Source organism: Oncorhynchus mykiss, chromosome 19, assembly GCF_057628025.1.
Source record: "Oncorhynchus mykiss isolate SJ-2025 chromosome 19, ASM5762802v1, whole genome shotgun sequence".
Lineage (NCBI taxonomy): Eukaryota > Metazoa > Chordata > Actinopteri > Salmoniformes > Salmonidae > Oncorhynchus > Oncorhynchus mykiss.
Window position 1 is genome coordinate 53,763,829 of NC_143040.1, and position 72,089 is coordinate 53,835,917.

General features: G+C 43.6%; 1 protein-coding gene across 1 annotated transcript; it reads right to left on the reverse strand.

Moving 5' to 3' along the window:
• Nucleotides 1-25,691: 25,691 nt before the first annotated feature.
• Nucleotides 25,692-55,199, reverse strand: LOC110497960 (bcl-2-modifying factor-like). Its single transcript, XM_021574449.3, has 4 exons — nucleotides 55,037-55,199; nucleotides 48,829-49,025; nucleotides 48,220-48,410; nucleotides 25,692-31,727 (listed from the first exon to the last, which is right to left on the reverse strand). The coding sequence occupies exons 2-4, from the start codon at nucleotides 48,998-49,000 to the stop codon at nucleotides 31,611-31,613; spliced, it is 480 nt and encodes a 159-aa protein (XP_021430124.2). The 5' UTR covers nucleotides 49,001-49,025; nucleotides 55,037-55,199; the 3' UTR covers nucleotides 25,692-31,610.
• Between the last annotated feature and the right edge of the window lie 16,890 nt (nucleotides 55,200-72,089).

Below are 72,089 nucleotides of genomic sequence, written 5' to 3' on the forward strand. Positions count from 1 at the left end.
ACGCGTCCAACTCAATCATCAAGTTTGCGGACGACACAACAGTGGTAGGCTTGATTACCAACGACGACGAGACGGCCTACAGGGAGGAGGTGAGGGCCCTCAGAGTGTGGTGTCAGGAATATAACCTCACACTCAACGTCAACAAAACTAAGGAGATGATTGTGGACTTCAGGAAACAGCAGAGGGAACACCCCACCCTAGTTTTAAGTTCCTCGGCGTACACATCACAGACAAACTGAATTGGTCCACCCACACAGACAGCATCGTGAAGAAGGCGCAGCAGCGCCTCTTCAACCTCAGGAGGCTGAAGAAATTCGGCTTGTCACGAAAAGCACTCACAAACTTCTACAGATGCACAATCGAGAGCATCCTGTCGGGCTGTATCACCGCCTGGTACGGCAACTGCTCCGCCCACAACCGTAAGGCTCTCCAGAGGGTAGTGAGGTCTGCACAACGCATTACCGGGGGCAAACTACCTGCCCTCCAGGACACCTACACCACCCGATGTCACAGGAAGGCCATACAGATCATCAAGGACAACAACCACCCGAACCACTGCCTGTTCACCCCGCTATCATCCAGAAGGCGAGGTCAGTACAGGTGCATCAAAGCTGGGACCGAGAGACTGAAGAACAGCTTCTATCTCAAGGCCATCAGACTGTTAAACAGCCACCACTAACATTGAGTGGCTGCTGCCAACACACTGACTCAACTCCAGCCACTTTAATAATGGGAATTGATGGGAAATTATGTAAAATATATCACTAGCCACTTTAAACAATGCTACCTAATATAATGTTTACATACCCTACATTATTAATCTCATATGTATATGTATATACTGTACTCTGTATCATCTACTGCATATTTATGTAATACATGTATCACTAGCCACTTTAACTATGCCACTTTGTTTACATACTCATCTCATATGTATATACTGCACTCAATACCATCTACTGTATCTTGCCTATGCCATTCTGTACCATCACTCATGCATATATCTTTATGTACATATTCTTTATCCCCTTAAGGTAGTAGTTTTGGAATTGTTAGCTAGATTACTTGTTGGTTATTACTGCATTGTCGGAACTAGAAGCACAAGCATTTCGCTACACTCGCATTAACATCTACTAACCATGTGTATGTGACAAATAAAATTTGATTTGATTTGATTTGATTTGACCTGAGAGATCTCAACAAAGCAATCAAGAGAGAGCATTTCAAGATGCCGACCGGAGAAGAGATAATGTCGCAGTTTGCTGGAGCAAAGTGGTTCAGTAAGCTTGATGCCTCATCAGGATTCTGGCAAATGAAGCTAGATGATGCAAGCTCAAGGCTATGCACATTCAACACACCTGAGGGCAGGTACAGATTTCTTCGTCTACCATATGGGATTCTCTCAGAGCCAGAGGTTTACCACAATACAATCCACATGATCTTCGAGCACATTCCAGGAGTGGAGACCATGATGGATGACATCATCGTCTGGGGGTCCACAAAAGAAGAACACGATGCGAGAGTGAAACAAGTGCTGGACCTGACACGGAAAGTCAACCTAAAACTAAACAAGGACAAATGCGAGTTTGGTGTGAAAACACTTACCTTCGCGGGAGATGTACTTTCTGAGGACGGAGTCAAACCAGACCCGAGGAAAACATCAGCCATCAACAACATGGAGCGCCCGAAGAACAAGGACAATGTAAGAAGCTTCATGGGCATGATCCCCTACCTTGCAAAGCTCATATCTCAACTGTCAGCATGGTTGGCTCCACTCAGATGTCTTCTGGAACAGAAACATTTATGGGAATGGTCCCATGAACAGGAAAACTGCTTCAAAAACCTAAAGAAGACAATCACAGAAGATCCAGAGAAAAGCACAAGGATTTCTGCAGACGTGTCACAGTTTGGCCTGGGAGCAGTTATTCTGCAACAGCATGACGACACATGGCAACCCGTCGCATATGCGTCCAGAGCCTTGACAGGCGCAGCGACAAGGTATGGACAAATAGAGAAAGAACTACTGGCGAGCACATACGCTTGCGAAAGGTTTCACCAATACGTCTACGGACGAGACTTCAAAGTAGAAACCGACCACAAACCATTGGTGTCAATCATGTCTAAGCCACTGAATGATTGTCCAATGAGAATCCAGAGAATGTTGATCAGACTGCAGATTACTGAATGTGCAGAGCAGAGCTCACCGTTGTAGATGGCATAGTGTTCAAAGGCAATAAGATTGTCATTCCCATGACACTACGCAAAAAAAAATGCTACTGAAAATACACGAGGTCCACTTTGGTGAGGAAAAATGCAAACGACGAGCACGAGAAGTAATGTACTGGCCAAGAATGAATCAGGAAATCAGCCAGACCACTGCTTCATGTGAACTGTTTGACCTACAGGCCAAAGCAGCAAGCAGAGCCGCTAATTCCCCATCCAGTACCCAACAGACCCTACTATAAAGTTGGAGTTGACCTTTTTGACTGCAATGGCAAAAGTCACATTGTTGTTACAGACTACTACTCAAACTACCCTGAAGTAGCAACACTGCCAAATACCTCGAGCAAAGCTGTAATCACCTACCTGAAATCAGTCTTTGCAAGACATGGGGTTGCGCCTGAACTGTACTCGGACAATGGCCCGCAGTTCTCAAGTTACGAATTCTGATCGTTCGCTAATGACCGGGGATTCCGACACAACACCTCCAGCCCCAACTACCCAAGGTCCAACGGCTTAGCAGAGAGTTCAGTCAAAATTGTCAAAGGTCTGATGAAAAAGGCACACGCTGCAGAACGAACTTTCACCTGCACAAATGTTGATGGGACGTCGCATCAGAACCAACCTACCCATCCATGAGGACTTGCTAACACTCAGAGGTGCTCACAAATTCAAACTCGCAAAGGAAAAACGGAAAGACAAACAAAAACAGCGACATGACAAATTGCAAGACACTTACCTGAACTGAAACCTGGAGATCATGTACGACTACGAGACATCCCTACTGGAACCTGGATGCAGCAAGGGTATGTGCAGAGAGAAGTTGCACCGCGATCATATGAGATCCAAATGGAGCATGGATCACAACTGAGACGAAAGTCAGAACACCCTGACTGACAATGAACGCTGCCCAACTGTTTCAGGAAGCACTTCAGCAGAACGACCAAAAAGGAATGTCAGAGCCTCTGAAAGGCTTATTGAGAATTGCTAAAAAAAAATCAAAAAAGGGGCACCTGGACTGAATGTTTGGTTTATGTGAAAAAAAATAGGGTGACAATAGAGTATTGTTGGAGAGACTATATTTAATTGGAAAAATACCTCTTTTTTTTCAGGAAAATTTTTTTGGGGGGAAAGAAATGTGTGTTATTGAAAATTGCATGTTATGCAGGTTGAGAAAACAAATGTGATGTGACATGTGTAGTTACATAGAAAAGTAGTTTTATTTTAAAGGAAAGAATATGTGTTGTTATGTGTTAATAACATTTAGACTACGTTACCCAGCAGGCTATGCGGGAGGCGGATGGTTAAAGAATGTCTTGCATGGCTAAACATGTAGTTTTCTAGCTGAAGTATATGTTCATTAAAAGTAGTTAAACCTACGCCCCGGTTTGTTATTATATAAGGAACGAACATAACATGGTGTCAGATTGGTCGTCGCTATGACAAGACAGAGAAAAGAAAGGAGTAACTCTGCAAATTTCCGCAATGAAAATTGAACATTCTACAACAAGTCAAGTGACGTGAGTAGTCGAAGATGCTAGCTTGCAAACATAACACTTCTAGTTCTACTTCTTGTTCAACATCTAGTCCTACTTCTAGTCCTACTTCCAGTCTTAATTCTAGTTCTACTTCTTGTGTCTACTTCAAGTCCAACTTCTAGTACTACTTTTTGTTCTACTTCTTGTTCTACTTTTAGCACTACTTCCTGTTCTATTTCTAGTCCTACCTCCTGTTATATTTCTAGTCCTACTTCTAGTTCTACTTCTTGTTCTACATCTAGTACTACTTCTTATTCTACTTCTAGTACTATTTCTAGTCCTACTTCTATCTGAAGAACTCCTCTGCCAGTTCACATTCTCTCTGTCAGGTCTAACGTTCCTGTGCCGCTCTTGTGGCTGAGAAGACATATCATGTGATGAAACAGGAAAGAAGTCCCCTATGAGTGGTTTGACTGCAGTTGAGGGTACCTACCCGTCTGCCTGTTCTGTTCTGGCTCGCATCAAGACTGTCAGTGGCCATGATCCTCCGTCTGTAGAAACCACAGACTCACCGCTATCTCTCCGGCGTCGCAGCCGTTTGCAGGGGAGGGTCCTCCCACACCATACTACACCACACCACACAACACAACACAACTGAACGGCACCACAATCAGACACATAGGAACCCGGTCAACCCAGTCCCTACACAGCAATGCACTATCTGCAATGCATGGAACACCTGAGCTACATAATCTGTTTGTTTTGTGTATAAATGTAGCAAACTGGGAAGGTAGAGGTTTCACACATCAGCCCACTGGAAGACTGATGACTAAATCAACAATGATCTTTTGGCTTCCTGTTGTGTCTGGCTTCAAGTTCGTGCATGAAATGCAGCAAACTGAGAGACTATTGTCTGACCTTTATTAAGGAACTCACTCACGCAAGCCAACAGGAAGTTACAGTGCATTTGGAAAGTATTCAGACCCCTTTTCCACATTTTGTTACGTTTAAGCCTTATTCTAAAATTGATTAAATAGTTTTTCCCTGATCAATCTACACACAATACCCCATAATTACAGAACAAAAACATTTTTTTTGTATTTAAAAAAATATATATAGCATTTACATAAGTATTCGAACCCTTTACTCAGTACTTTGTTGAAGCACCTTTGGCCGCGACTACAGCCTCGAGTCTACTTGGGTATGACACTATAAGCTTGGCACACCGGTATTTGGGGAGTTTCTCCCATTCTTCTCTTTTGATCATCTCAAGCACTGTCAGGTTGGATGTGATGTGGAGCGTCACTGCACAGCTATTTTCAGGTCTCTCCAGAGATGTTCGATCAGGTTCAAGTCTGGGCTCTGGCTGGGCCACTCAAGGACATTCAGAAAGTTGTCCCGCAGGCAGTCCTGCATTGTCTTGGTTGTGTGCTTCGGGCCATTGTCATGTTGGAAGGTGAACCGTCACCCCAGTCTGAAGTCCTGAGCACTCTGGAGCAGGTTATTATTAAGGATATCTCTATACTTTGTACCTTTCATCTTTCCATCGATTCTGACTAGTCTCCTAGTCCCTGATGTCCCTGATGTCCCTAGTCCCTTTTTTTTCTTTGTGTTTTGCTTTTGGAGGTAGACACTTGATTCAGAAGCCCTGCACACCTGGTAGAACAACCCCGCCTATACGGCAGACCGGGAGAGCTGTGGCTAAATTTAGTTGTGCTGGCCAATCATAGCTCAAATCACTGTGCCCACAGCTTCCATGACCAGGCCACAGCAAAGTTTGATAGCCTACATGAGATTGCATAACTTTTAAACCCATGACCAGAGAGAGACTCTCAAAGAATTCATCAGATGCTGTTTTTTTTGAGTGCGTTCATGTTTAAGTGTATATTCAGCACTGTCAACAGTGTTTTTATTCAGCACAATTAAAAAACAGAAAACGCTGCTGCAGCTGCAATGAATGAGTAGCCAGGTGTATCCATAGGCCTGCGTTTGTATTATTAACCCCTCGTGTCTTTTTTAATATTCCTCAGGAAAGGATTTGACCTAGTTTTTTCCCCCGAGTTGCCAGTATTCTTAAAAGCACCATGACAGATGCAGGTACCATCAGTCCACTAAAATAAGAAAGCAAATGATTTGCTAATTATTTCAATTCATGCTCAGCTGTGCCTTGCAAGCACTACACCAACTGATCTATTTTGTTATCAAAGCTTGAGTTTTGAAATATAATATGGTCTGTGAAGAACAACATTGGCAGGCCAGGCATATAGCCAATATATTGTGATAACGTATAAGGCCTACTGCACAAACCTCATTCCTACAGAACTGTTTTTGATAGGATAGTTTTACATTTTGGCAGTCACCAAAATGAAGTTTAAAATACAAATGTTACACATCACTCACTGTTCATTCAATTCACTGTTTTTTAAATCTTGATCTCTGCTTCTACTTGAAATGCATCTGACTGTCTTTGAACGGAATAATTTATGAGGAAATCTGTTCATTTGAGTGTCTGTATTTGTTTTGTTATGCTGTGTTTCCCGAGTGGATTCAGCTGGGGTTCCATGCCAGGTTATTTTCAATACTTTTAACAAAGTCAATATCCAAAGTGCAATTCAAAAAATAATAACGTAATTGCTGGAGTACTACTGAAGTACTACTTGGAATGATAACCTTCATACAAGAAACTCTGTCCTATTCCCCAATGTTATTCATGAGATACAGTGAATTTGTTGTTTTGTTGATCTTGAGGAATGTTTTCATGTGTTCCCATGGTACAGTAGTGTCATCAGGTTAATGATGAGCTGCCAGCTCAGAGAAGATCATGGGAGTCTGAGTCCATCCCAGGTGGCTTCCAGCTCCAGATGTCTGTATGTTATCTCTTAGAGGAGTCTGGGTTCAGGAGTTTACACTGTTCCACTGAGTAATAACGCCAGCCCTCAGCGTTAGGGATGAGCCTGTTGATTAGCTGTGATGGCTGGCACTGTGACCTCAGTATGTGAATGAATGACAGTTGGGACAGGACCCACATGAAAAATTGTTTTCTGTTTACTATAGAATACCACAGTATTTACAATAGAATTCTGTAGTAAACTGAAGTATACTGTTGAATACTATACTACATGCTGTAGTATCCCTCAGTCATGTGTAGTACTTACTATAGAATGTTGTAGTAGACTGTATTATCCGGGGTGAAAAAAACACTACAGTAATGTTAGTAAAAACACTACAGTCCGCAAAAACACTGCAGTTTTTTAACTATAGTAAATATTACAGTATTTAATTTGTGTATACACTGCCAACACTCTCCCCCATATCTCAATTTGTGCCACCCATAAGTGAGAAACCTACATGCCAAGTATAGAGTAGACCATATATTGTGTTCCCTACAGGTTATAGAAAAGAGCAGAAGCTCTGAACTATCCAACACCAGTCCTATCTACCTACAGGTTACACAGTACCAGTCAAAAGTTTGGACACACCTACTCATTCAAGGGTTTTTCTTTTATATTTACTATTTCCTACATTGTAGAATAATAGTGAAGACATCAAAACTATGAAATAACACATATGGAATCATGTAGTAACCAAAAAAGTGTTAAACAAATCTAAATTAATTTAAAAATTGAGATTCTTCAAAGTATATCAGGATGGCAGGTATGGTATGATGGCAGGTACGTCTCGACCAAGCATTGGACACTGCTACTGGGCAGCCAGCCATGACGATAACCTCCCAGCCCCTCTGTAGCCCGGCTGGTAGCAGCGCCGTCACGCCGGTTTCCCTGGAACCCCGCTTACCTCCCCCGGAGCGCTATGATGGAGAATCAAGAACCTGCCGGGCCTTTCTCTCCCAGTGCTCCCTTATTTTCAAGCTGCGGCCTACTTTGTTCCCCTTGGACAGCTCGAAGACAGCCTATATTATTACGCTGATGTCCGGGACGGACCACGGTATGGTAGTGTGGGAGCAACAATCCACCGTCTGCCTCAGTCTGGAGGTATTTGTGGCGGAAGTGAGAAAGGTGTTCAAGGCTCCGGTGTCCAGGAGAGAGGCCGCCCGGAAGTTACTCCAGCTTTGGCAGGACACCCTCACTGTGGCAGACTATGCAGTGGAGGGTACCTGGAACTCGGAAGCGCTGTTCTACATGTTTCTGAATGGAGGAGGTAAAGGATGAGCTGGCAGCCCAGGAACTACCGACAGATCTTGACTCACTCATCGCTTTAAACATCCGGATCGATGGTTGGTTATGGGAACGTAGGAGGGAGAAGAGGTTCGATTGCGGTCCAATCGCTCACTTAGGGATCCTACCTTGTAGTCTTATGGCTTGGGGTAGAAGCTGCTAAGAAGCCTTTTGGACCTAGACTTGGTGCTCCGATACCCCTTGCCATGCGGTAGCAGAGAGAACAGTCTATGACTACGGTGGCAAGAATCTTTTACATTTTTTAGGGCCTTCCTCTGACACCGCCTGGTATAGAGGTCCTGGTTGGCAGGAAGCTTGGCCCAAGTTATTTACTGGGTCATACGCACTACCCTCTGTAGTGCCTTGCGGTCGGAGGCCGAGTAGTTGCCATACCAGGCAGTGATGCAACCAGTCCGGATGTTCTTGATGGTGCAGTTGTAGAACTTTTTTGAGGATCTGAGGACCCATACCAAATCTTTTCAGTCTCCTGAGGAGGAATAGGTGTTGTCGTGCTCTATTCACAACTGCTTTGATGTGTTTTGACTAGGACAGTTTGTTGGTGATGTGGACACCAAGGAACTTGAAGCTCTCAACCTGCTCCACTACAGCCCCGTTGATGAGAATGGGGGTGTGCCCGGTCCTCCTTTTCCTCTAGTCCACAATCATCTCCTCTCCATCTCATCATTGTCGGTGATCAGGCCTACCACTGTTGTGTCATCGGAAATCTTAATGATGGTTTTGGAGTCATACATGGCCATGCAGTCATGAGTGAACAGGGAGTACAGGAGGGGACTGAGCACACACCCCCGAGGGGCCCCCGTGTTGAGGGTCAGTGTGGCAGATGTGTTGTTACCTAAACTTACCACCTGTCAGGAAGTTCAGGATCCAGTTGCAGAGGGAGGTGTTTAGTCCCAGGTTCCTTAGCTTAGTGATGAGCTTGGAGGGCACTATGGTGTTGAATGCTAAGCTGTAGTCAATTAATAGCATTCTCACATAGGTGTTCCTTTTGTCCGTGTGGGAAAGGGCAGTGTGGAGTGCAATAGAGATTGCATCATCTGTGGATCTGTTGGGGCGGTATGCAAATTGGAGTGGGTCTAGGGTTTCTGGGATAATGATGTTGATATAAGCCATGATCAGCCTTTCAAAGCACTTCATGGCTACAGACCTGAGTGCTACAGGTCGGTAATCATTTAGGCAGGTTACCTTCGTGTTCTTGGGCACAGGGACTATGGTGGTCTGCTTGAAACATGTTGGTATTACAGATTCAGTCAGTGAGAGGTTGAAAATGTCAGTGAAGAACCTTGCCAGTTGGTCGGCGCATGCTCGCAGTACACATCCTGATAAGCCGTCTGGCCCTGCGGCCTTGTGAATGTTGACCTGTTTAAAGGTCTTACTCACATCGGCTACAGAGAGCGTGATCATACAGTCGAAGCTCTCATGCATGTTTCAGTATTGCTTGCCTCAAAGCGAGCATAGAAGTAATTTAGCTTGTCTGGTAGGCTCGTGTCACTGGGCAGCTCGCAGCTGTGAGCACAATTGGTTAGGTGGCCATAAAATGGCAGCCATCTCCTCCTCCTCATTCTTATGCTATGATGTCTAAATAAGTCCATTGCACAGACGTTGAAGATGGGTTCTGTTCCCAGCTGCTGGACACATCAGGCCTGCTGGGGTTTAGCAGTGCAGAGAGAGGCAAAGAGCCAATCTACTACCTTGTTGTCATCAGAACTTGGCTCTGCTGGCCCTGCAACTCGTGCAATTTTTTAGATGAGATGGCAGCCATCCAAGCCTGGAGTAAATCAGCACTGTCCGTCAGTCAACAACAGCCAGCACAGAGAGGAGGGGAAGGAGGAAGTGTGCATATGAGAGAGAGGATGAGGGAAGGGAGGGGGACCATGAAAAAATTTGTGGAAAAGTATGAGTGGGGGAGGGAAGGCAAGAGAGATCGAGGGCTTGGTCTGTTTTTGTGAAACCTGAGCTGGGAAAAATGTCTCTGAGTTTAACACTTTCCCAAAATGTTTTGCAGTTGTTACTGTTAGGAGGGATCCATTGCGTGAGCCAACACACGCAGGCACAGAACCGTACACGTACATGCAGAGCCTCATACACACCCCTGGTGTGCTTGTTTTTCTCTGTCCCTGCCCCATCCCTCACCACACTTATGTTATCAAGGTGAGGCACACACACACTAACAAGGCAGCCCGACGTCTCTGGCCTGCCGTCCAGCCAACTGTCTCCAGAAAAACTGTCTCCACCCACTGAACCGGACCGGCTTCTGCCAGGAGACTCTATCAGCTCTTTATCTGCAGCCTCCCTGCCTCGCTGTCTCTCAGCAAGGGGCTGTCTGGAAACTGGGCATGAGCAAATGCTGCTCTCATTACTGAACACCTCATGCAGAGTGAACACAGAGGGTTGAGACTGGTGTGTCCTCAGGAAACCACAGTGACTGCCTTATTTTATTCTGAAAGGAGCCTTTTCCTGCCAATTAATTCTCAACAATACCCCGCCTTGTTTATGTCCTGTATATTGTATATTGCTTGAGCCTCCTCGAGTGATGTTCCAAAGCATGGATTATCAGACACATGAAACAACAGCTGCCTGCGGTGGGAAGGTTTACAGTTTGAATCCTTTAATTAGGGTTTAAATGTAATAAGATAAGCATAAAAAGATAACATGTAAAAAGTAGCCCACAAAACAATAGGCAGCAGGAGACAAAAATGGCAAGTTCACTAGGTTTATGTGCTTTACTTGGAGGATTTTAAATCCCTCCCCTTGACCGCAGGATACTGCTAGTGTTTGTGAGTCAGAGATTGTGTGTGTGTGTGTTTTGGGTGCAACTATCCTTGTTGGGGCTAGAACAAGGACAATTCTGACAAGTGGTAACCGAAGGAAATAGGCTATTTTAGGCTTAGGGGTTAGGTTTAGGGTTAGGGTTAGGGTTACAACTAGAGTTTAAGGGATAATTTGGGATTTTGGCAATAGCCCTTTATCTACTTCCCCAGAGTCAGATGAACTTGTGGATACCATTTCTAATGTATCTGTGTCCAGTATGAAGGAAGTTAGAGACATTTTATTGCGTTAATGCTAACTAGCATTAGCGCAATGACTCGAAGTCTATGTTACAGTATCTGCTAGCATGCTATCAGATACCATAGACTTCCAGTCATTGCGTTAACGCTAGTTAGCAATTTTACTAGAGCTAGTAAGCAACTTCCTTCAAAGTGTACACAGAGATATAAAATTGGTATCTACAAGTTAATCTTACTCTGGGGAAGTAAAGGGCCTCATTGCCCAAATCCTGAAATATCTCTTGGTATATAATCTCTATGGTTAGAATTACAGTTGGAGTTAGGGGTTAGAGTTAGGACATAGGGTTTTGGTTGATAAGGTCAGGGTTAAGGTTAGGGTTTAGCGAAAATAGAATTCTGAATGGGAATCAATTGTTTGGTCCCCACAAGGATAGTTAAACAAACATGTGTGCTTTTATCTGTGTGTGTATGTGTGCCAAGAGTGTGTGAGTGTGCGTGCATATGTATGTGTGTGCTTGTCCTTCTGCTTGCGTGTGCTTCACATCTGTGCAGCTTTTAGTGACTGGCGCTCAGCAAAGGACTGGGCTCTGCCGGGTTTCTCTTGGTTAACAGAAGAGAACTTACAGTGCTGCACAGTGATTGCACAACTTATTTTCGAAAGAAAATGTACAGAGACGGCTGCAGAATAAAATAAGAACCAGTGGAGAAACACAATACAGAATATGGACAGAGTCAAAGAGATTAACTCTCACTGTCCCAAATCACATGAATTTAACAACACTTACAGCCCCCTTCTCATTGACTTATGCATGCCAGTGTCTTAAGTCTCAGTCTCTAAGCATGAATTAAATGCATCTTTGCCTTACTTATACCACAATAGTACATCACTTTCATAACCTTGTATACTAATTGGGAAGGGATTGAACTGAAGTGAATTCATGTTTCATGCACAGATATAAAAATCCCACACTGTATTAAAATCCCACAAACACATTGTCTTCAATTGCAGAAAATAAAATAATAAATAATTGTCCTTTCAGTATTGACCTAGAGTCAACAGATCCATCTGCTGATAGTTGTGATTTGCTGTGATTTGATAGCAGAGCAGGGCTGAGGGCTAGAAGGGCTGGGAGGCTTGAGTTGAGGCTTGGGATGGCGGCAGGTAGCTTAGCGGTTAAGCGGTTAAGCGTGTTGGGCCAGTAAGCGAAAGATCGCTGGTTCTAATTCCCGAACTGACTAGGTAAAAAATCAGTTGATGTGCTTTTGAGCAAAGAACTTAACCCTCATTGCTCTGGATAAGAGCATGTGCTAAATGACTAAAACATAAAACTGGATGGGAATGGGGACTGGATGCTGGAGGGCTTGGGGAGTCTGTGCTAGAGCTGGACGATAAACTGAAAATTATCTATTCTCCCTCTCCCAAAAAGTTTTGGCATGGATCCTCAGATCCTCAAAAAAGTTCTAGAGCTGGACCATCGAGAGCATCCTGACTGGTTGCATCACTGCCTGGTATGGCAACTGCTCGGCCTCCGACCGCAAGGCACTACAGAAGGTAGTGCAAATGGCCCAGTACATCACTGGGGCCAAGCTTCCTGCCATCCAGGTCCTCTATACCAGGCGGTGTCAGAGGAAGGCCCTAAAAATTGTCAACGACTCCAGCCACCCTAGTCAAAGACTGTTCTCTCTGCTACCGCATGGCAAGCGGTACCGGAGCGCCAAGTCTAGGTCCAAAAGGCTTCTAAACAGCTTCTACCCCCAAGCCATAAGACACCTGAACAGCTAATCAAATGGCTTCCCAGACTTTTTGCGTTGCCCCTCCTCCCCCTCTCTTACACCGCTGATACTCTCTGTTGTTATCATCTATGCATAGTCACTTTAATAACTCTACCTTCATATAAACTCAGCAAAAACAGTAACGTCCCTTTTCAGGACCCTGTCTTTCAAAGAGAGTTTGTAAAAATACAAATAACTTCACAGATCTTCATTGTAAAGGGTTTAAACAGTGGTTCAATGAACCATAAACAATTAATGAACAAATACCTGTGGAATGGTCGTTAAGACACTAACAGCTTACAGACGGTAGGCAATTAAGGTCACAGTGATGAAAACTTAGGACACTAAAGAGGCCTTTCTACTGACTCTGAAAAACACCAAAAGAAAGATGCCCAGGGTCCCTGCTCATTTGCGTGAACGTGCCTTAGGCATGCTGCAAGGAGGAATGAAACCTGCAGATGTGGCTAGGGCTACAGGGAGACAGGACGGACAGCTTATCATCCTCGCAGTGGCACACCACGTCTATCAACACCTGAACAGGATTGGTACATCCAAACACCACACCTGCAGGACAGGTACAGGATGGCAACAACAACTGCCCGAGTTACACCAGGAACGCACAATGCCTCCATCAGTGCTCAGACTGTCCGCAATCGGCTGAGAGAGGCTGGACTGAAGGCTTGTAGGCCTGTTGTAAGGCAGCTCCTCACCAGACATCACCGGCAACAACGTCACCTATGCGGACAAACCCACATCTCTGGACCAGACAGGACTGGCAAAAAGTGCTCTTCACTGACGAGCCGCGGTTTTGTCTCAACAGGGGTGATGGTCGGATGCGCGTCTGTCATCTAAGGAATGAGCGTTACACCAAGGCCTGTACTCTGGAGTGGGATCGATTTGGAGGTGGAGGGTCCATCATGGTCTGGGGTGGTGTGTCACAGCATCATCGGACTAAGCTTGTTGTTATTGCATGCAATCTCAACGTTATGCGGGAACAGGGAAGAAATTCTCCTCCGTCATGTGGTACCCTTCCTGCAGGCTCATCCTGACATGACCCTCCAGCATGACAATGCCACCAGCCATACTGCTCATTCTGTGCGTGATTTCCTGCAAGACAGGAACGTCAGTGTTGCCAGCGAAGATGCCAGCGACGAGGCCAGTGAAGAGCCCTGGATCGGAGGGTGAGGGCTAGGGCCATTCCCTCAGAAATGTCCAGGAACTTGCAGGTAACTTGGTGGAAGAGTGGGGTAACATCTCACAGCAAGAACTGGCAAATCTGGTGCAGTCCATGAGGAGGAGATGCACTGCAGTACTTAATGCAGCTGGTGGCCACTCCAGATACTGACTGTTACTTTTGATTTTGACCCCCCCTTTTGTTCAGGGATACATTATTCAATTTCTGTTAGTCACATGTCTGTGGAACTTGTTCAGTTTATGTCTCAGTTGTTGAATCTTGTTATGTTCATACAAATATTTACACATGTTAAGTTTGCTGAAAATAAAAGCAGTTGACAGTGAGAGGACGTTTATTTTTTTTTGTCACGTTATTATTATTTTACTGCTGCTCTTTAATTACTTGTTACTTTTATTTACTTATTCTTATCCATATTTTTTTCAACTGCATTGTTGTTTAGGGGCTCGTAAGTAAGCATTTCACTCTAAGGTGAAATGTGACTAATAAAATTTGATTTGATTAGTTTAAACCATATTCCAGCCAGTTTCTATTCCACAAGTTACCACCGGCTAAATCTTTGACGTTAAAATGCCCATTTACTCTGTTCCATCTGATTGCGCAATCCACTGTCTCATCAGCCCAGCCAGGCAATTTTTCTATTAGACTAACATTTAATTTTCAAAAGCGGAGATTTGTATAAACCTTGCTGTCTGTCTCCGACATTTGCAATATTGTTTCAATATTCAAATTCGATCTCCAGCTGTCCCATGGTAATGAACGTGTTAGGAGTCTGGATGAGACAGATAGGCAGGCAGCCTTTCTCAGCCAGTTGAAATCATTATTCAGCATAATGTTTTATGATGTATACAAAGAACTATCAATAGAACTATCAACAGGTCAAATTAAATGAAGTGCAGCTATTTTGCTGTCTTTTCATCTTCATTTTGAAGTGATTGTGTTAGCTGTGTTGTGGGCTAGCTCCTCTGAACAATAGTGTCCTGATGAGAAAGCACATTTCTACGCCAGGCGAAATTGAGCATTATTAGGTAATTGTTATGGATGTATCCAAATGGTCACTACAAAACAGCAAAAGCAAACCTAAATGCAGCTACTTTGCTGTTATTCTGGCTGCACTGTTTGACGTTACTGTAATTTAGCCATAGTTGGCTAGATAGCAAGCAAGGGGCAAGAAAATTGCCATCCAGTATGGCAATCGAACATTTAGAAAGAACCACTGGGTCCATAGATACAGAACCAAAGGACTGAACTGGGTCGTGTCTCTGGCAACCGAACCGATAGAACGAATGACCAGCCGGCTTGGGTAGCAACCCTTGATCTGTGTCAGGACTATTTATTGTGGAAGGAGGAAATAGTATGAATAAATTAATACAAGTAAAGTTTTAATAAACATACAGTGGCTTGCAAAATTATTCACCCCCTTGGCATGTTTCCTATTTTGTTGCATTACAACCTGGAATTAAAATAGGTTTTTGGGGGGTTTGTATCATTTGACTAACACAACATGCCTACCACTTTAAAGATGCAAAATATTTTTTATTGTGAGACAAACAAGAAATAACACAAAAAAAAACTGAAAACTTGAGCGTGGATAACTATTCATAACTATTCCACCTTTGGCAGCAATTTCAGCTGCAAGTATCTTAGGGTATGTCTCTATAAGCTTGGCACATCTAGCCACTGGGATTTTTGCCCATTCTTCAAGGAAAAACTGCTCCAGCTCCTTCAAGTCAGATGGGTTCCACTGGTGTACAGCAATCTTTAAGTCATACCACAGATTCTCAATTGGATTGAGGTCTGGGCTCTGATTAGGCCATTCCAAGACATTTAACTGTTTCCCATTAAACCACTCAAGTGTTGCTTTAGCAGTATGCTTAGGGTCATTATCCTGCTGGAAGGTGAACCTCCGTCCCAGTCTCAAATCTCTGGAAGACTGAAACAGGTTTCCCTAAAAAATATCCCTGTATTTAGTGCCATCCATCATTCCTTCAATTCTGACCAGTTTCCCAGTCCCGGAAAAACATACCCACAGCATGATGCTGATGGTTTTCTCGGGGTGATGAGAGGTGTTCGGTTTGTGCCAGACAGCATTTAACTTGATGGCCAAAAAGCTACATTTTAGTCTCATCTGCCCATTTTCTTCAATTTTTTTCCTTCGTTCATATGTTTGGGGAGTCTCCCACATGCCTTTTGGCGAACACCAAACGTGTTTGCTTATTTTTGTCTTTATTAAGCAATGGCTTTTTTTCTGGCCACTCTTCCGTAAAGCCCAGCTCTGTGGAATATATGGCTTAAAGTGGTCCTATGGACAGATACTCCAATCTCCGCTGTGGAACTTTGCAGCTCCTTCAGGGTTATCTTTGGTCTCTTTGTTGCCTCTCTGATTAATGCCCTCCTTGCCTGGTCCGTGAGTTTTGGTGGGCGGCCCTTTCTTGGCAGGTTTGTTGTTGAGCCAAATTCTTTAAAAAAAATTAGAATGGTGCTCAGTGGGATGTTCAAAGTTTCTGATATTTTTTTTTTAACCCAACCCTGATCTGTACTTCTCCACAACTTTGTCCCTGACCTGTTTGGAGAGCTCCTTGGTCTTCATGGTACCACTTGCTTGGTGGTGCCCCTTGCTTAGTGGTGTTGCAGACTCTGGGGCCTATATATACTGGGATCATGAGACAGATCATGTGACAATTAGATTGCACAGAGGTGGACTTTATTTAACTAATTATGTGATTTCTGAAGGTAATTTGTTGCACCAGATCTTATTTAGGGGCTTCATAGCAAAGGGGGTGAAAACATATGCACGCACCACTTTTACGTTTTTACCTTTTTTTTTAAACAAGTTATTTTTTTTCATTTCACTTCACCAATTTGGACTATTTTTTGTATGTCCATCACATGAAATCCAAATAAAAATATATTTAAATATACAGAATGTAATGCAACAAAATAGGAAATATGCCAAGGGAGTGTAACGCTCGTCTGAAGAAGTAGACCAAGGTGCAGCATGGTAAGTGTTCATGATCTTTAATAAGTAGACAACGATAGTAGACAACGATAGACAGCTGCCTCTGATTGGGAACCACACTCAGCCAAAACCAAAGAAATACAAATCATAGAATGCCCACCCCACATCACACTCTGACCTCACCAAATAGAGAAATAAAACGACTCTCTAAGGTCAGGGCGTGACAGTTTTTGTTCATATCGCCCAGCAATGAGTCTGTGCCGACTGGGAGGTTAGCTGTGTTGGAGGGGGCTCTGTTGCCCCCAGCGTACCCAGTACAACTTAGCTCAGCCTATGCACTCTGGCTTTGTTGACTTAGCTGGTGTTCCCATGACAACTGTAGACTTTCCTGGAGCCAGATGTGTACAGAGAAGAGTAGAGAATGTGAGAATACTTCAGTGTTTGTGTTCGCTATGACATGGCTGAGGTTGTTCTTTGATATGGAGACTATTGCCTTTCTGCAGAAGTAGCATGGAAATAACTCTGGCATAACGTGTCAAGCAACAGGATGGTGTTACTAATCACTGTCAATGGACTATTATAAACTCTTAGTAATAATGCTCATTTGGTGGATCACTGCCTCTTACTCAAACAACAACACAACAGTACTTCAGGTAGTGAGTCAGAGGCCATGGGCACCTCCAGTATTATTTTAGCCAAAGCACAGACAAGACAATTAAAGGCAAAAACAAACAATGCCAAAATACACAATGCTATCTAAAGAACCATCTTAAACAAAATAGAAAAGTGCTGTAATCATGAGGTTGGTTTATCTCTATTTTAATATGTCTTCTCAGACAGCACTAGTCCCCTGCCATCAACTTCATCTGGCATGCAATCAGGAGAGCCACAGAGTTGTTTTGGTGCTGTCACTCAATCAGGAGGTACCTCCCAACCCCCCCTTGTTCTCGTCCTAGCCCCCCTCTTTACAGCCCACTTTGCAGATCCATTCAGACTAGGAGGGATGTCTTTACAGAAGCACAATATCAACAAACAGAACAAAGAAAAACTGGAAAATGTTACACATAAACTTGGAACATATGCATCTACAGAAAACTCTGTCCTTTTTTTCACAACAGCCAGACAGGGTGCCTCATTGCCTGGCAGAGAATACAAACAATTGATGTACTAACAAACCGACCTATCCATGTAGCCTATCCAGCTCTATATGGTCTGCTTTGTCCCTGATAATAGGGTAAAATTGCTATTGTCAAGGAGTAATTCATGTCATAGTAGACACATTAAAATGAGCTGTAGTCACTAGTTGCTCCCCCAGTAAATGTCTGTCTGAAATTATAGGTTCATGAAATGAGTGTGCTGCTCATAGGTGATAATTTAGTAATTACCTATGTGTTTGGGTGAGATGGTGTGAGATGAGATGGTGTTGGGTGAGAGTACAGTCCTGGGGGGATTCTGTGGCTGGGTGGGACACAGGGGGTGATGAGGTGCCTGTCAGCGCTAATTTGCTGTTATTCTCCAGCTCATAGCTACTTTATTCACTTAATGATACCGTGCCTATCTGATGCCTTTAGCACAACTGTCAGCCTCTACAGAGAGAAAACCGAACTTAACAGTACTAGGCAGAAGCCAGACCGAATGACATGTAGAGATTGACTCTGTGCTGGTTTTGTTGTGTTCATCAGCTGAGCACAATCAGTCTTCTTTTCTCGGTTCTCTTGTGAGCCGCCCCACTCAGCCAAAGGCTCCAGTCACGGAGGCTGCACTGCATCGATTGGCTTTGCAGACATAAACAAGAGCTGCACTTGCAAGTGACCCATGGGCCTGACCCCAGAGATAGACGCTCCCTCTAATGGGTGTCTCTTTCAGCGGGCGGTCCGTGGAACAGAGAAGCCATTGTTTGTGCCAGGAACAGCCAAGATTCAAGCCCACAAAAGTGCTGAGCCAAGAGGAGCAGGCTAGAGAGCCAGGGAACTATGGGCCCTTCCTCCTCCTCCTGCTGCAAGGCAGAGCCTCAGCCTTCCACTCCCTGAGGGAGAGTTAACCCAGGAGAGGATTGCCACCTCCCCCCTCAGAGCAGAGCCATGCTAACAAAGCAATCATTGCACTGATAACACCTGGTCTGGCTGCTTCACTTGTTTTGGTCACACATCTTTTATCACTTTTATCTTTTCTTAGTCTCTTGTTGCTTTTTGGAGGATTTGAAGAGATTTGAAGAGATACTTTAAATGACAAACCTATAGTAGCTAGAAGTGAGAACCCACCACATCCTCTGATGCACACAGGCCTGGGAGTTCTCCTGCTGGAAGTGGCCAAACAGGTGAGTCGGGTGTCAGTGAGGTGTGAAATCTTACTTGGCAGCCATGACAATACGCTTGCCACACGTCAGACCTGGGGGAGGTGACTTTACACACAGCACACAGCGTTAACTAGTCTATTCAACTCAGCCTGAGCTGAAGAGCAAAATAACACTGGGTTTTACTGCAATTTGTTGTAATGATGATCCCTTGTAAGATATGGTGCAAAGAAATTGACATAAACCTCACATATTGAATGTGAGGTTTATTTTATGTTGTGGTACTTGTGCATGTCATGTAAAACAACACCTTTATCGCACAAGAACATTCACAAGTGATTATATAGTCATTATAAACACCATGTTAGGAACCACACACTGATATTCCACCACTGTTATACATAAGGGACATTCATGCATATATTTGTCATCAGCAGTATATCAAGCCCCCTGGTCTGACAGTCCCAGTAGTACTGTAAGTCATCTGCAGGTATGGCAGCCGTGGCTCTGACCTTTGTAGAAGTGACAGTAATGCAGAGTGAGGGGACTTCATGGACACATCCTCCTAACCAAGGCTCTGCTGGAGACCAGGGCACAGGCCATCTGTAGTAGCTACTCATCCTCAGTATTACCAATGCCCTGCTAGACAGGCCTGTGTGTATGTGTGTGTGTGTGTGTGTGTGTGTGTGTGTGTGTGTGTGTGTGTGTGTGTGTGTGTGTGTGTGTGTGTGTGTGTGTGTGTGTGTGTGTGTGTGTGTGTGTGTGTGTGTGTGTGTGTGTGTGTGTGTGTGTGTGTGTGTGTGTGTGTGTACAGTACTGCTAGTTAGACAGTCATGAGTGTAGGCTGAAGGCCCCATCGCTCCCAATAAATGAATGAGCACTCAGCAGGAATGGATGTGACGGGCACTCCCACTGACAAACACCTGGCTAACTTCTAATGGCTGGCTGGCAATCCTCAGCTGCTTGGCTAGTTTTAAGTGGCTTCATTTCACAATGATGCTTATTATAAATGGACAACTTGATGTTGGATGTTGGAGGGAAGAGAATAATAACTTCTACCTCAGCACTACAGTACTTGCATCGAAGCAAAGAATTTATCAAGTAACCACACGGTTGAAGTCGGAAGTTTACAAACACTTTAGCCAAATACATTTAAACTCAGTTTTTCACAATTCCTGACATTTAATCCTAGTCAATATTCCCTGTCTTAGGTCAGATAGGATCACCACTTTAAAAAATAATTTCTGGGCACCATGGTGTCTTGTTTCTCTTTCAAAGAAATCAAAGACTGTTCTATGCAGGTTATTGCATTGTCAATGGTCTGCTATACTACAGACACACAGCTAGTTCAGCACATGACAGATTTGAAAGAACAAACCAGAGTACACTGTACAATATCACAGGGATTGCTTAGGGACGCATCAGATCTACAGACACAAAGTACTTTCCAGTGCATGTTTATTACAGAAGAATGCTAAAGTAGACAAAAAGGATTGAATCCATAACCAATGCCCGGTGACAAAAAAAATGTTTGGCAAATTATCTGCATGGTACTGATCCAGCTCCAAAGCACTGACCAGACAATGGTCATACTGTAGTTATGTACAGTTGAAGTCAGAAGTTCACATACACCTTAGCCAAATACATATCTCACTGGTCACCCCCAAAACCAATTCTTCCTTTGGCCGCCTTTCCTTCCAGTTCTCTGCTGCCAATGACTGGAACGAACTGCAAAAATCACTGAAGCTGGAGACTCATATCTCCCTCACTAGCTTTAAGCACAGCTGTCAGAGCAGCTCACAGATCACTGCACCTGTATTTAGCCCATCTGTAAATAGCCCATCCAACTACCTCATCCCCCATACTGTATTTATTTATTTATCTTGCTCCTTTGCACCCCAGTATCTTTACTTGCACATTCATCTTCTGCACATCTACCATTCCAGTGTTTAATTGCTATATTGTAATTACTTCTCCACCATGGCCTATTTATTGCCTTACCTCCCTTATCTTACTTCATTTGCACACACTGTATATATACTTTTTTTTCTACTGTAGTATTGACTTTATGTTTGTTTATTCCATGTGTAACTCTGTGTTGTTATATGTGTCAAACTGCTTTGCTTTATCTTGGCAAGGTCACAGTTGTAAATGAGAACTTATTCTCAACTACCCTACCTGGTTAAATAAAGGTGAAAAAAAAACAAAAAAAACATTTAAACTCAGTTTTCACAATTCCTGACATTTAACCACAGTAAACATTCTCTGTCTTTGGTCAGTTAGGATCACCACTTTATTTTAAGAATGCGAAATGTCAGAATAATAGTAATCAAATCAAATCAAATGTATTTATATAGCCCTTCGTACATCAGCTGATATCTCAAAGTGCTGTACAGAAACCCAGCCTAAAACCCCAAACAGCAAGCAATGCAGGTGTAGAAGCACCTGTACAGGGGTGTAGAGAGAATGATTTATTTGTCACATTCGTCAAAACGAGGAGACCAAGGCGCAGCGTGAGATTAATACATTCTTCCTTATTTAAACGAAGAACACTAAACAAATTAACAAAATAACAAAACGAACATGAAGCTATAAACACGAGTGCTGACATTCAACTACACATAGACAATAATCCACAAAATACCCAAGGAATATGGCTACTTAAATATGGTCCCCAATCAGAGACAACGATAAACAGCTGCCTCTGATTGGGAACCAATCTAGGCAACCAAAGACATATAAACACCTAGACATACAAAAACCCCTGGACATACAAAAACCCCTAGACAATACAAAAACTACACATACCACCCTCGTCACACCCTGACCCAACCAAAATAATAAAGAAAACAAAGATAACTAAGGTCAGGGCGTGACATTATTTCAGCTTGGATTTCTTTCATCACATTCCCAGTGGGTCAGAAGTTTACATACACTCAATTAGTATTTGGTAGCATTGCCTTTAAATTGTTTAACTTATGTCAAACGTTTCGGGTAGCCTTCCACAAGCTTCCCACAATAAGTTGGGTGAACATCGGCCCATTCCTCCTGGTCTGAGCTGGTGTAACTGGGTCAGGTTTGTAGGCCTCCTTGCTGGCACATGTTTTTTTGAGTACTGCCAACAGATTTTCTATAGAATTGAGGTCAGGGCTTTGTGATGACCACTCCAATACCTTAACTTTGCTGTCCTTAAGCCATTTTGCCACAACTTTGGAAGTATGATTGGGGTCATTGTCCATTTGGAAGACCCATTTGCGACCAAGCTTTAACTTCCTGACTGATGTCTTGAGATGTTGCTTCAATATATCCACATAATTCTCCTCTTCATGATGCCATCTATTTTGTGAAGTGCACCAATCCCTCCTGCAGCAAATCACCCCCACAACATGATGCTGCAACCCCATGCTTCACGGTTGGGATGGTGTTCTTCGGCTTGCAAGCATCCCCAAGTCGGTTAGGACATCTACTTTGTGCATAACACAAGTCATTTTTCCAACAATTGTTTACAGACAGATTATTTCACTTATAATTCACTCTATCACAATTCCAGTGGGTCAGAAGTTTACATACACTAACTTGATTTTGAAAATAATGTAATGGCTTTGAGTCAATTGGAGGTGTACCTGTGGATGTATTTCAAGGCCTATCTTCAAACTCAGTGCCTCTTTGCTTGACATCATGGGAAAATCTAAAGAAATCCGCCAAGACCTTCAAATTTTTTTTGTAGACCTCCACAAGGCTGGTTCATCCTTGGGAGCAATTTCCAAATGCCTGAGGGTACCACGTTCATCTGTACAAACAATATTACGCAAGTATAAGCACCATGGTACAACGCAGCCGTCATACCGCTCAGGAAGGAGACGCATTCTGTGTTGCAAAAAGCGCAAATCAATCCCAGGACAACAGCAAACAACCTTGTGTAGATGCTGGAGGAAACAGGTACAACAGTATCTATATCCACAGTCAAATGAGTCCATTATAGACATAACATGAAAGGCTGCTCAGCAAGGAAGAAGCCACTGCTCCAAAACCACCATAAAAAGCCAGACTACGGTTTGCAACTGCACATGGTGACAAAGATCGCACTTTTTGGATAAATGTCCTCTGGTCTGATGAAACAATAATAGAACTGTTTGGCCATAATGACCATCGTTATGTTTAGAGGAAAAAGGGGAGGCTTGCAAGCCGAAGAACACCATCCCAACTGTGAAGCACGGGGGTGGGAGCATCATGTTGTGGGGGTGCTTTGCTCCAGGAGGGACTGGTGCACTTCACAAAATAGATGGCATCTTGAAGAGGAAAATTCTGTGAATATATTGAAGCAACATCTCAAGACATCAGTCAGGAAGTTTAAGCTTGGTCGCAAATGGGTCTTCCAAATGGACAATGACCCCAAGCATACTTCCAAAGTTGTGGCAAAATGGCTTAAGGACAACAAAGTCAAGGTATTGGAGTGGCCATCACAAAGCCCTGACCTCAATCCCATAGAAAATGTGGGCAGAACTGAAAAAGCGTGTGCGAGCAAGGAGGCCTACACACCTGACTCAGTTACACCAGCTCTGTCAGGGGGAATGGGCCAAAATTCACACAACTTATTGTGGGAAGCTTGTGGAAAGCTACCCAAAATATTTGACCCAAGTTAAACAATTTAAAGGCAATGCTACCAAATACTAATTGAGTGTATGTAAACTTCTGACCCACTGGGATTGTGATGAAAGAAATAAAAGCTAAAATACATAATTCTCTCTACTATTATTCTGACATTTCACATTCTTAAAACAAAGTGGTGATCCTAACTGACCTAAGACAGAGAAGTTTTACTGTGAGTAAATGTCAGGAATTGTGAAAAACTGAGTTTAAATGTGTTTGGCTACGGTATACAGTGGGGAGAACAAGTATTTGATACACTGCTGATTTTGCAGGTTTTCCTACTTACAAAGCATGTAGAGGTCTGTCATTTTTTATCATAGGTACACTTCAACTGTGAGAGACGGAATCTAAAACAAAAATCCAGAAAATCACATTGTATGATTTTTAAGTAATTAATTTTCATTTTATTGCATTACATAAGTATTTGATCATCTACCAACCTGTAAGAATTACGACTCTCACAGACCTGTTACACTTTCTTTAAGAAGCCCTCCTGTTCTCCACTCATTACCTGAATTAACTGCACCTGTTTGAACTCGTTACCTGTATAAAAGACACCTGTCCACACACTCAATCAAACAGACTCCAACCTCTCCACAATGGCCAAGACCAGAGAGCTGTGTAAGGACATCAGTGGTAAAATTGTAGACCTGCACAAGGCTGGGATGGGCTATAGGACAATAGGCAAGCAGCTTGGTGAGAAGGCAACAACTGTTGGCGCAATTATTAGAAAATGGAAGAAGTTCAAGATGACGGTCAATCATCCTCAGTCTGGGGCTCCATGCAAGATCTCACCTCGTGGGGCATCAATGATCATAAGGAAGGTGAGGGATCAGCCCAGAATTACACGGCAGGACCTGGTCAATGACCTGAAGAGAGCTGGGACCACAGTCTCAAAGAAAACCATTAGTAACACACTACACCGTCATGGATTAAAATCCTGCAGCGCACGCAAGGTCCCCCTGCTCAAGCCAGCGCATGTCCAGGCCCGTCTGAAGTTTGCCTATGACCATCTGGATGATCCAGAGGAGGAATGGGAGAAGGTCATGTGGTCTGATGAGACAAAAATAGAGCATTTTGGTCTAAACTCCACTCGCCGTGTTTGGAGGAAGAAGAAGGATTAGTACAACCCCAAGAACACCATCCCAACCGTGAAGCATGGAGGTGGAAACATCATTCTTTGGGGATGCTTTTCTGCAAAGGGGACAGGACGACTGCACCGTATTGAGGGGAGGATGGATGGGGCCATGTATCGCGAGATCTGTTAGCAACCTTCTTCCCTCAGTAAGAGCATTGAAGATGGGTCGTGGCTGGGTCTTCCAGCATGACAACGACCCGAAACACACAGCCAGGGAAACTAAGGAGTGTCTCCGTAAGAAGCATCTCAAGGTCCTGGAGTGGCCTCGCCAGTGTCCAGACCTGAACCCAATAGAAAATCTTTGGAGGGAGCTGAAAGTCTGTATTGCCCAGCGCCAGCCCCGAAACCTGAAGGATCTGGAGAAGGTCTGTATGGAGGAGTGGGCCAAAATCCCTGCTGCAGTGTGTGCAAACCTGGTCAAGAACTACAGGAAACGTATGATCTCTGTAATTGCAAACAAAGGTTTCTGTACCAAATATTAAGTTCTGCTTTTCTGATGTATCAAATACTTGTCATGCAATAAAATGCAAATTAATTACTTAAAAATCATACAATGTGATTTTCTGGATTCTGTCTCTCACAGTTGAAGTGTACCTATGATAAAAATTACAGACCTCTTCATGCTTTGTATGTAGGAAAAACTGCAAAATCGCAGTGTATCAAATACTTGTTCTCCCCACTGTATGTACACTTCCGACTTCAACTGTAAGTGTATGTAAACTTCTGAATTCAACTGTAACGTAGTTCTACCAGGGGACCTTTTTTGGGGAGAAAACAATTGAAGCCATTTACACTTTCAATATAATTTTATTGAAAAGAAAGTACCAATAAAACAGAACAAGTAATTCAGAAAAAGATTTGTTGAGCAAAGCTCTTATATGTACAGCATATTGCACTACATAACAAATTGTCCTTACTTCCATAATGTATCAACAAAAATAAAACACAAAAAAAGAAATGAGTGCACAGTACAGTCTTGAAAACACACAGTCAATGTTCACAAAAATGCTACATTTTCGCTGGGTCTCTTTTCTTGGGAGTACAGAGAGTGTGTGATAATCAAGACTTAGTTGAAACTGAGCAGTTAAAGGCATTTTCCAGGTGTCAGTAATACATGTACAGTTCATCGGTTCCTAAAAAAGGACAATGTTTCTTGGTTATGATTTAACCTCAGAGATCATATGGAGCACAACACAAAAATAAATGTTTCCGTTTTGACGGTATCGTTGAAAACATGTTGACACCAGAACCAGTCAAAAAAGGAATGTTTCAAGCTCATTTATATACAAAAAAGCCCTTGATCTCACTGGACTTGTTAAAAAGATCGAACAGGTATTAAAACGATTTAAAAGCCTCAAAACTGTCCCTATAAAAGCTGACCCTTTCATATGAAAAGACATTAAAAAAGTTAGGAAAGACAATGAGTAAGAAATGGTCTCAAAAAAAAGGTACATTTAAAGAAAGTGGACAAAATAAATCAAGACACTGACGGTTTTTCCATAATATACAAAACTCACTGTATAGAGTTCCTGTAGCTTTGCACAGTGCTGAGATATGGCAAGTATATGTCTATCTCCAGTACACAGCTTCAGAACCCCCTCTGAAAAATCATTTCTGGGCACCATGGCGGCTTTTTTCTCTTTCAAATAAATCAAAGACTGTTCTATGCATCGTCAATGGTCTGCTATACTACAGACACACAGCTAGTTCAGCACATGACAGATTTGAAAGAACGAACCAGAGTACACTGTACTGCTCAGGGACGCATCAGATCTACAGACACAAAGTACTTTCCAGTGCATGTTTATTACAGAAGAATGATAAAGTAGACAAAAATGATTGAACCCATAACCAATGCCCAGTGACAAAAAAAAATGTTTTGGCAAATTATCTGCAGGGTACTGATCCAGCTCCAAAGCATTGACCAGACAATGGTCATACTGTAGTTATGTACAGTTGAAGTCGGAAGTTTACAGACACCTTAGCCAAACACATTTAAACTCAGTTTTTCACAATTCCTGACATTTATTCAGAGTAAAAATTCCCTGTTTTAGGTCAGTTAGGATCACCACTTTATTTTTGAAAAATTTGAAAAGTCAGAATAATAGTAGAGAGAATGATGTATTTCAGCTTTTATTTCTTTCATCACATTCCCAGTGGGTCAGAAGTTTACATACACTCAATTAGTATTTGGTAGCATTGCCTTTAAATTGTTTAACTTGGGTCAAACGTATCGGGTAGCCTTCCACAAGCTTCCCACAATAAGTTGGGTGAATTTTGGCCCATTCCTCCTGACAGAACTGGTGTAACTGAGTCAGGATTGTAAGGCCTCCTTGCTCGCACACGCTTTTTCAGTTCTGCCCACAATTTTTCTAAAGGATTGAGGTCAGGGCTTTGCGATGGCCACTCCAATACCTTAACTTTGTTGTCCTTAAGCCATTTTGCCACAACTTTGGAAGTATGATTGGGGTCATTGTCCATTTGGAAGACCCATTTGCGACCAAGCTTTAACTTCCTGACTGATGTCTTGAGATGTTGCTTCAATATATCCACATAATTTTCCTCTTCATGATGCCATCTACTTTGTGAAGTGCACCAGTCGCTCCTGCAGCAAAGCACCCCCACAACATGATGCTGCCACCCCCGTGCTTCACAGTTGGATTGGTGTTTCTTCTGCTTGCAAGCCTCCCCCTTTTTCCTCCAAACATAATAATGGTCACTATGACCAAACAGTTCTATTATTGTTTCATCAGACCAGAGGACATTTATCCAAAAAGTGCGATCTTTGTCCCCATGTGCAGTTGCAAACCGTAGTCTTGCTTTTTATTGCGGTTTAGGAGCAGTGGCTTCTTCCTTGCTGAGCGGTCTTTCAGGTTATGTCAATATAGAATACGTTTTACTGTGGATATAGATACTTTTGTACCTGTTTCCTTTGCAAACGTCCTTTGCTGTTGTTCTGGGATTGATTTGCACTTTTCGCACCAAAGTACATTAATCTCTAGGCGACTGAACACGTATCCTTTCTGAGTGGTATGACAGGTGCGTGGTCCCATGGTGTTTATACTTGCGTAATATTGTTTGTACAGATGAACGTGGTACCTTCAGGCGTTTGGAAATTGCTCCCAAGGATGAACCAATTTCTTTCTGAGGTCTTGGCTGATTTCTTTAGATTTTCCCATGATGACAAGCAAAGACGCACTGAGTTTGAAGGTAGGCCTTGAATATGTCCACAGGTACACCTCCAATTGACTCAAACTATGTCAATTAGCCTATCAGAAGCTTCTAAAGCCATTAATTTTTTTTGAATTTTCCATGCTGTTTAAAGGCATAGTCAACTTAATGTATGTAAACTTCTGACCCACTGGAATTGTGATACAGTAAATTATAAGTGAAATAATTGTTGGACAAATAACTTGTGTCATGCACAAAGTAGATGTCCTAACCGACTTGCCTAAATTATAGTTTGTTAACAAGACATTTGTAGAGCGGTTGAAAAATGAGTTTCAATGACTCCAACCTAAGTGTATGTAAACTTCCGACTTCAACTGTAGCTAAACTGATCTGTGATCTTTCCAGAATGAACACTGAGATTCTACTGCTATCTGCTGAATGGCTAACGTGACATGGTTGATTCATATAAATGCCTTAATCGATTGGGCCCATTTCTGGAGATGACTACCCTCAAGGAAAACACAGCGCAGATAACCATCATTCTATACAGTCAAACAAACAAATTATATACACATTTAAAAAAAACGAAAGGAAGAGAAATTGCACACAAAATCCATACGGTAGCAAAGGGTGGTATATACAAAAAATAAATAAAAAATAAAAAAACGGAGAACAACGCTAAAAGTCCTAAAGGAAATGGATGAGCAGTACACATAGATATGTAGGCTACAGTAGAGCGAGAGAAGCGAGTTTAGGGACGGTTTAAGGGCTACAGTGAGACAGGAGGCTACGGTGACTGGCTCAGCATTCAGGATCTGCAGGAAACAACAACAACAAACAACAACAACAGCGATGTTCAGCTCATCTCTCACTGCCCCACATGGTTCTAAATTAGTCCCTGCCTCAACAGACAGAGCAAGCGTCATCATCTGACCAGTCTGTCTAAAGTATACCTTTATATCTATGGTTATGTATCTAATATATTTCAACTGATGCAGACAACAGAATTGGACCGAACCACTCCATTCCTTTGTCATCCTACTCTACATGGGAAACTGTTATTTGTTTTTCCCTGGCACTGAAACATACAGGTAACTGCCAAAATAATGGAAACACTTGAGTAAATGAGGGATGCAAAGTATATTTAAATCAGGTATTTCCACACAGGTGTGGTTCCTGAGTTAATAAAGGAATTAATATCCCATTACGCTAAAGGGATATGTTTAAAAAGGTTGGGCAGGCCATTATTTTGGCTACCATGGCTATGCCCCCATAGGATGACAATGTCCCCATCCACAGGACACGAGTGGCCACTGAATGGTTTGATGAGCATGAAAATGATGTAAACCATATGAAATGGCCGTCACTGTCACCAGATCTCAACCCAATTGAACACTTATGGGAGATTCTGGAGGGGCGCCTGAGACAGCGTTTTCCACCACCATCAACAAAACACCATATTATTCCAAGCACTTGTAGAATCTATGCCAAGGGGCATTGAAGCTGTTCTGGCTCGTGGTGGCCCAACACCACCCTATGAAGACACTTTATATGGGTGTTTCCTTGATTTTGGCAGTTACCTGTTTCTCCAGCATTCTAAATTATGGGTTGAAAGAAAGCACTGATTATACAGACAGAAGATGACACAGAAGATGGCTGTAGGACCAAATTACCAAGAGTTGTGTCTGAAATTACAGCCTCATGATGTATACTTCTCCTTCAAAATGGGCAAAAAGTAAAGTACTGTAGGACCAAACATAACCGTATTAACAGGAGTTGTGTCTGAAATTACAGCCTCATGATATATACTGCTACTTCAAAATGGACAAAAAGTGAAGTAAAAAGGCAATAAAATGTACAACAAACAGCATCTTCAAGAATACAGCAGTGTCTTCAAAAAGATTCATATTTCAATAGTAATTACAGTCTTGCATACTACCAGTTCATTTCTAATCTCAGACACGTTCTCTTGTCAATTGGATTATCAGTGGTGATTTCTATTCAAAAGTTACACCACAGGATCTGAGGACAAAGAACTAATACAAGATCACTCCACAGGTTAAAATATATATATATATATAAAAGCCCATGCAAGAATCCTGAGAGGAGGGAAGATGTTTCACATGTTTGTTTTGGTGTCCAGAATACAGAGTGCATCTCTGACAGTGGGTTAGAGAGCACATCGATTGGAGGGCTAAAAAACATTGGAATTTCAATGAGGCATTCATTTAACCAGCATCACTTGTACCTCAGATGTTTTATTCTAATGATAACAGGCCATATTCAGTCACTTCCTGGGAAGATACAGCTTAGTCATGTGAATGAAAACATTGTAATGTTACCATTGCAAATCAGATACAGTTAAAAACCTTCATTAAATGACAGAGGTTGGCTTTGTAACCGAATCTACTCCTGACTGATGTACTATAGTGCAAACAGTGTGGATACATAGCTCCACTTGAAGGGCCTGGTAGTCTTAAAACAAAAAAAATGATCAGCACAATCTCTTACAATGTCTGGGGTCCAGTTCGGGGATTTATGAAATTAGTAAAAGATAACTATGAAATAAACTATGATTGAAAACCTGGTGTTCTCTCTGAGTAACTCGTGGGATCCACTTTTGCTTTGGACGTTGTATCATGGCTGCGGGTAGATGTTTTGGGAGTGCTGTTGAAGGGGGGTGGGGGTCCTAAAGAGTATTTTTCTCTGCTAATACAGCAGTAATAAAGGCCTAGTTCACAAATGTTATGAGAAAATGTTATATATATATATATATACACACTTTTTTATCAGGGGGTGCTGCAGCACCCCTATTTCCCGCGGCTATGTACTGTATCTACCTTCACACCACAAAGTGGCATTTACCACATCGGAAGCCACTGGATGTTTCATTATTTTTGGTGACAATGGGAAAACAATTATTGAAATCAAAACAATAAAAGTGACTGGAAGAGCAAAGAATAATCAACATGTAATATAACAGTATACACAACCCCATTGAGGAGAAGGTTGAGGTGAAAAATGCTTTGTTCTGAGAGACTGCATCTTTGGAAATTAGTAAGTTATCAAGTTTGACCAATTATTTCCTGGAAATTTCAGAAAAGAAAACCCTATGAACCACTCTTCTTTCCCTTCTTCAGATCCCTCCCATCTCTTTCTTTCTTCTGCTTGGTTCTTGTCAACAGTCATTGGGTTGTGGTAGAAGACATTGACAAGGCATTCCCGGGACCATGGAGGTCATTCAAGATGTACACATACGGAAGTGCAAACAAATTCAACAGGAATAATGTACTGTACAAAATACTACATCAAACAATTACCAAAATACGGACATCGTCCAGTAGAGGAATCTCGTGAAACAACATGGCATCTTCTTGGAAAAAAACAACCTCGTAAAAAATGGTTGTCTCCGTCCCGCGGGGACCTTTTCTCTTTTGTAATTTTTCCCCAACAGACCCGTGTTAAATTTGACAGTGCCATTTGGAGTCCAGTTCCTGTGGGAGAGGGGTAGTCTGGGATGGGCTGGTCCTCTCCATCACCTCCACCCTGCTCTCCCCCCTCCAGCGATGGCCTCCTGCTCAAACAGCAGGGTGAGCAGAGCCGAGGCCAGGCGCCACCACAAGGGCCTCATGTTCCTTTGGTTTCGGTGATACTGCAACAAAACAAGGGAGAAAAACAACCGAGTCAGAACAGCATAAGGACAGGGAACTGGCCTAGTCAATTAAAAAATGTAATCATTCCTTTACCAGGGTCTTCAGTTGGAGCTGTGGATGTGTGTTGGTGTGTGATGGGTGGTGATAGTGATTGAGAGAGATCAACATGGTGAATTGAGGAGGGATAGGTCATAACCAGACACCGGAACAGCTATGATATTCTTACAACAGTCTGTGTGTGTGTCGAGCACTACTTATTACTGCAGGTTCTTTGTGTGCAGGATTGAGAACCCTAACCCCAGCCAATGTAACACTAACTTCCACCCCACCCCATGCCACAGACACATTCATTGCACAGCAAGTCTATGGAAACAGAATCAACAGCACATCAGGAGCAGCCTCCCTCTCCCCCTCAGGCTGGAGAGCCAACTGGATGGTGTGTGATTTGGAGGATAACGCTATCTCTGCCATAGAGGAGGAGATAAGATAATTGCACTATATAGGACTAGAGAGCACTTGAGGAGGGGCGTGGATCCACAGGAACATATCTCAGTACGAGAGCTGAGCTTATCTCCACAGACGAAACACAGACACTACCGGACCTGATAACACCACAACTATTTCAGATACACGTCACACATCAACAAAGAGCAACAATAGGCTGGATAAAAAGCTTTGACAAAAAAAAGCTTAGCACATTGCCAGTGTCAGACAACATTCTCCCGTTGTAAACCAATTCCACCAAAGCGTGACTGCCGAGTTGACTTGTTTCTTAACATGACATCTGATGCAGCATGTGTGCAAGCCCAGAAATCAACCTGTTTACAACTAGCCTGCACTTTGCAATGTGATAAGACCCAGGTTTCCACTAGCCCCCATACAGTGAGATGAACTTTGCAGAGCGTTGCATAAGCTGGTGCCAGTTTCAAACAGGCTCATGCACTTTCCACACCCGCACCCGTTTTTGTAAAAGGAAGAGATACATTATTGTATAGCCATCGGATATTTGAGGTACTACTGGGAATATTGATAGCACTAGTTTTGTGATATAGCATTTATCAAAAGTTAAGCTGGGGATATTTTGATAATTGCATAATAACGATGAAGTCTGCTTCATAAATATACATTATCCAAAGCACAAATTGAACTATACTGAACAAAAATATAAACGCAACATGTAAAGTGTTGGTCCCATGTTTCATGGGCTGAAGTAAAATATCCCCAAAATTTTCCGTACGGACACAAAGCGTATTTCTCTCAAATGTTGTGCACAAATTTGTTTACATCCCTGTTAGTGAGCGTTTCTCTTTTGACAAGATAATCCATCCACCTGACAGGTGTGGCATATCAATAAGCTGATTAAAAAGCATGATCATTACACAGGTGCACCCTTTGCTGGGGACAATAAAAGGCCACTCTTAAATGTGCAGTTTTGTCACACAACACAATACCACAAATGTCTAGTTTTGAGGGAGCGTGCAATAGACATGCTGACTGCAGGAATGTCCACAAGAACGTTTGCCAGATAATTAAATGTTCCTTTCTCTAATTTGGCAGTACTCCCAACCGGCCTCATAACCACAGACCATGTGTAACCACGCCTACCCAGGACCTCCACATCCGGCTTCTTCACCTGCGGGATTGTCTGAGACCAGCCACCCAGACAACTGATTAAACTGTGGTTTTGCACAACCAAAGAATTTCTGGACAAACTGTCAGAAACCTTTTCAGGGAAGCTCATCTGCGTGCTTGTCGTCCTCACCAGGGTCTTGACCTGACTGCAGTTCCGCGTCGTAACCTACTTCAGTGGGTAAATGCTCACCTTCGATGGTCACTGGCACGAAGGAGAAGTGTCCTCTTCACAGATGAATCCCGGTTTCAACAGTACTGGACAGAAGGCAGACAGCGTGTATGGCGTCGTGTGGGCGAACGGTTTGCTGATGTCAATGTTGTGAACAGAATGCCCCATGGTGGCGGTACGGTTATGGAATGGGAAGGCAAAAGCTACGAGCAACGAACACAATTGCATTTTATCAATAGCAATTTGAATGCACCGAGATACCGTGATGAGATCCTGAGGTCCATTGTCGTGCCATTCATTCACCACCATCACATCATGTTTCAGCATGATAATTCACGGCACCATCTCGCAAGGATTTGTACACAATTCCTGGAAGATGAAAATGTCCCATTTCTTCCATGGCCTGCATACACACCAGACATCACCCATTGAGCATGTTTGGGATGCTCTGGATTGACGTGTACGACAACGTGTTCCAGTTCCCGCCAATATTCAGCCACTTCGCGCAGCCATTGAAGTGGAGTAAGACAACATTCCACAACCAACCGCCTGAACTCAAATCAAAGGAGATGTGATGCATGGCATGAGGCAATTTCTGGTCACACCATATACTGACTGGTTTTCTGATCCATGCCCCTACCTTTTTTTTTTTTAAAGGTATCTGTGACCAACAGATGCATATCTGTATTCTCTGTCATTGATTAGGGCCTAATGAATTTACTTCAATTAACTGATTTCCTTATATGAACTTTAACTCAGTAAAATCTTTAAAATTGTAGCATGTTGCGTTTATATTTTTGTTCAGTTTGGTTCACCTAGAGACACAGCGCTAATAACAGCTAGGGTAGCAGCACTTATTAAAGTTGTGCCTTTACATCTAATTACAACTAGAAAGCACATAACCAAGCACATCAATCTGTCTGTGATTACACCTGAACTGGCCAACTCTGACAGAGGGTGAAGCCTATTATAGGCAATTGTGACAGTCAGTAATGCTGTATGTACGCCTAGTTTGAATCCCCGAGCCGGAAAGGTGGAAAAATATGCCATTCTGCCCTTGCGCAACGACAACTGCTCCCTGGGCGCTGATGACGTGCATGTCGATTAAGGCAGCCCCCCCAGACCTCTCTTATTCAGATGGGTTGGGTTAAATGAGGAAGACACATTTCAGTTGATGCATTCAGTTGTACAACTGACTAGGTTAACACAATATATTTGATCAACAAATACTGCTACGCCACACAATGACATTAATGTGAGGTCGACCGATTATGATTTTTCAACACCAATACCGATTATTGGAGGACCAAAAAAAGCCGATACAGATTAAATCGACCGATTGTTTTTATTTATTTGTAATAATGACAATTACAACAATACTGAATGAACACTTATTTTAACTTAATATAATACATCAATAAAATCAATTTAGCCTCAAATAAATAATGAAACATGTTCAATTTGGTTTAAATAACGCGAAAACAAAGTGTTGGAGAAGAAAGTAAAAGTGCAATATTTGCCATGTAAGAAAGCTAACGTTTAAGTTCCTTGCTCAGAACATGAGAACATATGAAAGCTGGTGGTTCCTTTTAACAGGAGACTTCAATATTCCCAGGTAAGACATTTTAGGTGGTAGTTATTATAGGAATTAAAGGACTATTTCTCTCTATACGATTTGTATTTCATATACCTTTGACTATTGGATGTTCTTATAGGCACTTTAGTATTGCCAGTGTAACAGTATACAGTATAACAGCTTCCATCCCTCTCCTCGCCGCTACCTGGGCTCGAACCAGGAACACATCGACAACAGCCACCATCGAAGCAGCGTTACCCATGCAGAGCAAGGGGAACAACTACTTCAAGTCTCAGAGAGAGTCACGTTTGAGACGCTATTAGCTAGCCATTTCACATCAGTTACACCAGCCTAATCTCGGGAGTTGATAGGTTTGAAGTCATAAACAGCGCAATGCTTGAGATGCTGGCAAAACGCACAAAAATGCTGTTTGAATGAATGCTTACAAGCCTGCTGGTGCCTACCACCGCTCAGTCAGACTGCTCTATCAAATCATAGACTTAATTATAACATAATAACACACAGAAATAAGAGCCTTGGGTCATTAATATGGTCGAATCTGGAAACTATCATTTCGTAAACAAAACGTTTATTCTTTCAGTGAAATACGGAACTGTTCCGTATTTTATCTAACGGGTGGCATCTCAAAGTCTAAATATTGCTGTTACATTGCACAACTTTCAATGTTATGTCATAATTACATAAAAATCTGGCAAATTAGTTCGCAATGAGCCAGGCTGCCCAAACTGTTGCACATACGCTGTAACAGACTGCGTGCAATGAACGTAAGAGAAGTGACACAATTTCACCTGGTTAATATTGCCTGCTAACCTGGATTTATTTTAGCTAAATATGCAGGTTTAAAAATATATACTTCTGTGTATTGATTTTAAGAAAGGCATTGGTGTTTATGGTTACACGTTGGAGCAACGACAGTCCTTTTTCGCGAATGCGCACCGATTATATACAACGCAGGACATGCTAGATAAACTAGTAATATCATCAACCATGTGTAGTTATAACTAGTGATTATGATTGATTGATTGTTTTTTATAAGATAAGTTTAATGCTAGCTAGCAACTTACGTTGGCTTCTTAGAGCATTCGCGTAACAGGCAGTCTCCTCGTGAGGCAGGTGGTTAGAGCTTTGGACTAGTTAACCGTAAGGTTGCAAGATTGAATCCCTGAGCTGACAAGGTAAAAATCTGTCATTCTGCCCCTGAACAAGGCAGTTAACCCACCGTTCCTAGGCCGTCATTGAAAATAAGAATGTATTCTTGACTGACTTGCCTCGTTAAATAAAGGTGTAAAAAAATAAATTAAAAAAAGGCAAAATCGGCATCCAAAAATACAGATTTCCGATTGTTGTGAAAACTTGAAATCGGCCCTAATTAAAATCGGCCATTCTGATTAATCGGTCGACCTCTAATGTGTACATTCTCACAGCCATAATGTCCTGTAAAAACAGCAGCAGTGACCTTGTCTCCTCCTCTGGTTCCTCCACCCTGCTCAGCACAGAGAGGGTGACAAGGTGTGGGCCCACCCTGTAGCTCCCTCATTCGTCATGAGTCACACTACCAACTGTCTAAAATGACAGTGATAGAGAACAGACACTTGCCAGACTTTTAACGCATTTTATTTAACCTTAATTTAACTAGGCAAATCAGTTAAGAAAAAGTATTCTTTACAATGACGGCCTATAAGAAGGCAAAAGGCCTCCTGCGGGGACGGGGGCTGGGATTAAAAATAAAATATAAAATAAAAAATAACTTAGAATGGCAGCAACACATGACAACACAACATAACATGGCAGCAGCACAACATGGTAGCAGCACAAAACATGGTACAAACGTTATTGGGGACAGACAACAGTACAAAGGGCAAGAAGGTAGAGACAACAATACATCATGCGAAGCAGACACAACTGTCAGTAAGTGTCCATGATTGAGTCTTTGAATGAAGAGATGGAGATAAAACTGTCCAGTTTAAGTGTTTGTTGCAGCTCATTCCAGTCGCTAGCTACAGCGAACTGAAAAGATGAGCGACCCAGGGATGTGTGTGCTTTGGGGACCTTTAACAGAATGTGACTGGCAGAACGGGTGTTGTTTGTGTCAGATAGGGGGGAGTGAGGCCTAAAAGGGTTTTATAAATAAGCATCAAGCAGTGGGTCTTACGACGGGTATACGGAGATGACCAGTTTACAGGGGAGTATTGAGTGCAGTGATGTGTCCTATAAGGATAATTGAAGGCAAATCTGATGGCCGAATGGTAAATAACATTTAGCCTCTGGAGAGCACCCTTACCTGCCAAACTATAAATTACGTCTACGTAATCTACCATGGGTAGGATGGTCATCTGAATCAGGGTTAGTTTGGCAGCTGGTGTGAAAGAGGAGCGATTACGATAGAGGACACCAAGTCTAGATTTAACCTTAGCCTGCAGCTTGTGCTGAGAGAAGGACAATGTACCTTCTAGCCATACTCCCAATTACTTGTATAAGGTGACTACTTCAAGCTCTAAACCCTCAGAGGTAGTAATCACACCTGTGGGGAGAGGAGCATTCTTCTTACCAAATCACATGACCTTTGTTTTGGAGGTGTTCAGAACAAGGTTAGGAGCAAAGAAAGCTTGTTGGACACTAAGAAAGCTTTGCTGTAGAGTGTTGAACACAAAATCCAGAGCGGGACCAGCTGAGTATAAGACTGAATCATCTGCATATAAATGGATGAGAGAGCTTCCTATTGCCTGAGCTATGTTGTTGATGTAAATTGAGAAGAGCATGGGGCCTAGGATCGAGCCTTGGGGTACTCCCTTGGTGACAGGCAGTGGCTGAGACACTGCACTCTTTGAGAGAGGTAGTTAGCAAACCAGGCCAAAGACCCCTCAGCGACACCAATACTCCTTAGCCGGCCCACAATAATGGAATGGTCTGCCGTATCAAAAGCATTGGCCAAGTCAATAAAATAGCAGCACAACATTGCTTGGCAATGGCAACATTATTGAGGACCATTAAGGTTGCAGTGACACATCCATAACCTGAGCGGAAACCACATACCAGAGAGAATACTATAGACATCAAGAAAGCCAGTCAGTGTGTTCAACACTTTTGATAAACAGGGCAACATAGAAATAGGCCTATAACAGTTAGGATCAGCTTGATATCCCCTTTTAAATAAAGGACGCACCGTGGTTACCTTCCAAGTAATGGGAACTTCCCCAGAAAGGAGAGACAGGTTAAAAAGGTCAGAGATACAGTGCCTTGCGAAAGTATTTGGCCCCCTTGAACTTTGCGACCTTTTGCCACATTTCAGGCTTCAAACATAAAGATATAAAACTGTATTTTTTTGTGAAGAATCAACAAGTGGGACACAATCATGAAGTGGAACGACATTTATTGGATATTTCAAACTTTTTTAACATTTCAAAAACTGAAAAATTGGGCGTGCAAAATTATTCAGCCCCTTTACTTTCAGTGCAGCAAACTCTCTCCAGAAGTTCAGTGAGGATCTCTGAATGATCCAATGTTGACCTAAATGACTAATGATGATAAATACAATCCACCTGTGTGTAATCAAGTCTCCGTATAAATGCACCTGCACTGTGATAGTCTCAGAGGTCCGTTAAAAGCGCAGAGAGCATCATGAAGAACAAGGAACACACCAGGCAGGTCCGAGATAATGTTGTGAAGAAGTTTAAAGCCAGATTTGGATACAAAAAGATTTCCCAAGCTTTAAACATCCCAAGGAGCGATAATATTGAAATGGAAGGAGTATCAGATCACTGCAAATCTAACACGACCTGGCCGTCCCTCTAAACTTTCAGCTCATACAAGGAGAATACTGATCAGAGATGCAGCCAAGAGGCCCATGATCACTCTGGATGAACTGCAGAGATCTACAGCTGAGGTGGGAGACTCTGTCCATAGGACAACAATCAGTCATATATTGCACAAATCTGGCCTTTATTGAAGAGTGGCAAGAAGAAAGCCATTTCTTATAGATATAACAAGTGTATAAAAATTGTTGTTTAAAGTTTGCCACAAGCCACCTGGGAGACACACCAAACATGTGGAAGAAGGTGCTCTGGTCAGATGAAACCAACATTGAACTTTTTGGCAACAATGCAAAACGTTATGTTTGGCGTAAAAGCAACACAGCTGAACACACCATCCCCACTGTCAAACATGGTGGTGGCAGCATCATGGTTTGGGCCTGCTTTTCTTCAACAGGGACAGGGAAGATGGTTAAAATTGATGGGAAGATGGATGGAGCCAAATACAGGACCATTCTGGAAGAATACCTGATGGAGTCTGCAAAAGACCTGAGACTGGGATGGAGATTTGTCTTCCAACAAGACAATGATCCAAAACATAAAGCAAAATCTACAATGGAATGGTTCAAAAATAAACATATCCAGGTATCCAGGTTAGAATGGCCAAGTCAAAGTCCAGACCTGAATCCAATCGAGAATCTGTGGAAAGAACTGAAAACTGCTGTTCACAAATGCTCTCCATCCAACCTCACTGAGCTCGAGCTGTTTTGCAAGGAGGAATGGGAAAAAATGTCAGTCTCTCGATGTGCAAAACTGATAGAGACATACCCCAAGCGACTTACAGCTGTAATCGCAGCAAAAGATGGCGCTACAAAGTATTAATTTAAGGGGGCTGAATAATTTTGCACGCCCAATTTTTCAGTTTGATTTGTTAAAACAGTTTGAAATATCCAATAAATGTCGTTCCACTTCATGATTGTGTCCCACTTGTTGTTGATTCTTCACAAAAAAATTACGTTTTATATCTTTATGTTTGAAGCCTAAAATGTGGCAAAAGGTCGCAAAGTTCAAGGGGGCCGAATACTTTCGCAAGGCACTGTAGGCTTGGCGATGATAGGGGCAGCAACCTTAAAGAAGAAAGGGTCTAAACCATCTGACCCAGATGGTTTTTGGGGTCAGGTTTAATCAGCTCCTTTAGCACCTTGGACACTGCAGGGAGAAAAATTGTAGCAGGGCAGGGGGAAAAGAGGGAGGAGCATCGGGGCTAGTCGCATTGGAAGGGGTGGGAGATGAGGAAATGTTGGACGGGCAAGGAGGCATGGCAGAGTCAAATAGGAATCCGGACTTAATGAAGTGGTGATGAAACAGCTCAGCCATGTGCTCTTTGTCAGTAACAACCACATCATCAACATTAAGGGACATGGGCAGCTGTGAGAAGGAGGGTTTTTTCTCCAGGTCTTAACAATTTTCCAGAACTTCTTGGGGTTAGACCCACAGTGAGAGAACAGCTCCTTAAAGTAACTAACTTTGGCCTTCCGGAAATCCTGAGTGCTCTTATTTCTCATTTGTCTGAACGAGAGCCAGTCAGCCTGAGTATGCGTGTGCCAAGCATCATCACTTTAACATAAGCCTGATGTGTTTTGTCAGAGCCTCATGATGCAGGCAACCTGTCTGTCTGTCGGCCCAATGGCTCACACAAGCATTAGCTTATCAGCTACACAGACAGGCAGCGACCAGGGGCCAGAGACTCACAGCTCAGGACAGGAGTGCAGCCAAGAGGCAGAAGTGGACAGGAATACAGACATGCACATCTCAACAACCACAAGCATCCCCCCCCCCCCGTGTGCTGTAAAGAAAATAGAGTGCCCTTATAGAACAGTGAGAAGATAAGGAAAGGAAACACACACACACACACACACCCCCTAGGGACATTCAATGCTTACGCTTTCAACACTCATCGAAAGCACCAGGAGTCTTTAGAAAAACACACTATTGTAACTCAACTCTGCTCCTCGCCCCCATGCAGACTGTGGCAGTCTTCCTGTCATTGTGTCTGTCATTACTGTCATGTCAGCCTACTCTGCTCTGGGGACCTCTACTCCGTCCCCTCCAGCCTTCTCATACGGAGGAGCAATTTATCTGTCAGCACCAATGCTCCTCTTATACTCTTAAGCACCTTAAGCCCTTCCCCTGGCACGATGGTAGGATGATATAGAAATGGGAGGGTGTTGAGCCATAATACACAGTATGCCATGTCTCTTCATTTATGAGTCAAAGAGATGAATGTCAAACTGTGTGTTTGAAAGCCTGCTGATGCCCTACAAAATTGCAATAACCCAACAAGAGGGAGAAATGGAAGGATGGCGAGAGAGACATATCAACATTGAAAAGTGGCAGTCCAAGTGAGTCTGAAAGACGAGATCACACTCACACACACACACACACTCCGTCTCATGCATGCACACACACAGCGTGTTCGTAAACAAGCAAAAAAAGAAAACGTACTCTCACTGTCAACTGTGTTTATTTTCAGCAAACTTAACATGTGTAAATATTTGTATGAACATAACAAGATTCAACAACTGAGACATAAACTGAACAAGTTCCACAGACATGCGACTAACAGAAATTGAATAATGTATCCCTGAACAAAAGGGGGGTCAAAATCAAAAGTAACAGTCTGGAGTGGCCACCAGCTGCATTAAGTACTGCAGTGCATCTCCTCCTCATGGACTGCACCAGATTTGCCAGTTCTTGCTGTGAGATGTTACTGCACTCTTCCACCAACTCACCTGCAAGTTCCTGGACATTTCTGGGGGGGGGGGGGGGGAATGGCCCTAGCCCAAGCCCTCACCCTCCGATCCAACAGGTCCCAGACCTGTGCTCAATGGGATTGAGATCCAAGGCTCTTCGCTGGCCATGGCAGAACACTGACATTCCTGTCTTGCCGGAAATCACGCACAGAACGAGCAGTATGGCTGGTGGCATTGTCATGCTGGAGGGTCATGTCAGAATGAGCCTGCAGGAAGGGTACCACGTGAGGGTGGAGGATGTCTTCCCTGTAACGCACAGCGTTGAGATTGCCTGCAATGACAAGCTCAGTCTGATGATGCTGTGACACACCGCCCAAAACCATGATGGACCCTCCAACTCCAAATCGATCCCACTCCAGAGTACAGGCCTTGGTGTAACGCTCATTCCTTAGACGATAGACGCGCATCCGACCATCACCCCTGTTGAGACAAAACTGCGACTCGTCAGTGAAGAGCACTTTTTGCCAGTCCTGTCTGGTCCAGAGACGGTGGGTTTGTGCCCATAGGTGACGTTGTTGCCGGTGATGTCTGGTGAGGACCTGCCTTACAACAGGCCTACAAGCCCTCAGTCCAGCCTCTCTCAGCCTGTTGTGGACAGTCTGAGCATTGATGGAGGGATTGTGCGTTCCTAGTGTAACTCGGGCAGTTGTTGTTGCCATCCTGTACCTGTCCCGCAGGTGTGATGTTTGGATGTACTGATCGTGTGCAGGTGTTGTTACACGTGGTCTGCCACTGAGGACGATCAGCTGTCCATCCTGTCTTCCTGTAGCTCTGTCTTAGGCATCTCACAGTACAGACATTGCAATTTATTGCCCTGGCCACATCGGCAGTCCTCATGCCTAAAGCACGCACACACAGATGAGTCAGTAGTAAGACCTCTTTAGTGTCCTAAGTTTTCATAACTGTGACCTTCCGCCTGTAAGCTGGTAGTGTCTTTTTTTAATATATTTTTTTCTACCCCTGTTTTTTCCCCAATTACGTGATATCCAATTGTTAGTAGCTACTATCTTGTCTCATCGCTACAACTCCCGTACGGGCCCGGGAGAGACGAAGGTTGAAAGTCATGCGTCCTTCGATACACAACCCAACCAAGCCGCACTGCTTCTTAACACAGCGCGCATCCAACCCGGAAGCCAGCCGCACCAATGTGTCGGAGGAAACACCGTGCACCTGGCAACCTTGGTTAGCGTGCACTGCGTCCGGCCCGCCACAGGAGTCGCTGGTGCGCGATGAGACAAGGATATCCCTACCGGCAAAATTATCTCTAACCCGGATGACGCTAGGCCAATTGTGCGTCGCCCCACAGAACTCCCGGTCGCGGCCGGTTACGACAGAGCCTGGGCGCGAACCCAGAGTCTCTGGTGGCACAGCTGCAGTACAGCGCCCTTAGCCACTGTGCCACCCGGGAGGCCCATTAGCTGGTAGTGTCTTAATGACCGTTCCACAGGTGCATGTTCATTAATTGTTTATGGTTCATTGAACAAGCATGGGAAACAGTGTTAAAAACCCTTTACAATGAAAATCTGTGAAGTTATTTGGATTTTTATGAATTATCTTTGAAAGACAGGTCCTGTCTTTTTCTGAGTTTATGTGGGTGTGTGCATACATGCAGCACGGAAATGAGTGTACCTACCTCACTGCTGAAGACTTATATACACAACAAAATCACAGCGCCAGGAATAGCAGACATGGGCTAAACTTGAGATCACGCATACAAACCACACGTATCTGTTTTGGGTTAGTCTGTACAAGCATCACTCAACAGCAGCCAGACAGGCCAAGATAAACTCTCAGAGACTCAGGCCTGTATAACTCCCTGGGCTGAGTGGGCTCTGCATACAAGAACAATAATTCTGTCCACTCGAATGACAAGAGAGTAAATCAAGAACTTCAAGAACTGAAATAACACCTAACTGTTGCTTACTATGTAGATAATCAAAGTCAATATTCCAGATCCACTATTCTCTGCGATTCGGAAATCTAAAAAACAATGCCTCACGTGGTTGTTTTTTTCCTTAGCCTCTCTGGGGCAGGGGCAGTATTTTGAAGTTTGGATGACAAACGTGCCCAAAGTAAACTGCCTGTATTGGTATTATTGCATAGAAAACTCAGTTTCTAAAACTGTTAAAATATTGTCTGTGGGTATAACGGAACTGATTTTGCAGGTGAAACCCCGAGGACAATCCATCCAGGAATATTTATTTTTTTGGTCATTTGACTTTCCTATGGTTTTCTATGCAAAAGTCTCATAACTAGGACTCGGGTTGCAGTTCCTACGGCTTCCGCTAGATGTCAGTCTTTAGACATGGTTTCAGGCTTGTATTTTGAAAAACGACAAAGGCAAAGACCTTTTGGTTAGTGGACACTGATTACATGAAGTGCTGGTTTGCGCGCGTGACCGTGTGCGCGTCCTTCGCTGTTTTTCCTTTCTATTGAATACACAATTGTCCAGTTGAAATATTATTGATTATTTAGATAATTGAGGATTCTTTATAAACATGACATGTTTTGACAAACTTTACCAGTACTATTAGGATGTATTCGTCTGCATGTTTTGACCGCCTTTGAGCCAGTGGATTACTGAACAAATCGCGCCAACCAAACAAACAGTTTTTGGGATATATATATTTATCGAACAAAACGACCATTCATTGTGTAACTGGGGACCTTTGGATTGCAAAAAGATGAAGATCTTCAAAGGTAAGTGCTTTATTTTATCGCTATTTTTGTGTTTTGTGACACCTGTGCAGGTTATGAATTTATATTAATGCAGGAAGTACGTGAGGCGCTGTCCTCAGACAATCAAATGCTATGCTTTCTCCGTAAAGCCTATTGTAAATTGGACCAAGTGCTTCGATTACCAAGATGCTAAGCTAAAGAATCATCTGACACTTGTATTATTATGAATTTTTTATATTAGCCATTTTGTATTTTGAATTTGGCGCTCTGCAATTTCATCGGATGTTGGCCAGGTGGGAAGCTACCGTCCCACCTGCCCGGGAGAGGTTAATTACTGAGGTTAGCAGTGTGTGAGCCCTATCGCTCTGTAGCTTCAGGATATGACATCACATTGTTCTCATACTAACTGATGTTACTTGTTGTGTTTACCCAGTGAGAAACGAGAGAGAGAGAGACACTTCCCTTATACCCTGCTCTGGCCTGTGTCTGCTGAGGCTAAGCTGTGTGTCAGTCAGTGTATCATAGCCCTAGTGTAATAACACCTGCCTGCAATGTCCTGTGTCATATCAGATGAGTCACAGTGCACTGTGGCTGCAGGACAGAAGTCTGTGGTATTAATAAAATCTCAGAGGAGTGTGGGAGAAAAAATGCATTCTGTTTCCATGAATCATCCTTGAGATGTTTCTACATCTTTATTGGTGTCTACCTGTGGTCATATTCAAATTGTTTGGACATGAGTTGGAAAGGCACACACCTGTCTATATAAGGTCCCACAGTTGACAGTGCATGTCAGAACACAAACCAAGCCATGAGGTTGAAGGAATTGGCCGTAGAGCTCAGAGACAGAATTGTGTCGCAGTACAGATCTGGGGATGGGTACCAAAAAAATGTCTGCAGCACTGAAGGTCCCCAAGAACACAGTGGCTTCCATCAATCTTAAATGGAAGCATTTTGGAACCACCAAGACTCTTCCCAGAGCTGGCCGCCCAGCCAAAATGAGCAACCGGTGGAAAAGGGCCTTGGCCGATGTTCACTCTGACAGAGCTCCACAGTTCCTCTGTGGAGATGTGAGAACCTTCCAGAAGGACAACCATCTCTGCAGCACTCCACCAATCAGCCAGATGGAAGCCACTCCTCAGTAAAAGGCACATTACAGCCCGCTTGGAGTTTGCCAAAAGGCATCTAAAAGACTCAGACGATGAGACACAAGATTCTCTGGTCTGATGAAACCAAGATGGAACTCTTTGACCTGAATGCCAAGCGCCATGTCTGGAGGAATCCTGGCATCATCCCTACGGTGAAGCATGGTGGTGGCAGGATCATGCTGTGTGGATGTTTTTCAGCGGCAGTGACTGGGAGACTAGTCAGGATCGAGGGAAAGATGAACGGAGCAAAGTACAGAAAAATCCTTGATGAAAACCTGCTCTCAGGACCTCAGACTGGAGCGAAGTTTCACCTTCCAACAGGACAACGACCCATAGGAAAGATCCAAGACAATGACGGAGTGGCTTCGGGACAAGTCTCTGAAAGTCATTGAGTGGCCCAGGCAGAGCCCGGACTTGAACCCGATCAAACATCTCTGGAAAGACCAGAAAAATCGCTGTGCAGCGACACTCATGTTGGATACATGACAAAGCTTGAGTGGATCTGCAGATTAGAATGAGAGAAACTCCCCAAATACAGGTGTGCCAAGCTTGTAGCGTCATACCCAAGACTCGAGGTTGTAATCGCTGCCAAAGGTGCTTTAATAGAGTACTGAGTAAAGGGTCTGAATACTTATGTATACGTAATATTTTTTATAAATGTGCACAAAGTTCTAAAAACCTGTTTTGGCTTCGTCATTATGGGTATTGTGTGTAGATTGAATACTTTCAGAATGCACTGTAGCTCAAACACACTGGTAGGATTGTCAAATGTTTGCCTGCCTTAGCACCTCTGAACAGTGTCGGCAGTCAATCTATTTTGTGTTCACACAGCAAAGACCTTGAAGTCGTCATCCACAGCCTTGTTAAAATACTCCAAACCAGATGGTGGCAGAAGCATTGTTTGAAAAACGCATGTCTGTTGGTGTTGCTTAATTTATGGTTTAGATTCCAATGAAATCTAGATATCTACGTTAAATATTGCTATTTTGTAGAAATCCCAGATGGCCACAGCTAGATAACTACCTAGCAAGATGATGAAGAAACTACTTAATTCCCTCTCCATAATCTCATACTGCCAGTGCCGGCCCATAGCCAATTTTTTTGCTAGCTACCTAATGTTAGCATATTCGCTAGCTAGCACAATATAGCTTTCTAGCTAGCTAAGGACACTGCACTAACTTGGCAGCTAACACAGGCAGCTGTTTCACAGACACTACTCCATTGTGATTTAAAGGTGCACTACAGAGAAATCACTCAGCCATTTCCTGGTTGCTAAAATTTGAATAGTTCACCTAATTTCAGTTGTGACAAAACAAGCAAGTATAGTGTAGAGATCCTTGTGCCATCTAAACTGCTGTGAAATATATTTTCCATAACCAAAAATGTATTTTCACAAAACTTGTGGTGGTGTACAAGACAGGGAAGCATAGGCATAGTGCACATAGAACCGATCTACCCCTTCTTAGACTTGTTTTCCATAAAAATGACAGATCTATGTGAATTTTTGGGTCCCCCAAAAAGTTACATATTGCAGCTTTAATTATGTCAATACTAACTACAGTGTTAGCTAGTTTGGAGGAAGTATTTAGTGTTGTGTGCATTGTATTGCATCTGTGTACTTAACTAGTTACCATCCCATAGCCTACATTGCATATGAAGTATGACTGGCTCATGACATTTAACCATGAATGTACAGAAAAAAAATATTATTTTTTCCTTTTTGTTGTCACTCCTGATGGCTCCCCCACGTGAGGGTTCGTGCTCTCTGATTGGCTCAAAGTCAAGTAGTTGGCCACTGACGAGCATTGCGATTCTACAAATAGAAATGGCAGGTTCGTTGCTACTGGGGCGGAATGCAGCAGGTACCGCTTTTGTTCTAGCAAGTGAAGGAATTACCTCCCACTGTGGTAAGTACCTAGTCAGCAGTCTATCGGCAGTGAGATTCTCTGTGTGTTTCATGCTTTAGACTCAAGAGGTCCATGCAATTCATGAAAGAGCTTTTAAGGAAATGCAAGACGGTTTTCTTAAGTTGGTCAGACTCCCTAACCACAGCTGTTCACCAGTACAACATGTTTACCTAGTCCAGTCACTTCAGCTTAGTCTCTGTGTGAGAATGTGTTGAGTGTGTTTATGTGTGTAAGAGTGTGTGTGAGTGTGTCTTTGACTCTGTGTTTTCCTTTCCCTCTAAATGTGCTATTGGTGCTCTGCAGAAAGAAACACTCAATGATCCACGGTTCTACCACCAATACAACCTAACCTATAGTATGTCAAGAGAGAATAGTCTTGACTACTTCAATGCAGCCAGTACATGAACTAAAAGTGTCACCCCGACCATAGTATAGTGTTTGGTGTGGACTCCTCCATGCCCCCTGTGGCGCCGTGGCAGCATAGGGAGGAAATGGGGTGAGAAAGGCAGAGAGAAATAAACAGGAAGCTGAGGCCGGGAGGGAAGGGGTGAGTGTGGGAAAAGGCTGCCCTGGTTAAGCTACGTCTTGGGGGGGTAGAATGAGAGGTCAGAACACTGGGCTAATGCATGCTCACTGACTAGCCAAAACAAACACGGGACACTGAGACATGACCACAATGGATGCCCGTAAAGAAGCCACTTCTGCTGCTCAGTCTCTCTCTCAGCAGACCTCTGAGTACAGTAGGCCTGCTCAGTGGACTTTAGCTGTGCTGTGCAGTCAGTCATGGTGGGTATTCTCACCACTTGAAGGTGTTCTTGGTGGAACTGGTCTCCGATGAGTTGGAGTTTCTGTCCAATGCAGACCTCTATGCTGCGTGCTGGCAGCTGGGGCTGCCGATTGAGCCGCTCCATCCCCCCTCGCTCTCCCAGAGGCCCCTGGTCTCCAACACGCTCAAACTGCGCTGGGAAGTGCAATCGAAAGCCTGCGTTGCCTGTGGGAAAAAAGCCATAGATACTGGTCAGGTCAATATCTTAATGTTCATTGAGAGTGCCATATGCTCTGCAACTCATAACAACGCCAAAGTTCAGATACAGTAATCTTTTCCATTACCAGTATTATCTGTAGTGTGACAGGACAGAGAGGGCATCACTGACAGACAGCTATCCTTGGTGTTCTAGTAAAGGGTCAGTTATACAGGTATGGCCTGTTGTCACATCAGGGCCAGGCTAAATCACCTAATGGCGCCATCTGAATGGGAAAGCAGCTGGGTACACTACACACAGGTAATAAAAGCTGCTGTGGCTGGGACTATCAGGCGCCAAGAGCGGAGTACAGCAGAGCTCCACTCTTATCTATTCCACACACTGTGTTTGCGTGGGTGTGTGTTAACATAGTGTGTGTGGCCGTACCGTAGAAGAGTAGTCTGGGCTCCTGGGCCACCCCGCAGGGCAGCATATTATTGGGCAGTGGCAGGACAGGGCTGGGTGTCTGGGTTCCCCTGTCCTCGTACTTTATCTCCCTGAAGGCTGTGCGCCAGCAGTGGGAGTCTGGCTCAAACACATCATCCTCCTCATCGTCCATACGGCGGCGATCTGCCAAGACCTGCCTAGGGGGAGAAGAGAGAAATTGAGAGGGAGTTGGGCCTATTGCTCTGCTAAGACTTCCTTTGACTACTGTTTTGATAAATTGAGATCATTACCTTCAAATCAATGTGGATTCTAAACATGTCTGTCTCTGTACTAATGAGATGACCTCAGGCAGGGTACATTTAACATTTAATTATCATTAAAGACAACTTTCTAATCCATAATAACTACCCTTCCATAAATAAAACCCACACTGGCTGATCCAGACAGAGCAGACCCAGGTCAGTGGGGGATATCTATGTGGAACAGAAAACTAGCAGAGATCTGCTCAGTCTGTGGTTGTGAAGCACACTGCTGATTTAGACAAATCGTTCAGCTCATCACAGTCATCAAACCACACAATTGGCTGGGGCTAAGAGACTTGTTGGCTAAATGTACCTAAATCGGGGGTTTGGTTGAGCGAGAGGCAGTCGCCATCTCTCTCCGATCTCAACCCAGCAGACCTGTGGCTAGCTTGGTCCCTCATACAGTCCAAAGGATTGAGACTACAACATGCAGAGTAGCCTAGACAACAAATTATTTGCATATCTGACTAATAGGTTTATATGGCAAAACTGAAGCTTGGTCTCTAAAGACTTGCTTATAATAAATAGTTCATGACAGTTGTAAAAAACAACAAAAAAGTTAAAAGATTCTGTACAACATTGCTTCAAGATCACACTTAAGGATCCCCCCAGTACTTCCAGTGTTTCAGGCCCTAGGCTAGCAGAGAAAATAATCTTGGTTAACCCAGAACTAAAGTATTGTGTAATCGGTCAGATGCTCGATTAAGTTCTGGGTTCATATGTGTTGAGAAGAGATCGGAAACTAGACTAGCGGCCAAATATCCCTTCCTCTTCCGAAATTCAAAAGATGCTAACACCTGTGAAAATGTGATTTGTCCAAAGCACCGGAACTAATACCGTCCAATCTCTAGATAACAAAGTGGATGAAATTAGGGCACAAGTTGCCTTTCAGAGAGACAGAGATTGTAACATTCTCTCTTTCACGGAAACATGGCTCACTTGGGATATGTTGTCAGAGTCGGTACAGCCACCCGGTTTCTTCCCGCATTGTGCCGACAGAAACAAACATCTCTCTGGTAAAAATAATGGTGGGGGTGTATGCCTTATGATTAACGACTCATGGTGTAATCACAACAACATACAGGAACTAAAGTCCTTTTGTTCACCCAACCTATAATTCCTTACAATCAAATATTGACTGCATTATCTTCCAAGAGAATTCTCTTCGATTATAGTCACAGCCGTGTAAATCCCCCCCAAGCAGATCCCTCGTCGTCCCTGAAAGAACTTCACCGGACTCTATGTAAACTGGAAACCATACATCCTGAGGCTGCATTTATTGTAGATGGGGATTTTGAGGACAATACAGTGCCATTGACACGGCCCGCTACCAAAGCCTACAGCCCTTCTCCATGGCCAACGTGAGTAAAACATTTAAAAGTGTTAACTCTCGCAAGGCTGCCGGCCCAGACGGCATCCATAGCGGCGTCCTCAGAGCATGCGCAGACCAGCTGGCTGGTGTGTTTATGGACATATTCAACCAATCCCTGTCATCCTGAAGTGCCTTGAGACTAGTCAAGGACCATATCACCTCCACCCTACCTGATACCCTAGACCAACTCCAATTTGCTTACCGCCCCAAATGGTCCACAGACGACGCAATCGCCATCACACTGCCCTATCCCATCTGGACAAGAGGAATACCTATGTGAGAATGCTGTTCATTGACTACAGCTCAGAATTTAACACCATAGTACCCTCCAAACTCATCATTAAGCTTGAGACCCTGGATCTCGACCCCGCCATGTGCAACTGGATCCTGGACTTTCTGACTGGCCGCCACCAGGTGATGAAGGTAGGAAACAACATCTCCACCACGCTGATCCTCAACACTGGGGCCCCACAAGGGTGAGTTCTCAGCCCTCTACTGTACTCCCTGTTCACCCATGACTGTGTGGCCATGCACGCTTCCAACTCAATCATCAAGCTTGCAGACGACAATGATCGTGGACTTCAGGAAACAGCAGAGGGAGCTCCCCCCCCCCCCCCCCCCCCCCCCCCCCATTAACAGGACAGTAGTGGAGAAGGTGGAAAGTTTTAAGTTCCTCTGTGTACGCATCACGGACAAACTGAAATGGTCCACCCACACAGTTAGCATGGTGAAGAAGGCACAACAGCGGCTTGTCATCTAAAACACTCATACTTTAATAGATGCACAATCGAGAGCATCCTGTCGGGCTGTATCACCACCTGGTACTGCAATTGCACTGCCCTCAACCACAAGGCTCACCAGAGGGTGGTGCGGTCTGCACAACGCATCACCGGGAGCAAACTACCTGCCCTCCAGGACACCTACAGCACACAATGTCACAGGAAGGCCAAAAAGATCATCAAGGACAACAACCACCCGAGCCACTGCCTGTTCACCCCGCTATCATCCAGAAGGCGAGGTCAGTACAGGTGCATCAAATCTGGGACCGAGAGACTGAAAAACAGCTTCTATCTCAAGGCCATCAGACTGTTAAACAGCCATCACTAACATGCTGCCAACATACATACTCAAATCTCTGGCCACTTATTAAATAAACTGACGTAATAAAAGTATCACTAGTCACTTTAAATAACGCCACTTTAAGAATGTTTACATATCCTACATTACTCATCTCATATGTATATACTGTATTCTACACCATCTACTGCATCTTGCCTATGCCACACGCCATCGCTCATCCATATATTTATATGTACAGTACATATTCTTGTTCATCCCTTTACATTTGTGTGTATAAGGTAGTTGCTGTGAATTTGTTGGATTAATTGTTAGGTTTTACTGCATAGTCGGAACTAGAAGCACAAGCACTTCACTACACTTGCATCAACATCTGCTAACCATGTGTATGTGACCAATAAAATTGGATTTGATTTGCTCCACACATGACAGCTCTACTGTACCATTTATGCTTACGTAGTCTGTCCACAAGAGATTAGCAGACAACAATCTCCCTGCTTGGTTAATTCACAGCATTGCAACCTTCAGAAATATGGGGGTCAAACGAGTTATGAAAATACTTCTGAAATGTAAGTAACCTTGTGAACCCTTTCAGAACTCTCCATCAAGCCTTTAAGGCAGGGTTAGGCTACTAACACACCACTTCCAAATGAGAGTGCAACAAATGGGTAATGACAGCCTTGGAGGAAGAGAGACAGAGCCACTCTCCTCTTCTCTCCTTGGATTTGTCAACATGCCAGCTTCTGAGGACACTTTTTAATTTATTCACCCAAAGAGATTTGCCTCAGTCTCTTTAGTGCCTATTATTCTGGGGTTTGCTATGCCACGCTGTATGCATTCACAATAAGCCCTATGTGGAAAACCACTTAGTGCTTTGTTCTGGCAAACAAGACAAGAACATGGAAGTTGCAAGAAAATACAGTGTATTCGTATTCAGAAAGTTCAGACCCCTTGACTTTTTCCACATTGCATCAATCTACACACAATACTCCATAATGACAAAGCAAATACAGGTTTAGACATTTTTGAAAATGTATTAAAAAAACAAACAACTGAAATATCACATTTACATAAGTTCTCAGACCCTTTACTCAGTACTTTGTTGAAGTATATTTGGCAGCAAAAACAGTCTTGAGTCTTCTTGGGTATGACGCTGCAAGCTTTGCACAGATTTTGGAGCAGGTTTTCATCAAGGATCTCTCTGTATTTTGCTCCTCTCATCTTTCTCTCAATCCTGACTAGTCTCCCAGTCCCTGCCGTTGAAAAACATCCCAACAGCATGATTCTGCCACCACCATGCTTTACCGTAGGAATGGTGCCAGGTTTCCTCCAAACGCATTCAGGCAATAAGAGTTCCATCTTGGTTTCATTTGACCAGAGAATCTTGTTTCTCATGGTCTGAGATTCCTCCAGGTGCCTTTTGGCACACTCCAAGTGGGCTGTCATGTGCCTTCTACTGAGGAGTGGCTTCCATCTGGCCACTCTACCGTAAAGGCCTGATTGGTGGAGTGCTGCAGAGATGGTTGTCCTTCTGATAAGATTCTCCCATCTCCACAGAGGAACCCTGGAGCTCTGTCAGAGTGACCATCTTGGTCACCTCCCTGACCAAGTGCCTTCTCCCCGATTGTTCAGTTTGGCCAGGCGGCCAGCTCTAGGAATAGTCTTGGTGGTTCAAAACTTCTTCCATTTAAGAATGATGGCGACCACTGTGTTCTTGGGGACCTTCAATGCAGCAGACATTTTTTGGTACCCCTCCCCAGATCTGTGCCTCGACACAATCCTGTCTCGGAGTTCTACGGACAATTCCTTCGACTTCATGGCTTGGGTTTTGTTCTGACATGCACTGTCAACTGGGCGACCTTATATAGACAGGTTTGTGCCTTTCCAAATCATGTCAAATCAGTTGAATTTACCATAGGTGGACCACAATCAAGTTGTAGAAACATCTCAAGGATGATCAATGGAAACAGGATGCACTTAAGCTCAATTTCGAGTCTCATAGCAAAGGGTCTGAATACTTATGTAAATAAGGTATCTGTTTTGTGTTTGTAATACATTTGCAAAATAAATTGAAAACCTGTTTTTGCTTTGTCATTATGGGGTATTATGTGTAGATTGATGAGAGTAAAAAATTATTGTATACATTTTAGAACAAGGCTGTAACATAACAAAATGTGGAAAATATATACTTAGGTTATTTCTCTTACTACTTCCATTCAGTTCTCTGCCACAGACCAAAGTCTGCCCTTTTAAGAGTGTGTCAGCCAGTGGCTCCCCCTACTGTATTGGGTTCATGGACTTACAAATAGCCTACTATCACTTAATACAACTCCAAACACCACCTTCACAGATACTGACAACACACTCACATCAGCTCAGCTTAACATTCACACCCATACACAGCATTAATGTCATAAACAACACATAGTTGAACGTTATACTCAGAGTCATGTACACACCACAAAGAATACTCTCCATCACAAAGAAGACCCTACACCACAAAGAAGACCATCACCCCCCCCCCAAAAAACACTACACACATACAGTGTACATACACACTCACAGAGACACAAATGCAGCCCCCTGTAATAATTATCTACCCCCATCACACTATTTGGAAATCTGACAGTGACAACTAGTTCTTTATCTGTGTCCCTGCATATAGTTATTTGGGAAAGTGAGGTTTTGGATAAGGAGTGTGGTCAAGACGGGTGGGTCGGGCAAAGGACACTAAAACCATTCAGGTAACTGACATTATATGGGCTATACTACCTCAGAGACACTAAACTGTGAGATATGACAATGACAACCGTCTCTCTCAACTCATTTATTGTGCGGCCGCAGATAATCTTTATTCTCTTCTTTATCGTAACGCGCTCGGATTATTTCAGAACAACCTGTAATAGCTGTCTTATTAAACTTGCTTATTCCTTTGTTTATAAGCCATGCACGTTAATAATCAAAGTTGAACGAATTACATAGTCGACAATATAGATGTGCTCTTTTCCAGTGTGAGTCCCTGGTTAAATTGCGTGCTTGTTTAGAGTTTAAGTAAACCAACCAGAAGCTGGAAATGCCGACACCGTGCCGACAGACGGTAGCTCTACAGAGATCGCAGCGCGAAAAGTAAAACAGCATACAAGGTTGGCTACGATTGTTGTCATAATACAACACCCATCAACTACTGTCAAGACAAAAGTTAGTAAAATATTCATCCGATGGCATATATCGGTGAGAAATAGCCACATAATGGGTCGGTAAAGTCACTTTATCCCAGTGGCTATACAGGGATGTTGTGAGAGACAATGTAGCGGCTCAATGATGACACACAATGTCCAAGATTTTACAGCACAGGCAGGTCTTTCAAACTATGCAGACCAGCAAAACAACAATGTAAAAAACAACAGGTTAATGACAGTGTTCAATCTTATTTGATACATTAAGACTCGGAACTCACCACAAGATAGTCCTTAGTGTATAGAAAAATGAAAAGGGTATATTTTCACTGTAAACCCAAATGGATTTAGTCCGTACTCAGTATCACCCCACGCAAACTTTTATTCTGTGTGAGACAAATAGCAACAAGCTGATTTCATTTCACAGTCGTCAGCTAGAAAATCACCCGCCCTCAAACAGGGCGTGAACACAGAAAAAAAATAGGCTAAATTGAAGTGGTCTTAAAGAAGCATCAGTACGTTAGGCCATTTTTATTGTTTTATAACGTGACTCGTGTATGTCCCTTTAAGATATTTTTAGCGTTTTGTTCTCATAACCAATCAGAGTGTTTGTTTTGATCCCGCCTTCAAAATAGTGTATTCAGACACGTGGACGGGAAATTCCCTTGTGCACGAGACAGCTTCGGTTTTGAAATTCCCTCGTGCACGAAACTGTTTCGGTTTATTGATTATTCTTAGCTGATTGAGCTGCTATCAATGAAAGTAAGAACAAGTGAGCACAAAGGGTTTATAGACTACTACTGTATTACTGTATAATCTGTATAATAAGAGTAATGTCAGTAGTATTATGAGTGACAAAAAACATTGAATGTTATAGGTTACACTATGCCCACTCAATAGTTTTGCAATGACCAGAGTCCAGGGCTGCCAACTTTTGAAAGCTTGGAGTGATCTTTTCTATGTGAATTTCATTGCCCCCTATCAAACTTTATTTGTCACCTGCGCCGAATACAACCTTACCGTGAAATGCTTACTTACAAGCCCTTAACCAAAAGTGCAGTTACAGAAAGAGTTAAGAATATATTTATCAAACTAAAGTAAAGAACTATAAACACTTACACCATAAAATAACAATAACGAGGCAATATACATGGGGTACCAGTACTAAATCAATGTGTGGGGGTACAGGTTAGTCAAGGTCATTTTTACATGCACGTGAGGTGACTATGAATAGATGATAAACAGTGAGTAGCAGCAGTGTAAAAAAAACTATTGGAGGGGGTGCCAATGTAAATAATCCGGTTGCCATTTGATTAACTGTTCAGCAGTCTTAAGGCTTGGGGGTAGAAGCTGTTAAGGAGCCTTTTGGTCCTAGACGTGGCGCTCCGGTACCGCTTGATGTGCGGTAGCAGAGAAAACAGTCTATGACTTGGGCGACTGGAGTCTCTGACAATTTTTTGGGCTTTCCTCTGACACCGCCTACTATATAGGTCCTGGATGGCAGGAATCTTGGCCCCAGTGATGTACTGGGTCGTACGCACTACCCTCTGTAGAGCCTTACAGTCAGATGCTCTCGATGGTTCAGCAGTAGAACCTTTTGAGGATTTTTGGGACCCATGCCAAATATTTTCAGTCTCCTGAGGGTGAAAAGGTGTTGTCATGCCCTCTTCACGACTGTCTTGGTGTGTTTGGACCATGATAGTTAGTTGGTGATGTGGACAACAACAAACTTGAAACTCTAGACCCACTCCACTACAGCCCTGTCGATGTTAATGGGGCCCTGTTTGGCCCACCTTTTCCTATAGTCCTCGATCAGCTCCTTTGCCTTGAGGGAAAAGTTGTTGTCTCTGACCTCCTCCCTATAGGCTGTCTCATTGTTGTCGGTGAACAGGCTTACTCACTGTTGTGTCGTCAGCAAACTTAATGGTGGTGTTGGAGTCGTGTTTCGTCACGCAGTCGTAGGTGAACAGGGAGTACAAGAGGGGACTACGGAAACACCCCTGAGGGGCCCCAGTGTTGAGGATCAGCATAGCAGACGTGTTGTTGCCTACCCTTACCACCCGGGGGCGGCCCGTCAGGAAGTCCAGGATCCAGTTGCAGAGGGAGGTGTTTAGTCCCAGGGTCCTTAGCTTAGTGATGAGCTTTGTGGGCACTATGGTGTTGAATGTTGAGCTGTAGTCAATGAACAGCATTCTCACATAGGTGTTCCTCTTGTCCAGGTTGGAGATTGCATCATCTGTGGATCTGTTGGGCGGTATGCGAAATGGAGTGGGTCTAGGGTATCCGGGAGGATGCTGTTGATGTTAGCCATAACCAGCCTTTGAAATCACTTCATGGCTACAGACATGAGCGCTACAGGCGGTAATCATTTAGGCAGGTAACCTTCACTTCCTTGGGCACAGGGACTATGGTGGTCTGCTTGAAACATGTAGGTATTACAAACTCAGTCAGGGATAGGTTGAAAATGTCAGTGAAGACACTTGCCAGTTGGACCGCGCATGCTCTGAGTACATGTCCTGGTAATCCATTTGGCCCCTGGCTTTGTGAATGTTGACCTGTTTAAAGGTCTTGCTTACATTGGCTACCGAGGTCGTGATCACACTTTCATCCAGAACAGCTGGTGCTCTCATGCATGCTTCAGTGTTGCTTGCCTCGAAGCGAGCATAAAAGGCATTTAGCTCGTCTGGTAGGCTCGCGTCACTGGGCAGCTCGTGGCTGGGTTTCCCTTTGTAGTCTGTAACAGTTTTCAAGCCCTGCCACATCCGACGAGCGTCAGAGCCAGTGTAGTAGGATTCAATCTTAATCCTGTATTGAAGTTTTGCTTGTTTGATGGTCCGTCTGAGGGAATAGCGGGATTTCTTATAAGCGTCCGGATTAGGGTCCCGCTCCTTGAAAGCAGCAGCTCTAGCTTCTAGCTCTATGATGATGTTGCCTGTAATCCATGGTTTCTGGTTGGGATATGGACGTACGGTCACTGTGGGTTCGACTTCGTCAATGCACTTATTGATGAAGCTGCTGGCTGAGGTGGTATACTCCTCAATGCCATTTGATGAATCCCAGAACATATTCCAGTTTGTGCTAGCGAAACAGTCCTGTAGTGTAGCATCTGCGTCATCTTTAAAATATATATATATATATATATATATTTCACCTTTATTTAACCAGGTAGGCTAGTTGAGAACAAGTTCTCATTTACAACTGCGACCTGGCCAAGATAAAGCATAGCAGTGTGAACAGACAACAACACAGAGTTACACATGGAGTAAACAATAAACAAGTCAATAACACAGTAGAAAAAATAAAAAAAAGAGTCTATATACATTGTGTGCAAAAGGCATGAGGAGGTAGGCGAATAATTACAATTTAGCAGATTAACACTGGAGTGTTAAATGATCAGATGGTCATGTGCAGGTAGAGATACTGGTGTGCAAAAGAGCAGAAAAGTAAATAAATAAAAACAGTATGGGGATGAGGTAGGTAAATTGGGTGGGCTATTTACCGATGGACTATGTACAGCTGCAGCGATCGGTTAGCTGCTCAGATAGCAAATGTTTAAAGTTGGTGAGGGAGATAAAAGTCTCCAACTTCAACGATTTTTGCAATTCGTTCCAGTCACAGGCAGCAGAGAACTGGAAGGAATGGCGGCCAAATGAGGTGTTGGCTTTAAGGATGATCAGTGAGATACACCTGCTTGAGCGCGTGCTACGGGTGGTTGTTGCCATCGTGACCAGTGAACTGAGATAAAGTGGAGCTTTACCTAGCATGGACTTGTAGATGACCTGGAGCCAGTGGCAACGAATATGTAGTGAGGGCCAGCCGACTAGAGCATACAGGTCGCAGTGGTGGGTGGTATAAGGTGCTTTAGTAACAAAATGGATGGCACTGTGATAAACTGCATTCAGTTTGCTGAGTAGAGTATTGGAAGCTATTTTGTAGATGACATCGCCGAAGTCGAGGATCGGTAGGATAGTCAGTTTTACTAGGGTAAGTTTGGAGGCGTGAGTGAAGGAGGCTTTGTTGCGAAATAGAAAGCCGATTCTAGATTTGATTTTGGATTGGAGATGTTTGATATGAGTCTGGAAGGAGAGTTTACAGTCTAGCCAGACACCTAGGTACTTATAGATGTCCACATATTCTAGATCGGAACCATCCAGGGTGGTGATGCTAGTCGGGCGTGCGGGTGCAGGCAGCGAACGGTTGAAAAGCATGCATTTGGTTTTACTAGCGTTTAAGAGCAGTTGGAGGCCACGGAAGGAGTGTTGTATGGCATTGAAGCTCGTTTGGAGGTTAGATAGCACAGTGTCCAAGGAAGGGCAAGAAGTATACAGAATGGTGTCGTCTGCGAAGAGGTGGATCAGGGAATCACCCGCAGCAAGAGCAACATCATTGATATATACAGAGAAAAGAGTCGGCACGAGAATTGAACCCGTGGCACCCCCATAGAGACTGCCAGAGGACCGGACAACATGCCCTCCGATTTGACAAACTGAACTCTGTCTGTAAAGTAGTTTGTGAAGCAGGCAAGGCAGCCATTAGAAAAACCGAGGCTACTGAGTCTGCCGATAAGAATATGGTGATTGACAGAGTCGAAAGCCTTGGCCAGGTCGATGAAGACGGCTGCACAGTACTGTCTTTTATCGAAGGCAGTTATGATATCTTTTAGTACCTTGAGCGTGGCTGAGGTGCACCCGTGACCGGCTCGGAAAGCAGATTGCACAGCGGAGAAGGTACGGTGGGATTCGAGATGGTCAGTGATCTGTTTGTTGACTTGGCTTTCGAAGACCTTAGATAGGCAGGGCAGGATGGATATAGGTCTGTAACAGTTTGGGTCCAGGGTGTCTCCCCCTTTGAAGAGGGGGATGACTGCGGCAGCTTTCCAGTCCTTTGGGATCTCAGACGATATGAAAGAGGTTGAACAGGCTGGTAATAGGGGTTGCGACAATGGCGGCGGATAGTTTCAGAAATAGAGGGTCCAGATTGTCAAGCCCAACTGATTTGTACGGGTCCAGGTTTTGCAGCTCTTTCAGAACATCTTCTATCTGGATTTGGGTAAAGGAGAAGCTGGGGAGGCTTGGGCGAGTAGCCAGGAGGAAGGCACTGCCAGCCGTTGAGAAATGCTTGTTGAAGTTTTCGGTTATCATGGATTTATCGGTGGTGACCGTGTTACCTAGCCTCAGTGCAGTGGGCAGCTGGGAGGAGGTGCTCTTGTTCTCCATGGACTTTACAGTGTCCCAGAACTTTTTGGAGTTGGAGCTACAGGATGCAAATTTCTGCTTGAAAAAAAAAGCAAAGTTAAAGTTAGTAGCCCTGGGCTAGTAGGAGCGTCTGCGCCGACGGAGGCCGGATGAAGGCACAGCGGATGGAGTATTCATCGGCAGACCAGTCGTGGTGGTGCGGCGGTGCGCCGCGTCGACAGAGAATCCAAGCCAGATGGCGAAAGAGGTATTGTGGAATTTAGTTTGCTAGCCGGGAGATGTGCCTGGCTCACGGCTAACTGGTGCTAGCTTCGTGGCAGTGGCGTTAGCCACTATATCCAATCGGTATTAGCGGTGATCCGGTGCCAAGGTCCAGAGTTTACAGCAAGGATCCGGTGGAGTATTGGGCTCTAGCCGTGTATGAGTGGGGTTCGGGTGACCAGCTGAGTAGGCCTGTAGGTGGACCTCAGGGATAGCTTCGGTACTGGGTACCACGGTGAGTGCAAGCTAGCTGTGAGCTAGCTAGCTGCAAGCTGTGAGCTAGCTAGCTGCAAGCTAGCTGTGAAGATCAGAAGTAGTGGTCCAGGGATTACGGCAGGAATCCGGCGTTGTTGTGGAGAGACAGTCCGATACTGGTAGACTAGCGAGTATTATCCAGGCTAAAAACAGGCCTGGTATCTCTGCAGAAGGTAAAAGCCACTAGCAGTGGCTAACAATGACTAAATAGGTTGTAGCTAATTAGCTGGTTAGCTTCTGGAGGTTCTTGAATGTGTTCTAAAATTTAAAATAATAGCGATTCCGTATCACATTGGGTGAGGCAGGTTACCGGAAGGTATTATCGAATTAAAAATCGAAAAGAGATTGAAAATAAATTGAAATATATATATATATACAAAAAATATGAAAAATACAAAAATACACGAGAGGACAAACACATCTTCACTGCTACGCCATCTTGGTATCCATCTGACCACTTCCGTATTGCCAGCAGCATACCACCCTGCATACCACTGCTGGCTTGCTTCTGAAGCTAAGCAGGGTTGGTCCTGGATGGGAGACCAGATGCTGCTGGAAGTGGTGTTGGAGGGCCAGTAGGAGGCACTCTTTCCTCTGGTCTAAAAAAAATATCCCAATACCCCAGGACAGGGATTGGGGACACTGCCCTGTGTAGGGTGCTGTCTTTCAGATGGGATGTTAAACGGGTGTCCTGACTCTCTGAGGTCATTAAAGATCCCATGGCACTTATTGTAAGAGTAGAGGTGTTAACCCTGGTGTCCTGGCTAAATTCCCAATCTGGCCCTCAAACCATCACGGTCACCTAATAATCCCCAGTTTACAATTGGCTCATTCCTCCTCTCCTCTGTAACTATTCCCCAGGTCGTTGCTGCAAATGAGAACGTGTTCTCAGTCAACTTACCTGGTAAAATAACAGATAAATAAAAAAATTGAGCAAGTCACTGGTACTTCCTGCTTTAGTTTTTGCTTGTAAGCAGATATCAGGAGGAGAGAATTATGGTCAGATTTGCCAAATGGAGGGTGGTAGAGAGCTTTGTATGCATCTCTGTGTGTGGATTAAAGGTAGTCTAGAGTTTTTGTCCCCTCTGGTTGCACATGTGACATGTTGGTAGAAATTAGATAAAACTGATATAAGTTTTCCTGCATTAAAGTCCCCGGCCACTAGGAGCACCACTTCTGGATGATTAAAGCTAATTTCCTGCAATTCTAGGTATTTTGACATAGCTTAGGCCTATGACCAGTGTGGAAGAGTGTAAAATAAAAGTGTATTCAGGTGTATTCAGGATGCTTTGAACATGAAATGGACACTCAAAATTCGATGACTTTGTTACTTTGACATTTTTGGAGGATGACATTTAAAGTATGCTAATATTATTTTTAAAACAAATTTTTTAGCTGGTTTGACACTTTATTCAGACTTAGGGAGAAGCAGTGGGAAGGTTGGAAGAAGAGATTGCTCTCTGTTCTCAGGTGTTACCACTACACCAAGACTCTGCACAGGTAATGTTAATATTAATAGTTGATTGCAGTGGGTAACCAAATCATAGATTGCAGTCTCCTTGTCCATAGATTGCTTTCAAGTTAAGGACACAAACTTTTTGTATTTTGTCATTTGGGTGAACTCCATTTAAAATTGGTCTAGAAGAAAATACTGCATGCTCTCCAGGAGGGTTTGCCACTCATAGTCTATGTTTCCCAAGTGCTGGGTGTTTGAAAATGTTGTTGTTGTAACAATTCATTTCTCAATCACCGAACCTTTGAGAAACATAAAGTGTCTTTAGAAAGTACACAGACCCTTTAAATTTCTCCACATTTCGTTAGGTTACAGCCTTATTCTAAAATGTATTAAATTATTTTTTTCCTCAACAATCTACATGCAATACACCATAAAGACAAAGCAAAACATGTTTTTAGAAAATGTTGCAAATTTATTTAAAAAAAATAAAAAACAGAAATATCACATTTACATATGTATTCAGACCCTTTACTCAGTACTTTGTTGAAGCACCTTTCGAGTCTTCGATGGGATGACCCTACAAGCTTGGCACACCTGTATTTGGGGAGTTTCTACCATTCTTCTCTGCATCTCATCTCAAGCTCTGTCAGGTTGGATGGGGAGGGTTGCTGCACAGCTATTTGCTGGAGCGTTGCTGCACAGCTATTTTCAGGTCTCGTTGTCCTGTTGGAAGGTGAACCTTCGCCCCAGTCTGAGGTCATGAGCGCTCTGGAGGAGGTTTTCATCAAGGATCTCTCGGTACTTTGCTCCGTTCATCTTTCCCTCTATCATGACTAGTCTCCCAGTCCCTGCCTCGGAAAAACATTCCCACAGCATGATGCTAACACCACCATGCTTCACCGTAGGGATGGTGCCAGGTTTCCTCCAGACATAACACTTGGCATTGAGGCCAAAGAGTTCCATCTTGGTTTCATCAGACCAGAGAATCTTGTTTCTCATGGTCTGAAGGTATTTTAGGTGCCTTTTGGCAAATTCCAAGCGGGATGTCATGTGCCTTTTACTGAGGAGTGGCTTTCATCTGGCCGCTCTACCTTAAGGGCCTGATTGGTGGAGTAATGCAGAGATGGTTGTCCTTCTGGAAGGTTCTCACATCTCCACAGAGGAACCCTGGAAATCTGTCAGAGTGACCATCAGGTTTTTGATCACCTCCCTGACCAAAGCCCTTCTCCCCCAATTGTTCAGTTTGGCCAGGCGGTCAGCTCTAGGAAGAGTCTTGGTGGTTCTTAACTTCTTCCATTTACGAGTGATGGAGGCAACTATGTTCTTGGGGTCCTTCAATGCTGCAAACATTTTTTGGTACCCCTCCCCAGATCTGTGCCTCAACACAATCTTGTCTCGGAGCTCTACAGACAATTCCTTCGACCTCATGGCTTGGTTTTTGCTCTGACAATTGAATTTGCCACAGGTGGACTTAAATCTATTTGTAGAAACATCTCAAGGATTATAAATGAAAACCGGATGCACCTGAGCTCAATTTCAAGGCTCATAGCAACGGGTCTGAATACTTATGTAAATGAGGTATTTATGTTTTTTATCTGTAATAAATTTGCAAAAATGTCTAAAAACCTGTTTTCGCTTTGTCATTATGGGGTATTGTTTGTAGATTGCTGACGATTTTTATGCATTTAATCCATTTTAGAATAAGGCTGTAACAAGAATAAGGCTGTAAAAAAATGTAGAAAAAGTCAAGGGGTCTGAATACTTTCCGAAGGCACTGTATAATGAATATCAATATTCAGGTGGTTTGTGACTACTAGTTAAAGAACCTTGCCATCATTGTACTCTACATAGACAAAAGATGATGCGTTTGAGTTGTGAGTCCCCCTACCATCTCTGCCTACCCCCCACCATCATGTGCACAATACTAAAATGTCAAAAACTTGATTACTGGAGCATTTAATAGCCAATGCTAATTTGTATGGTTTATTAAAAGCTGTACATGATTGGTTGCAATAATACATAGCCTCATATAATTCATTTTCAAAAGACACAAATTGTCCAAACAGATTCTGATTTGTCTGTTTGACAAAATTATTTTCATAGTTCCAAATCAGGTCACCCTACAAAACCTCCCAACTAAAACATACTGTTTAGGTCTCTCTGCTGCCTTTTCGTTGTCACATCCTAAAAAGTGCTACATGGGCAATCTGGCGTCTGTATTGGTCGTGTTCATCATTTATGGTGATACGGCCTCTGCAGAAATCAGGGCATTCATACTTCTTGTACATCGCGGAGCAGTGGAGAGCTGTTGAGCAGAACTCTGATGAAGGATGCTGTCAAGGAAGTGCTGGAAAAGGCATTGTTCGTCACCAAACTGTTCCTGGATGGGGGTTGCTGAGAAGCAACCCCACACATGAATGGTCTCAGGATGCTTGACTGTTGGCATGACACAGGACTGATGGTAGCGCTCACCTTGCCTTCTCCGGACAAGCTTTTTTCCGGATTCCCCAAACAATCAGAAAGGGGATTCATCAGAGAAAATTACTTTACCCCAGTCCTCAGCAGTCCAATCGCTGTACCTTTTGCAGAATATCAGTCTGTCTCTGATGTTTTTCCTGGAGAGAAGTGGCATCTTTGTTGCCCTTCTTGACACCAGGCCATCCTCCAAAAGTCTTCGCCTCCCTGTGCGTGCAGATGCACTCACACCTGCCTGCAGCCATTCCTGAGCAAGCTCTGTACTGGTGGTGCCCCGATCCCGCAGCTGAATCAACTTTAGGAGACGGACCTGGCGCTTGCTGGACTTTCTTGGGTGCCCTGAATCCTTCTTCACAACAATTGCACCGCTCTCCTTGAAGTTCTTGATGATCCAATAAATAGTTGATTTCGGTGGAATCTTACTGTCAGCAATATCCTTGCCTGTGAAGCCCTTTTTTGCAAAGCAATGATGACGGCACAGTTTTCCTTGCAGGTAACCATGTTTGGCAGAGGAAGAACAATGATTCCAAGCACCACCCTCCTTTTGAAGATTCCAGTCTGTTATTCAAACTCAATTAGCATGACAGAGTGATCTCCAGCCTTGTCCTCGTCAACCCTCACACGTGTTAACGAGAGAATCCCTGACATGATGTCAGCTGGTCCTTTTGTGGCAGGGCTGAAATGCAGTGGAAATGTTTTTTGGGGATTCAATTCATTTGCAATTAATTGCAATTCATCTGATCACTCTTCATAACATTCTGGAGTATATGCAAATTGCCATCATACACACTGAGGCAGCAGACTTTGTGAAAATTCATATTTGTGTCATTCTCAAAACTTTTGGCCACGACTGTACATAAAACAGCGCTACCATGATGCTCTTTTTACTCTAATCTTGAGGGGAGTTTCTATAACACATGCGTCCAATCCCCTTGACGCCTTAACAATCATATTATTCAATGTGCTGCAGTTCACAGTGCTGTGTCAAGACAGGACAATGATAGAATTTCTGCTCATGATGATGTTAAATTGAAGGCACTGATGCTCAGATTTCAATATGTATGGAGGACAGTTGAAAGGTCAACGTGCTGACTATACAATGGACTAATTAGAAAAATAAAGCAGTACTTTTCAATGCGTGAGATATAAGAGATCTGCCGTGAGTGTCAGAAGAGGGTCAAATGCGTGTGTCTCACGCCCAATGCGTGAGAGTTGGCAGCTCTTTTTCTAAACAGATGTAATACTTGTCTGTGGCGAAATGTTGTGTTCATGTCTAGGATGACATTGTTGGGTTTGTTCTGGCACTACCAGAAATAGAAAAGTGTGTTCTAGATGGTCATGCATCTTGCAAGAAAATGTAAGTAGATTATAGCCCCCAACCCTTAACCTCCCTCCGGGGCCATGTTTTGTAAAGGGAGATTTGGTTGGGGGGCCCCAACTGCTGATGCACTCGCACATTACGAAATGTAGGGGTGTTAACTCCGGTGTCCTGGCTAAATTCCCAATCTGGCCCTCATACCATCATGGCCAACTAATCGTCCCCAGCTTCCAATTGGCTCATTCATCCCCCCTCCTCTCCCTTGTAACCATTCCCCAGGTTGTTGATGTAAATGAGAATGTGTTCTCAATCAATTTATCTTTTAAAATAAGGGTTCAATAAAATAAATAAATAAAAGATTGCTTGAAAAATTAGGCGACACACAATTGGCGCAGCGTCGCCAGGGTTAGCTGAGTGTTTGGCCGGCCGGGATGTCCTTGTCCCATCGCGCTCTAGCAACTCGTTGTGGCGGGCCGGGCGCATGCATGCTGACTTTGGTCACCAGTTTTACGGTGTTTCCTCCGACACATTGGTGCAGCTGGCTTCCGGGTTAAGCGAGCAGTGTGTCAAGAAGCAGTGTGGTTTGGCAGGGTTGTGTTTCGGAGGATGCATGGCTCTCAACCCTCACCTCTCCCGAGTCCGTATGGGAGTTGCAGCGATGGGACAAGACTGTAACTACCAATTGGATATAAAATCAAATCAAATTTATTTATATAGCCCTTCGTACATCAGCTGATATCTCAAAGTGCTGTACAGAAACCCAGCCTAAAACACCAAAACAGCAAGCAATGCAGGTGTTGAAGCACGTTTGGATAGAAAAATCTCCCTAGAAAGGCCAAAACCTACGAAGAAACCTAGAGAGGAACCAGGCTATGAGGGGTGGCCAGTCCTCTTCTGGCTGTGCCAGGGGGAGATTATAGCAGAACATGGCCAAGATGTTCAAATGTTCATAAATGACCAGCATGGTCAAATAATAGGTCTGGGACAGGTAGCACGTCCGGTGAACAGGTCAGGATTCCATAGCCGCAGGCAGAACAGTTGAAACTGGAGCAGCAGCACGGCCAGGTGGACTGGGGACAGCAAGGAGTCATCATGTCAGATAGTCCTGAGGCATGGTCCTAGGGCTCAGGTCCTCCAAGAGAGAGAAAGAAAGAGAGAATTAGAGAGAGCATACTTAAATTCACACAGGACACCGGATAAGACAGGAGAAGTACTCCAGATATAACAAACTGACCCTAGCCCCCCGACACATAAACTACTGCAGCATAAATACTGGAGGTTGAGACAGGAGGGGTCAGGAGACACTGTGGCCCCATCCGATGATACCCCCGGACAGGGCCAAACAGGAAGGATATAACCCCACCCACTTTGCCACAGCCCCCACACCACTAGAGGGATATCTTCAACCACCAACTTACCATCCTGAGACAAGGCCGAATATAGCCCACAAAGATCTCCGCCACGCCACAACCCAAGGGGGGGCGCCAACCCAGACAGGAAGATCACATCAGTGACTCAACCCACTCAAGTGACGCACCCCTCCTAGGGACGGCATGAAAGAGCACCAGTAAGCCAGTGACTCAGCCCATGTAATAGGGTTAGAGGCAGAGAATCCCAGTGGAAAGAGGGGAACCGGCCAGGCAGAGACAGCAAGGGCGGTTCGTTGCTCCAGAGCCTTTCCGTTCACCTTCACACTCCTGGGCCAGACTACACTCAATCATATGACCCACTGAAGAGATGAGTCTTCAGTAAAGACTTAAAGGTTGAGACCGAGTTTGCGTCTCTCACATGGGTAGGCAGACCATTCCATAAAAATGGAGCTCTATAGGAGAAAGCCCTGCCTCCAGCTGTTTGCTTAGAAATTCTATGTACAATTAGGAGGCCTGCGTCTTGTGAAGGTATGTACGGCAGGACCAAATCAGAGAGATAGGTAGGAGTAAGCCCATGTAATGCTTTGTAGGTTAGCAGTAAAACCTTGAAATCAGCCCTTGCCTTGACAGGAAGCCAGTGTAGGGAGGCTAACACTGGAGTAATATGATCAACATTTTTTCGTTCTAGTCAGGATTCTAGCAGCCGTATTTAGCACTAACTGAAGTTTATTTGGTGCTTTATCTGGGTAGCCGGAAAGTAGAGCATTGCAGTAGTCTAACCTAGAAGTAACAAAAGCATGGATTAATTTTTCTGCATCATTTTTGGACAGAAAGTTTAGGATTTTTGCAATGTTACATAGATGGAAAAAAAGCTGTCCTTGAAACAGTCTTGATATGTTCGTCAAAAGAGAGATCGGGGTCCAGAGTAACGCCGAGGTCCTTCACAGTTTTATTTGAGACGACTGAACAACCATTAAGATGAATTGTCAGATTCAACAGAAGATCTCATGACAAAGGGGTAAAAAATATATAATAATATTACAAAATCTACAATTAACTTTGACGTGTTTGCAGAGCACATTTTAGTTGAGCAATTTTACATCTAGCTAAGATGTTGGTGCAGTATTTCTCAATGAAAAAATGTGCATGAAAATTAGTCTGTTGTTGAATGACAACAACGATTTTATTGAAGACTCCCTACTGTTGACCAATCACTGACGAAGGGGTGTAGACTTCAGCTACCGACTTCGGCTTGCCTCCAGAAAAAAATTTGTGTGCCCGGACAGTCCAAAATTCCAAAATAAACAAAAACATAAAAAAATGCTGTCATAATATATACAGAAACTCTTCCATATTGTTTTCTTCTGGGAAGCCTTTAGTGTTTGGGGCCCTACATGCAGCACTAGTCTGCGTATAGGCAGAGACGGCAGTGCCTCCCTCCCTTATGAAATCAGCAGAGAGATAATAATGTCTTTAATTTATTTCACACATAAACTATGGTTGTTTGCTATGATCATATTACCCAAATGCCTGCCATTGAATTTGGCAATGCTTTTAGAGTTCCGATCTCTCTAACAGAACTCGCTGGGACTGGGATCTTGACAAAACATATCAGGCCAGCCTGTCATGTTACCTTTATTTGACATCCATTATTATGACCAATTTTGATGCAGTGCGCATTGAGTCCTAGGCTCAGCTCAGTTTGCAGGGCTGACCAGGGCAGGGCTGACCAGGGCAGAGCTGACCAGGGCAGGTGCTGGTTGTTATGATCTGCTTCCCCTCCTCCCCTCAGGGGTATCACTGATCAATAAACACTTGGACAGCTGGGGCAGAGCGTGACCCTGAATTCTCTCATAGAACAAGACAATCACCCTGCCCCCAACTCCTCTAGCTCCTAACTCTATCAACTGTGATGTCCCAGGAAGGGGGCTGTGTGAGAAGTCGCAGTTCGCTCTGTCCACTTTGAATGAGTTGGACTTTCTGCCTGGTCTTTGTCCCTCCTGCAGTGTATTCAGGGAGGTGGAGATGTTCCGTGGAAAAGAGGTTGGCTTTTTTCCCAGTGTGATATTTAAGCAATAAGGCTTGGGAGGGTGTGGTATATGACCAATATACCACGGCTAAGGGCGGTTTTTAAACACAATGCAACACGGAGTGCCTGGATACAGCCCTTAGAGGTAGTATATTGGCAATGTACCACAAACCCCTGAGGTGCCTTATTGCTATTATCAACTGGTTACCAACGCAATTGGAGCAGGAAAAATAAACGTTTTGACGTACCCATGGTATACGGTCTGATATGCCACGGCTTTCATCCAATCAGTAGTATTCAGGGCTCGAACCACCCAATTTATAATGGAATTTGATCACTCTTGCATGAGCGACCACTGAAAAAAATAAAAGCTGAGAGGAGATGAAGCTTTGATGATGGCAACATGCTTCGTGCATCAACAAAACAAAACAGGAGTTTTCAATTAATCACTTTCAAGTTTGTTGGAGAGCAAAAAGAATCTAGTACATACACATGTAGTAATTGCGACATAATAGGTCATCATTGGCCCCTGCCAAACCAGTGGAAGTAGAATATTGTCCCATAAGAAAACATAAACACACAGGGGTTTAAAACTGTCATTTTATTCTTGCCTGCCCATTGTCATTTGAGAAGTAACCTTTTGACAGTGCAGCTGTCATGAAGTGTTTATGCCGGCACCTTTCCAATTGAGTCAGCAAACTCTCTTTGAGGGAAATGAGTCATGCCTTACAAACGGTTAATTTCATTTCTTTGAATGTCTTGTTCTCTGGAAACCAAACAGCACTCTATTTGACAGCTTTGACAACAGTTCTGTATTATGTCAGATCCTTAAATAGCCTCTTGTTTTTGTCTACAACACCATGTAATTTTAGGAAGCAGAGTGGCTTAGTCTGCTATTACATTTTATAGCCTATGTTTATACTTTTGTTGCCAGATGAAGTGTTTATATTTTTGCCTGGGATTAATTAGATTTTTTTAAAGCTGATGTATAAACAGAGAAATATGATTATGTTGGTCCACAGAAGGCCTGAGCTTAACCCAGAGTCGTGCTCTCTGTCTTGAACCCCAGAGGCAGGGACAACTCCACCCAGAGTTAATGCTGAGTTTGCTGGCCCTCTGCCAGTTCATCAAGCTCACCAGGCTCACCAGGCCGTCACCAATATTTATCTCCTCACTCTGAGGTGATGGATAAATATCTGCCTTTACATCAATGGTTAATCTCATGGTTTAAGTCCTCTGTTAACCAGTTCAATGGAGAAAAGTAAAATAAAATGTTGGATGATTAAACAAGTAGTAATGAATGATAATAGGGTCGTATGCCATTCAGTGTGATGTATCAGACATGAAGAGCAGTCAGGTTAATTTTGTCCCCAAGCTACTCCCAAGAGGCATACATATAGGCATTTTGCTTTAATAGAGCTGCATCTCTCCGGCTACGCTGTCTAGGAGCATAAATATTGCAGTCAACAAAACATTTTAAATCTCTATTGGCACCTGTTTATGGGCATATTTCCTTCACAATCTATATTTTGTCTGTTTATTGATACAAGCTATGTTGCATAAAGGCTTTCTATGAATGATTATGAAAATACTGTCATTCGTAGAGCTTTACAACAGAGTCAGATTACCCAGTTCCTAAGGAAACTGTGAATGGGGAGGGAATAAACAAGATCCCATTGAAGACTCAGAAGCCTTGAGAGGCAAAGCCAGCATCACTTTCTGACAGCTCTCTGTAAAAGACTGAGAAGAGCAGACACACACACACACACACACACACACACACACACACACACACACACACAATCAAATGCTCCACTTCCTCAACAACTTCAAAAACCCATCGTACCTTATCTATTTATCTATCTCTCACTCTCTCACACACAGATTCCGTTGCCCACCAAAACATGTCCAGCATGTGCATCCTGCCTAGAAAATGGACATGTTCCATAGCAACTGCATCTGCATGGCCAGCTAGTTAGAAGAGGCAAGTAAGGTAAACTGACCCAATGGCAGAGATCACATTCAAGAAACCCTGGTAACCGAGGGGGCTTTCCACTTGTCCTCAGAGGCTGTTCCCCCAGTGACTTGCCCTTGTGTCATTGGCGCTAGGAAACACCCAGAGCTCTCTGTCCTTTCTCTAAGTGCACACCACACGTTTTTACTCTGCCATCCCCCTTATTTCAGGATTCCTCCAAGAATTCATCAAAACAGGTAGGGTTTGTGCTAAGGGGTGTCTCACGACTGCGTGACAGGGTCAAGAACACTCAATGTCGACAATTTAAGATGAGGTGTGAAGGACGGGAGGCTCAAGCTTGAAGGACCTGGAGCAGAATCAAGGACAACATAACAAGATAGAGCAAGCAGTATGGTGCACATGCACACGCAAACACACACACACACACACACACACTGCTCTGCATAAGCCTTCTGCTGGATCAGTCTGTTGTCATACCATCAAAGTGATCTGTTGTTTTTGTTGAGAGCTGAATGACCGGCAGACATTTAAATGCAACATCTAAAGCTTTATTACAGTTACTGTGATTTCACGTGCCAAAGGTTTAATAAAAACCTGTGATAAGGATTTTCAAAGATCATATTGCTTTGTAATGCACCACTATTATTATTCCAACTCACTGCTGCTTTTAGTTAGGCCCGTGGCATCATACCAGACATACTGTATCAGAAAATCGGATATCAAATGTTACAGCCCAGCAAAATTATCGTTAGCCTATAGTCATGGTATTTATTTCCAGGTTGGTTTTCTTTAGCTGGAGACAGAAATGACAAGGTGCTTGTCTGTCTGCACTGCAGCCCTTTGCAGGTGTTCTCAGGTGAAGACAGGTTGAATAATGTAACAGGCAGTGGGGGGTAGGGGGTAATGTGTGTCTGACCCCAGCCTCTTCAGACAGAGCGAAAGGGAAATCATGAAGGTGAGGAGGACGGACTGCCTGGTTATGAAGCAATGACACATGATC

What these genes read in the sequence shown, in the direction of transcription:
- LOC110497960 (XM_021574449.3), bottom strand. Translation starts at nt 49,000, where the DNA reads ATGGACGATGAGGAGGATGATGTGTTTGAGCCAGACTCCCACTGCTGG. An exon ending in GCCCAGACTACTCTTCTACG is followed by an intron (nt 48,411 to 48,828) that starts GTACGGCCACAC and finishes TTTTTCCCACAG; the next exon opens with GCAACGCAGGCTTTCGATTG. An exon ending in ACCAAGAACACCTTCAAGTG is followed by an intron (nt 31,728 to 48,219) that starts GTGAGAATACCC and finishes GTTTTGTTGCAG; the next exon opens with TATCACCGAAACCAAAGGAA.